Here is a 70980-nt window from a genome sequence, read left to right on the forward strand (position 1 = left end):
CTYGAATTATTTTCCAGAGCTGATGTAACTCCACACAGGTGCCATAAAGCCAAGAGAAACGGCAGTGGCCTGAGGGCCCATACTGCTCCTCCATTCTCTGTCCTACAAAAATAGGGCCAACAAGGGACAAAATTTCACACAGATATAGACATGTGGTCTCCTGCTGCTGGGTCTCAACTCCAAAATCTCTCATCCTGTAGAAACTTTGCACACGCGTACTCCCACCTCTGCTTTAGGCTGGCAGCTTGCTTTTCCTCTTGGCCTTTTCTCCTTCTCCTCCTTCTCTACTGAATAGAYGAGTTGTGATGCAGAGGCAGTTATTAGTAGATTCTTTTCCACACTGCATGTGATGACACATAGGTCAAGGCAAGGGAGAATCAGAGGTATGAAGAGACATGAATGTTTGTGGAAAATGCCATGTCTGCAGCACTTGACACTCTCAGTGTCAGCTCTTTAGTTAAATGCACAGCCAAGGTAGCGTGGACAAACTTCCCAGCCTTCCACTAATCCTTCTCCTTCAAAGGGATCTACACATTTTCCTGAAGACTCTTTTATAGATATCAAAGTGCAGGTCAATCAATGCACTCTTCACTTAGTCCTTGGTCTATTCCTATATCTACCCACCTTTCTGGCCTGGGTGGAAGACAATTGCATATGTTTAGGATGCAACAGTCCCTTCTGGTTTCCCAAATGTATGCTGCAAATCTTCTTATGCTCCTAAATGTGGTAGATAAAATCTTTCTATGGGGAGCTGAAATCCAAACCAGCTGCAAGCAGGCATCTGCAGTCACAGCCATGTATGCAGTTATGGTCATATCTGCTCTTAGCAGGCCAAGGCACAAACTTTCTGCTGCCCAGTCCACCCAAAGACACCAAAACCACCACAATTCCTGGGTCCAGCCGCCCAGGCCAGGGCTCCTTTCCCTGCTCCATCCAAAGAGCAGGACCTCAACCCTTGAGCAGAGGGATGGGAAGCAGATGGATGCTCACGGACACAGAGCAGCTCAGCTAGCACTGCTGAAATCCCAAACGGGAGCTTTAACCAGGCTTTGTGCTCAGCATCATAAAGCCCCAAAGCAGGCAGAGGATCTCCAAAGGTGCTATGGAGACAGCTGGGAAGGTGCTCAAGGAACCCCAGCAAAGCTGGCAAAGGCTGCAGGCCCTGGGCATATCCGTTCCCATAACGAGGACGCTGATGAGTAGGTGCTTATCACATCTAGCATTAACCACTGCTTTCCCGTGTCTTTTTTGGTTGGTGCGTTCTGAACTGGCCTGCACATGTTTTCATTCTTGTTCAAACCTTACAGTCATGCTCAGATACAGCCAGATGGTGGAACATTTACAGTCAGATCACAAATAATGGTTGTACATGCCAAGTCCAAACCACGAAAGTCAGCAGTGACCTTTTAGAGAAAACCTGCCTATCTGCCAGGAAAATCTTGGAGGGGGTTTCTGAAGCTGATCTTACCTGTCTCTGAGGTAGTGGCATTTCATCCGGTGACCCTTTCTTGTTCAGTCCTACAGTTGAGGTACGTTGATGCTGTTGGACTCCATACCTGCTACAGATCCAGTAGAGTTTCCAGAGTGCTCCACATCTATGGAATAGATGCAAAAGAAAAAGAAGCAAGGAGTGCAATCTCCCCACTAAATCTCCGAATGTAATTAAATCTTGCAAGTTTAGTGGCTTGACTAATGCTGGTTGGACTTAATGTCGTCAGTCATAGGCCAGGGAGAGTAGTTGGTTTCCTGATAGTGAGATTTTGCTGATTACCCATAATGAGTGACTGAAGAAGCAAGCCATGCAATTTCCCATAGAAGAGTTTGTTCACATGAAGTCTATGCGATTTTTGAATGACTAATGAAAAATGCTGGACTGAACATACAGTACTGTGTAGGCTTCATCTCATAAGATGATTTCTTTGTCTCTCTGTAGGAAACTCCATTGCTATCCAAAAGTTAATTTGTGCATTTGTCATAACTCGCCTATGATCTTGGAATCCAGGAGTCCATGGTGCTAACCCAGGTTTAGGGCTGAAGRCTGATCTTACCAAAAAACTTCTAAACTTCTTTGTACAAGGTGTTGTCCGCCCAGAAGAGCAAGATTAGGGAAAGTCACCCAGCTAACGACATTTGCTCTCATCGAGCTTTTAGCTGGATTGCACAAGATTCCCTGTGACTCATAACTAAAAAACTATAGTGCGGTGCAGTTGAGGTGCACAACTGTGCTGCTGCAAGGAGACAATGAGCATGGTTGGGACACAGGGACATCTACCTCCTTAGGGGAACGCAGCAAAACGTCATGTCACCCTGTCCAAAGGGTGGGGTGAAAAGGCCTAAGGAGCATTGCCTTGGCTGTAGCATGAAACCAGAGGGCGACGCTGCTAGGCGTTGCTTTCAGCTGTTGGCCTTTAGACCAGGCTTGAGCTTTGGGAGCAGCTAGGACTAGCTAGACCCGGGACTTGCGGCTCTGGGGTGTTTGTGGAGCCTGTCTAATGCCTGCCCTCTCTTGGCACACACGCAGCATTGCTGCCCTGCGAGCACCGCCTAAGCCGCGCTTTCGGAAGCCGAGCAGCAAGGAGGAGCAGGGGAGGTTCGCAGGGGACCACGGGCAGGTCCCACGGGCTGGGAAATCCTTCTCCCCCTGTCCTGCAGCCCACACTCCCCAGAGCTCTCCCTCGGGCCCTGGAATTAAGCCCTGGGGTCGCTTGTCCGTGTTGCCGACACAGCCTGGCCACCAGCGCGGTGGCTTCCCACCGAGGTGATCCCCACGCAGGGGCCGGCGGCCGGCGCCGACCGCAGCGGTGACATTTCGCGCAGGGAAACCAAACCAGACAGATGTAAAAACCCCAAGTCCGTGACGTTACCAAGCCGTGTATTTCCTCTGCAGCGTGCCGCCCGGCGCCGCCTCTATCAGATGTGACCTTTGTGAGGTCTCGCATGGCAAACCTGAGTCACTCGGAGGCACGTCTAAAGTCACAGGAGGATGTGATGAGGAAGAGGAAAACGACAAGATAAAGGATCAAGGGCAGGCACAGCTGCAGAAACTTAATTGTTGATCTCGGAAAAAAAAAAAAAAAAAAAAAAAAAAAAAAAGACAAAATAAGAAAACAGAAAGAAGAAATCTATGGGTAATGCTTTAAAAAAAATCACAAAGTGCACGGTATGTGCATGCTTATACGCTTATCCTTATTAGAAAAGCGAAATGAAGACCTCTTTGCTGGGTTCAGATGCTGCTTTTAAGAACACCCAAGCAGCCAGTTTCGCCCGAGCTTGTGTGACCTGCTGAATCAGGCCCCGTCAGCAGCTGAGATGCGTTTAACTTGCTGACCACCTGGCACCCCCGGGTTAATTCCTTCCCAAGCGGAATTAGCAATTGCAACTTGCCCTCGGTAATGCTGGCCCTGGGACCAGGGCAGCTCCTTCTTCAGCTTCAACTCAAGCCTTAGACGCAGGAAACCCCTAGGCAGGAGGTGGTGGGAAGGCACAGGAACCCAACGTCACTGGCAGAAATCAGGTAAGAAATTCRTGGAAACAGCCCCAAAACCCACAGCACAGAGGAGCTCCGGTGGTGGAGCTGCACCTCAGCCAGGGCACCAGCTCATCTGCTTCCCGTAAGCCGCGTTTTCTTTGCGTAACCCGCAGCCTCAGAGAGCGCACGGGTTATCTGCATCTGGCTCAAGGTTCTCTGAAAAACGTGGTGCGGGTTTTGCTGCAGGGCCTGCAAGCTCRATAAGCAGTTTCCAGATTCCTCCTTCCTTCCTGGGTCTTTCCTGAGGGCCGTTTCTCAGGCTCAGGCTGCGAGGCAGTGGTGGGGAGGCCGTCGCCCGCTCCCAAACCTGCTGCGGTCAACGCCAAGCTCGGCACCTTTGAGGGCATCAAGCTTTATCCCTCAAAGCTCCCAGGTCAGAACGGCTGCCAGGCCCCATTCGCAGGGCGAAGCAACACACAACTTGGTAAAGTCTCCCCGAAGGGCAGAGCCACCCAGTTAAGCCTACCCAGCCACACGGCATTGACCTTTGGACCATCCCATGCATTTAGGAGAATGACACTTTCATGCACAGTGGGATCTGCTAGAGCCACGCTCACAGTTCCTGGGGCCATTCCCCAGTCCTGCAATGCTTTAGGCAGACCTCAGACAAGACTACGTAGAAAAAGAAGTGCAATCACATACACATCCAGTTAGCACTAGTGAGTTCCCCTGCCTGGTAGACCCAGGCAAAGGGTCCAGGTTCAAGGTCTCAGTCTACGAGGCCACAGGACCATGGGAATCATTTCTGGAGAACACATTCAAAGGTCCTGACACAGAAGCCTAATGAAAAAGTCAATGTTCATCTTTTATTGGCACCCAATCATAGTGAATCACGCTGGAATAGCTCTTCTGGGTTGCTTCCATACTCCAACCATACACCCCATACATGGGCATCTACTGTCACAATTTATTTGAAAGTCGCAATTTATTTGAAAGTCATTATTATATCTTGTATATAATACAAATGTTTATATACATTGTATATGCACTTCAATACAAAAATAACTCTAGTAAGTACATCATATGTATAACATATAACAAAATATGTTTAAAAGCATGTTTCTAGACACCAGATGTACTCTTGAACACTTTTCCTGTTGCATATCTTCACATACGCTTTARTAACATGTATAGAAAATACATACATCTCTGCTATCTACCAAGGAATTATATTAAGTGAAACACATTTCTGAATTGCAGAATAATTTTTAACTTTGCTTCTTTATTTTTTCACACTGAGATATTTTAAATTACATCAAAAGCTATGCACAATAAGATCGCAGGTGCCTTTCCTTTTAGATTTTTGGAATTGCTAGCTAAAATGTCAATGCTCTCTAAAATTGCAAACTAATTGACTTGTCAAAATGTTACAGAAGTAGAAATCTTGCTTCCGTATAGCATGCAGGCTCATATCCAGCTGTATTTTAAATGTACATAGACCATACCAAGAATACTTCAGTTCTAAGCGCATGTTTCCCTGACAACACGYACAAGCTGAGCACCCAGATCACACAGGTCAGCATAGCTTGGGTGTCTGTCTCTTGTTAGAAGACCTCTGCCTCTCTCTGCTGAAATGCAACCCTCAAAGCTCTAGAGTCACTACTGTGATGTTCTAAGAGACCAGCCATTGTCTCTTATCTAAAGAGGAGTCATACGGAATTACTCCTTTTTTGAAGGATTTCACACCACTGCAAAGTTATTCATCCACAGAAAATKTCTAAATGACCAAGTATATGCTCCTAAATCTAAATAAGAGATAAAAACGTTTTGCCCAAATCCAGAGTACTGGTGGGATCCMAACTTGCTTGCAAGTTCCCCCTACATCTACAGCATTGCTTCCGAGCAAGCGATCAAGTCCCACAGAAGTATTTAATCYCAACTATTTAACAGCGGATAAGTCCACGTTTTTCTGCTGCAGGCTCACCCTGCTGAGGATGGACATCCCAGGACACTGGCACACTTAAACCCCGGGGATCTGGAGCTGCCCTGTGCTCATGAGCAAYTCCATCTCCTGGCCAGGCTACAGGGACACTACTCAGCACATTACCAAGGCATTTTCTCAATGTCACCAAGACTTTTTCTCAATGAGTAACTTTCTCTGAAGGCAGAAAAGACAGAAGGGGCAGTGTTAGCACCAGCTAAAGCAACTGTGTCTCCGTAGGCACAGCCAACACACGCAGCTCACCTTCCCTGAGAAGAAAAAGGCTGAAAAGCTCAAAGGAAGCTAAGCTAAGCTCAGGGGAGATGATTCTACCTAAAGGTAAGGAAGCTCATTTGGAAATTAGACTGAAATACTAGAGATGGCTGTTCCAAGAGCAGAGAGACATTCCCTCCTTGGCAGCCTAGGACTGCAGAATAAGAAGCAAACTCTGTTATAAAGCAGCTCCTCCCTCTCCCACATCCATCTGCCCAATAATTAGTTCTTACAGCTTTGTAAACAATTTCTTCAATCTAAAGACAATGGTTTGTCACTATAAACAGCGTCAGTTACAGTCATCCAGAGGGGCTTATCCACTTATCCCTGGCAGCAGGGATGCTGGGCACAGGACGCATGGAAGAGAGGAGGAATCACGCGATTCACAGCGCCAGCGATGACACCCACGGGTYCCGATGCGGAAGGGCTGATCAAGGAGACTCAGAGGAGGAAAAGGGCAACCCAGGAGCTGCACGCACACCCCACAGAGGCAGCGAGAGGACGCTCCGTCGCATCCCTCGCTAATCGATGGGCTCAGAAACGCAGGGAACGCTAATGCGACGTGGAGTCAGTTTTTGATGAGGCTGGAGTTGGAGTCGATTTGTTCTTCCTGGATAGGAAGGGAAAAGCTTGGTCCTTCTGAAAGACAGGGGAGAAAACAAAGTACAGAGTAGGCAAAGAAGGGCAAAGGGGGTGGCAGGGCTGCCTAGCACATACGAGTGACTTGATTCAGTGCTTGTCCTTCCAGTAAATGCTCGGAAACACCGAGTTTAAGCAGCAGTATTTTAGCATTGCTCCCCTACAGAGCACGCTCTAGAAATTCAATCTTCCTGCACAGTAACAGGGGAGTCTGTGCTTTATAATACAAAGCAAGATACTGACACCTCTGAGGCATCAGGACCAGAGAATTGACTATCAACATTCACCACAGGTGACTCCACGCTACACAGTTGGGCAATCTCATTTGAATGGAAATAATTCCTTAAGCTCAACTAGCGAGCCCCAATTATTCTCTTCTCTGTAAGGTCTCGCCCTAACAAGCCACTCACCCTGCTGGGTGTTCCTACAAGGCCTCTTCTTGGTGTCTCTTTTGGCCGATTGGATAATCAACAAGAGGATGGACATTCCGGACACCACAAGCAGTACCAGGCAAATAAGGATAAGTGATAAAGAACCTAAAGAGAAGAGAAAAAAAAAAACATAGAAAGGATATATCAACAGAGATACATCATTCTAGTTGAAGTTTGGGGGATTTTCTGTCTTCGAAATAGGGAGAGCAGAACAGTTTTAATAGTGAGCACCCCTGAATCCCACAGCGCAGGGGTCTCAGCCCCCAAGAAAGACACCAAGAAGGCTGGAACCCTGCACGTGGCCACTGCAAGACTGGGTGGAAAGAGCAGTTACTGCTTCTGAGAAAGAAGGCCYGCATTTCTCGCGAAATCAGCTGCAATGCCATTTCTGACCCGCTCAGGCAGCTACCAGCAGACTACGCCTCGGCCGTTCGCCCTCCTCACCCCAGTTAGTCTCTGTGTTCTTATCCGGGCAGACGACAAAGGGGACCACGCTGGGTCTGGACGGGGAGAGCGTCGCAGGTAGCACCTTCGTGCTGCGCTGGGTGGTGGAGAGGAGCAGAGCGGAGGTCACGCTCGGCGAGGCGGCTGGCGCGGTCCCCGCGCTGCTGCAAACTGCGTCCTCTGCTTTCGTCCCTGCTCGAAGGGTCTCTTTTCCAAGGACGCTACAGCTAGAGACGTAAAATAAATTAGTGGAGTTTCTCAAAGGTTTCAACACAGCCTTCGTAAGTGATCTGCATGGAACAAGGAAGGGAACATTGTGACTCTTCTTCACATCATATTCAACCTTCACCTCTTTGGGATTCTCCAAGTATGTAAAGAGCAAGTAAGTGTCCGATATCAAAGTTATCAGTGGAAAAAAGCCAAAGTGGTCCAGTTACCTGTTTTACTTGGTGCCTGCGCACAGCTCCATTTGACAAGGGAGCCTTTTGCCAGAGAAAGGCATCCAGAGCCTTAGGAAAGGCTGCAAATACTCCCGATAGGCCAAGGGCAGAAGGCAGACAGATRCCTCAAACCAACATAAAGGCTCCAGACAGTCAATCAGGATTTCACTGCATCTATTGSCAGTTTATTCTATCCAGCAGCTTTCAGAAGGGCTTGAGCATTTATTGCTGCAGAAAATCGCTGCGCAGAGTGTATTTGTGATACGTACTTGGTCCAAGGACGACAGCTTTCATTGCCCCCTGTGGAATAAAACCCCTCACGACAGGGTGAGCATTCTGGAAAAGAAAGAATTAGACCTAAGTTGGTAACATAATGACATGACAGTTAAACAGCAATTGCATGATAGCATATGCTAACAGTCTAACTAAGAGAACAGACCCAACCATACCCACGTTACCTTACGAAACCAACCTACAATAGCTCAGGAGTAAGACAACGTGCTCGGTGTTTGTTTTCAGTACTTGGCTAGCTTTCCTGCCTTCTCCGGAGTCTAATTACGGATATTAATGACGGAGAAGAGCATCAATATCTGCAGCCGCTCGGGTATGACAGAGCAGCAGCTGCACGGCCGCCCCGCAGTTCACATTTGCTTGGAGATGCAAATGAAAGAAGAAAACCATCCCCACCTACCAAATCGCCGCGCCTGCCTGTTGAGCGGCGCGTACCCCGCCAGGCACGTGCAGATCCTGTCCGAGGTCTTCTCACAGCGCTTCACCTCCCTGCTGCCCTGCCCTAGGGAGAGCGGAACGGAGCACACAGCCRGTTACTCGGTGCCTCTCCACCGCAGGCAGAGGGCAAACTTTAATAATCACCATTTTCAACCCCCTTTTTTTAAGCAGTTTAAAACCCCTTTGAAGGGTCTGTCATCAGTAGAGATCAGGAGATACAAGCTACTGAAACGAGAACCCAGAAAGTCTTTGGATTTGATCTTCCCGGGTGAAATGCTACCATCTTTAGGTGCTTTATGCTACCATCTTTTGAGGAGAAAGCAAAGAGGAACCGTATAGAGAATGATTAGCTCTATATAAGCCACATAAGGAAATGACCACTCTACGGATGACTTACTAACCGTTGCAGACTGTACARCTCCTGCAGAAGTTGTGGTTGTGCTCAGTACTAAAGAACTCATCTTTGCAGGGAGCACAGGCTGTTTCTGTTGTTGCTGTGCAACGTTTTGTCATCCATTCACCTAAAATAAAGATTAAGCAGAAGGAGAAAGTTTAAAAAACTCCTCTTCGTTCCCATATGTTAAAGTGAAAAAGTGCCCCAAATCACATTTCCATTCAAAACGTGGCTAAAAACGTTGAGCAGATGGAGAGCTAGAAGCCCCCCCAACCTTGTCCTATAAAAATCACTGTAAATTAATCAGTTAGCAAGACTAGCAGTGCTCTAGTAACTTGTTGAGAATCGAGGCAAYGCCCCAAATGGTTTTCCTGGTACATTCCAAGTCAACAGTGGACCTTGGAAAAGGAGTCGGACACACTCCTCCCGTCTCACTTCTATCCACATGGCACAARCGCAGCAGGAATTACGCACAATTTTAATGATCAGAGTTTTATAGCTGTGTTCAAATGTGCCCTTATTCTCAGAACCCATTTTGGGGTTTTTTTCCATTTTCCTGTTCTGGAAGCAAAACATGAGCACTAAGTTTCTTTCTCACTGGTTTTCTCTGTATTTTGGGTGCTAGCAGTGTCAAAAGAAATCTTCAGTGACACAATGCAAATTAATTCATTTTCCCAACAGCAACAGATTTGAAACTCATGCAAAAAAGGCTGCTCTTTCAGAGTAACATGGAACAAAACACTTCTAGACACAGAGATTATCAGACTTCAATACTTCTGAGGACATGCAATGAGCTGCCTCAAGTCTCCTATCTCTCCATTGGTTCAGCCCCTTAGAAGATGCTACTGTTTCTACCTTATCAGTGAACACAGGCATTTTGCAGCAAGCTTACCTATAAAAATAGAAAATAAATGAAAAATTGGCATTTATGGACGAGATCTAATCTCTCACTAGATGTAAAGATCTACCCTTCTTTTCTGTCAGTACTGACAGTACTAAATGCACTTGCTCCTTGAACAGCAGTGTCACCTGTTAGTTGTGGTTAGTCTGCACCATCGAGTCACTTCTATAATGAGAAAAACCATTCTCCCCTAGACCATTGGGAAAGAAAGAATGCTTGCTTAACATTTAGAGTTTTCAATTTTCATTTATTGTGTTGCATTTTTGCTTTAAAAAAAGTCTTAGCTAGTACAAACCTTGATATAAAAGCAAGCTTTTAAATAATCTTTAACAGACTTAATTACCTGAAGGTTTCTACTATTTTGCAGTATTTCTGAGTTGCATTTTATTAAGTGAAAGGATGGTAACAGAAGCATCTTTTCTCAGCTGATAGGCCCACAATGAAAGTCTAACACATTAACGAAAACAAGCTGTACAAACGACATCGAGAACATTAACTCTCTCAGCAAAGACTTCCGAAATTCCACACGTTAAAAATAACTAGGATATGAAATGCCCAAATGCTTTTTTTCCCCGTTRCATTTCATACGTCTGCATGGTATTTTCAACTGTTAAGCTATTCTACACCACCTGGGGGTTGTTACCTGATATTCGATATAGTGAGATGCCACAAGCACAGCAGATATTCAGCGAAGGTTACTCACCCGGAGCACAGTCTTTGCAGCATTTGTCGCCAAAGGGATATTCGTGCTCTTTACACCTCAGCCCCAGGCACTGGGCGAGAGCGACGGCCAGCAGCCAGAGCAGAACAGCACAAAACCATGAGGAAAACCTCACAACTAACATCTGCGCACCCATAACGGCGCCCGGGAGTCCCGCTAAAAACCTGCGAGTGGCAAAATCTTGGAGGAAGAGACTCCAGGCTGCAGGTGAGCAGAGCGGTTCATATGCGAGGCGCCGGGAAGTTCCCAGCATGTGCTCCACGCCCACCGGTTCCTCTCTCCTCAGAAAGTGCACTTCTCTGCAGCTCAAAATTCAATATTCAAAGGCAGAAAGATAACGTCCTGAATTACCAAAAGATTTCCACTGTTAGTTGTAAAGCCGGGCGCGCTCCAGCCCCCGGCAAGGGGCACAACTCTCTGCTTAAAGCTCAAGCGCCCAGCTCGCCCATTGGAAGAAGCAGGAGATGCTTCTTGTTTTTCTAGCACATGAAAATCTTCACAAACTGGAGCTTTAGGTAAAATGAAAGGCAGCCCACACAGGCTTAAGGCAAAGTACAAATTCTTTCCAAGTGGTCTCACGTTAACAGTAAACCTGTGACTTTTATTGCTGCATAAAACCAGTATTGTTAATGGGACGTTTCTCGTCTCAGCGAGATCATCGACAGTCTTGATCCGTTCCTCACGGATAGCAAGAGCTACAGCTGTGAAGCATTTGAAAAACGGTCACTTGGATAAGATACAAGCCATTTAACAACAGAAAACAAAAATACACAATCAAAAAAAAATATTTACATTAATAAATTTAATCAAATATAGTGTCTTGGATTTTCAGGCAATCCTTCGGGGGGRAAAAAAAAAAGCTTTTTAGGGTAAAGATAGAAGCCTAATCAAAATTATTGTCTTATTTTAGACCATAGTGGATATGATCCTCGTGTTGGGAGATGCTTTTCAGACTGATTAGAAAGCTTCCTCGGAGCTGGCTGCRCATTGCTCGGGCAGAGGCGATGCAAAAGCAAAGGCAGCAGCAGCTGCAGCCTTAGTGTTCACGAGTCCATCAGCATCACTCACCCGCAGAGAAACAAGCAACTGCGGCAGGTCTAATGAGGAATTTAAGCAGAAATCACCATCCTAGAAGAGGGATCCCATGAGCTCAACGCAGCATCTGTAACTCCACAGAGAAATCTTCCCCTTAGTGTTGTATTTCAGAGTTAATTTCAGGCTTTTTTTTCAGACCTAAACAGTCCTAGTCTTCCACAGKCATGGTATAGAGGTCAACAAAAGAACAGTCACATTGTAAAACCAGTTTTCCTTTTAACTCATATGTAAAACAGGTTCTCTGTCACTTTTAAAGCAAGTTCCTGGCCCCAGTTTCCAAAGCTAGTTCAGTGATACAGGGGGAGACCTGTATGTTAGGTCTTCAACAGTATAGGGTTAGACTGAGATATACTGAAAAAACCACTGGAGGATAAGTGAGATTTTTGTAAACAAATGAATAACAGTAATATGGCTATCATCTCTTTTCTTTCAAGTCTTAAATATTTCTAATAACAGTTACAGGAAACCAGTTATGAGAGAGTAACAGTGGAGCTGATGCCTTCAAAYGAGCTAGCGCAACAGGGTTCACATCCCTGAAGTCCATGAAGGACGGAGCTCTAGAGACAAATGCAATGACACCAGCTGAGAAATTCATTGATACTAAGTACTTACAACACTAAAATATGTGCTGACTACACATACTGGTAGTAGAATTGTGGAAAAAAAAAAAAAGTGACATGACTATAGAAACCACACATAGCAAAAACAGCCCAGAGGGCAGCATCCTGAAACAATTTACTGTTTTTTAAACTAAGAAATATTGAAGTGGATCYAAGTTGTACACAAAATTCAGAGGGATATTTTGCTGAGCAAAATAGAAGCTTTTTAATCAGTCTACTGATGGATATTTTTCATGACATCAGAACCTATGGATTTGAATAAACCCTTTAAGAAAGCCGGTATCTTTTAATGTGATTCGTGATTTCCATGGATGAGCAGCTATGAAGGTAACAAAACAAAACCAAAAAAAAAAGGGGGGAAAAATATTTAAGACGCCTTCACCAAATACGATTAGCAAAAAGCAGCTGAAATTCAGCTGGATTAACTGCACAAAAGAGGGTGAGTTGATGAAACCCAGAATCTGCACTATTATTTTTAGACTCCCCCCCTGCCTCTGCGTCTCTTTGTATTGCAGGCAACAGAACTGTAGGTTTTTTATTTATACGGACGGAGCTTTTAGTCTAAGACAACACACTGTATGCATACAACACAGATAGCAGCAAGGTAACTTTCTCGTTTGTTTTGGTGGGTTCTTTTGGGAAGGTGAGAAGGTGCTTCAGAGCTCTGAAGAAGTGAGCGTGGTCAGAACTCCTCATGGACGTTACGTGCATAGTCCATCAGTTTGCTGCCAGTGAAGTATTCGCTGTATTTCAGGATCTCCTCCAGCTCTAAGTGGTGGTTTTGGTTTTCATCTGCTACTGCGATCATTTGCTTGGCTTCATTGAGGGCATTGTACTCATTCATAGGATCCATATATTCCTGAAACAAGAGACAACCATTTGCACTCCCTAAATACACATTTCCACAAAGCAGAATCATAAACCTATTTTAAACTACTTGCCAAACRGATTTATGGAGGCAGAAGTCTTTAATCAAAACGAAACATATCCATTACCTAACCTGAAATAATTTCAAGTTTTTCAAATTGTACATTTTAGTTCATGATACAGAACAACTAGAGATTATTTTTACTTTCACTTTCTTCACATAAAATGCTGTAAATGCTATTTTATAAAACATTACAATTAGAACACCACCTGAATATATACACTTTTATTGAAAAAGATCATAGATAAAACAGCTATTTCTAGGATAAAATCTTCAGTGAAAATCTATTCATATTTTGTCTATGTCTAACTGTAACAGTTTACAAACATATATTAATTAACACCTCTGATAACTAATAAGGTTAGGAACTTTAAAATTACACTCATTTTTCTCGGGTAAAGGACCAATATTTTACAGCTTATCCTTTCACACTGCTTATGTTGCARTGTGAATGCTGGCACTCAGAGCACTCTGAAAAGAGCTAGAAACAAGCCACAAGCCTCTTCCACTTGCCACCCAAGGGCCACCGCTATAGGGCTACAAAACCCTCTCTATAGACTCTTCTATAGACAAGTTTATTAGGAAAAGTATTTGTCCTAATAATAAAACATACGCTCTGAAAGACAAGACACATCTGTTATCTTCTAGGCTCGCGGGGCACCAGGGTTGGTTGTTTTTTCTTTTTCAGGATCACATAGATTGTCAAATACTTCCTTTTTAACTGAAATTACGACTCATGGTGCCATTAATTTGAAGACTCAATGAATTTAGTGACTTTCTTTTATGCCCTATGTAGCCATGTGTCTATATGGCGAGAAAAACAAAAGCATTACTCTGAATAGTAGTTGCGCTAGGAAAACTCCCCTTCCTCTTAAAAGCAAGCATTACACCTGCCCATAACCAATATAGAAAAACACTATAATCCAGAGGTCAAGTAAATAAGCAGTATTGTTAATTCAAATATTCCTGGATTTTGAATTTTATTAGGAAATCATCTATTGTTCTTAGAAAAATACTTGAAATAAATAGTCAAGGGAGTCTTACCTCCAGCTCTTCCATTGTCACAATACCATCACGGTTGGCATCAATAACCTCCTCAAATTCCTTCTTTCTGTCTCTTACCCAATCATCATCAATATCTTGAGCTTGCTGGTTCTCTACAGTGCCAACAGGTAATGAAATGAACTCTGAAAGCGTTAGCTTCTTATCACCATCTTGATCTGCAACAGGAGCACACGGTAACGGAGTTGAAAAGCGCTTGCTTCAAGTTCATGGAAAAATAAGAAATTCCTTCACGTCAAAGATGTCACTGGTAGAGTCTGCCTGCTTTGAGCAGGCCACAATCCTGACTCTAGCACAAAAGAATAACTAGCACCTATATCTCTGAGGGTAGCAGACATCTGTCTGCATTATGATTCACCTAGTGTTTTAGAAAGCCAAAACCAAATGCACTCAGYATACTAAATAAGTTTTATTTGCTCGTCACGCGCTTAAGGTATCAGTGGGCACTCTTCATTTTTATTAACCTAAACGCATTTGTATTAACTTCATTTTTCTTAACCTAACCACAGACAACTCCAAGTAATGTCAGCATCTGCGCTAATGCTGTATTTTCCTTAAACATTTTGCTGAAGTTTGCACCTAATAAAACTGCTGAGAGTAAACAACTCTCAAAAAAAGCTTGATTTCAAATGGCATACCCAGATCTCGGATGATCTCCTTCACCATAAACTTAAGCATTCCCCTACTGTGCTCAGGATGAAGAAAGGACAAGAATTCTTCTTCATTCAACAACAGATCAGGAGGCGGGTTGTCAGCTTGGTACCACCGATCCTTCAGGTTATCTAAAACTTCCTGTGCTAAAAAAAAAAAGCAAGGTTTAAGCCATTAAACCGAAGTGCAATTAGCTTGAATAGCAAAGAGATGACACACTAGAAAAGATTCTTTAACCAAACCTTGGAGCTGAAGTCAAGAGATGAAAATAAAGATTTAGCTCTAACTGCATCAAAAAATCAGTACAGGAAGTGGAAAGTATTGTAGAAGAAACTAAAAAAAACAGCTGCTTTAGGTAGTAACTATGAATAATTCAATGTTGTGCAGTACAGAGTACTTAGATGCTTGCAAACTCCTAGGCATAACTACTAAACACAACCAGTGACAGATCTAGAAGACGCCTCTGATCTGTGAAGCACCATTTTTAATGCATTGTGCATTAGAAAAGTTTATTCTACTCTAAGGCTCCTTTGTAAGTCTACCACRGATCACAAAATATTGCTCTTCCACACTGCAGTTCCAAGCATGATTAAATGGGCATGTTTTATCACTCCAGCATCACCCTGCCTAATTTTATTACTCCAGTTTGGCATTCTTAATACAATACCTAAACCAGAAACACTTGTAGCACTGCTCAACTGCTTTAAGGTATGCACAAACGCAAAAGATTTGAAAATAGTTGACATAGTGATAGTGATCTACCACAAAGCGATGATAGAATTATGTATGCTACACACTTGCACAGTGCAAAGGTTGTTTTTTTTCCACCATATTGCTATTTCAGTTAGCAGCTCTACCCTCCACCACAAAACTACAAATGTAAATTAAACACAAGATTATTAAATTTAATTTAAAAATATGCCTAACTTTTAAAATAATCACAAATATATCTCATGGATAACTGCTCTGTTCAAGGCCTCTAACTGAACAGACAGAACAGCTGGACCAGTAAAGTTTGGTATTAGGAAAGCTATGAAAGATTCTTTTTTATCTTGTCCCTGCTCCTGCTTCTTTATCTTGCCAAGGGTTGAGAATTCAAAAGAATCCATTACCCAGAGACAAATTATGTTCTTAGCCTCAAAAAGACTAGCCAGCATTTTTGGAAGAAACTTTCATTTTCTTGGAAGYAGAGATTTAAGAGAGCAACTTTAGCAAAGAAAGGAGAAGATGCAAAGTCAGCACCAAGAAATGCATTTCGTTTTGCATTTACCTAAGGTTACAAGTACTTATTCCTTTTTTTCTAACTAATTATCTATCACGTATCAGAAAGCAAGCTGATTTCAGACCTAAGCCCTGCAAATGTTTTAATTACCACTACAACTTAATGAAGGGCAATACTTTTGCTTCAAGGAGCAAATGCTGAACCCGTGCAGACGTGCCAGAAATCTCTTCACGTTTCTGCTTCTCTCATTACATTTCACATCATGTTGACAAGCACCTTAAGAGCATTTTTCCTAAACTCAACTGAAAAAACCTCATTTGAATAACAGTTTCCACTAAGCGTCCGCCACAGATTTGAAGAGAGAGAACCACACACAAACTGCAAACACATAGCATGAACATTACATACMCCTAGAGGTCCTGAGCACAACCAAACAGGAAAGAGATACCTGCAGATTTTTTTTTTCTCTCAAGTGTGGGCATTTTCTAAATGACACGCTGGAAAAATACAGTCTGTGGTGCACCTTGCTATCCCCCAGAACATACTAGCAAATAAAAATCTGAAGCATTTCAGAAGTGCTGTAAATGCTCTGAAGTACCAGTCAGGTGTTGTCAGATTAAGATCACGAGCTCTTTTGGATTAAAAAAAATGTTCTATTTTGTTTTATTAAGTCTGTCTTTTTTTTAATCTGTCCTAAGCAGCTCCTGCATGAATTGAGGAGCTGTAAGAGAATAAAGCAGCAAGTGGTAGTATCTATAGTTTTGAACTGACAGTTACATTTATAAGTTATTTCTTCAAAGATTTTTTGTGAAGATTCCTTCGGTCTTATTAAGCAGCATAAAGTGAATTTGCTTGAAGTATTTCTTACTTCAAGTGCACTAGTAAATACAGAACAAGCCCATGCTTACTCTGTGTTGTCAGCCCCAAATGCTCAGAAGTCACAAATCAACCTCCCTTCTCCTGCCTTCTTCCTTCAGGCTAAGCTGGAACTCAGTGTCAACCACTAATTGAAGCTGCAGCTACCTGACAACTTGGTCAACCACAGTCATGCCCCAGCTGTGGCCTGGCATCCAAACTGTTTTATTAGAGCAATTTTTGCCTCAGACTATGTCTGAGAATGTACATAATGAGTTATTTTATAAAAATAAAAATAAAAAAAAAATAAAAAAAWAAAATAAAAAAAAAAAAMCCAGCAGCAAAGCACTTTTACACTGCAGTGGAGTTTGACAAAGAAGCTTTGCCCATCATCCTCAGGAAGCGGTAGACAGCTAATTTGATTTTCCCAAACAATGCTCGTCAAGTAGGTAGAAAATTGGTGGTGTACACACTTCCCTTATTCAGCAAATCTTTTATCTGATGAGCATTCCTGTAAACTGTAGCTAACCACAGTGCCATAGAACATACTGCACAGGTATTTTCCCTGCCATGAAATTCAAAGGCCGATTTGCATTCTAGTTGCTTTTTGATAAATGGAAAATATAACATAACTCACTTTTAAATGACTAATTCCTGCAAGGAAAGACTAGGGCTCAATGTTTTACTTAACAGTAAATTTAAATACTTTCAGATGGCGGGGATGGGGTGTGTGGGGGGAAATTTACTCCTTGAAGAGCTACCATATTTAGAACAAGTCAGATTCAAGGAAAGTTTCAGAAGTGATAAGGAAGAAATGATGGATTTTGCTAACCTAAAAAGTCGTTCTCTCAACAGAGAACTTTTCAGATGCATGAAACAACTGCTGGGTAAACTTCTGCTATTAATTTCTAGCATGCTTTGCAATGCTTAAGCACACATCTCTTTAAACATAGCATAGTTTGGTAGCTATATGGGTCTCTTCAGTTTTAGGAGGGGAATCGTGTGTGGCCACCTCCTTTTCACTTGAAGCAACAGGGCACCTAACACCCCCAACCAGTGGACCACAGATAACACAAGTCTGATTCACTGAGGAGATTGTTACAAAAAAATAATAGAAAAGTACTGAAATGTGCAGTAAGAAATAAGCAATTTTCAGTAGTAAACTCTTATCAGGAGTGTTTAGGATCATAGAYATGAGTTCCAGGAAAATGTAGTACTTTATGACTGGTTAGGTGCTGAACAGCAGCTAAGACCTTCTTCTCACGATAAGGACAGTTTTGACACTCAGATTTTAGAGAGGTAACGTGCACTTACTTTCTTCATCAATTTTTAGCTCTTCATTGTTTCTGATCTTCTCTACAATTTCTTTTTCATTAAAGCCTTTACTTGCCAAAAATTTGACTTTATATTCATCCCAGGACACATGACCTGTAAGAGAGCACCACATCTCAAACATCATACATAGTACTTCAAAACACTTAACTTTCAGCCTCATTTCTTAACGAGTTCAGCACCATAGCCATCACACCAACTTTTCTGAACAGTAAGATAACAGCTGTCCCCTGATTCACTTCATGTCTCCTTAGGGCAAACAAGTCTTTTGAAAATAATCTATTGTATTTTCATTTTCATTTCATCCTCCCATCCCCAGAGATCTTCCAATTTCTTGTGTCTGTGAGTGAAATGAGGCAGTAGTCAACACATGACTACAATGCTGAYTGATTTCTTTGCTCTGTTATTTTCTGCATGGATCTCAGTTGCTGGGATCCAAAGGGTTACAAGCAAAGGAAGTAGGACTTATCATAGCACATCCAAAGAGAAGCCAATTAGTTCGGCCACTAGCAACTGACTTGGTGTCATCAGGAGACTGACAAATTCTTCATCTTACCATCACCATCAGGGTCTACTGCTCTGAAGTGCATTTTATTCTCTTTCACAGCTTCCTGGAAGTGTTCATCTGTCTTCTCCATGATCCAGCGCTGCATCTCTTTGGCACTTATCTTTTTATCATTATTTATATCCACTCTGTGTGTAAGAACAACAGACAAGCAGCCTAAGTCAAAAAACACCCAAGCACCTGATCTTATAAATGATTTAGTTGCATTAGGTAGAGCAGCATAAGGAGATTTTTAAATATCGTATATTTGCATATATGAAGCAAAATATTCAGCATCAGCAGCTTTTCTGTAATCAGCAAATAAAAACACAGCTGTTGCAGCAGTTTCCCACTTGTACACCTTGCATTTAGCCCGTGAACAAGTGGGGGTTTGATACAGAACAGGGCCTGTTAAAAAACAAGAAGAGATAACAGAGTATTTTYGCCTTGACATTTAAGTTCCTTTAGATCAAAGCCATCAAACTTATTACTTCCAATCTGCATTTTATATTTAAATCACATGATAACAAGCAGGTAACAAGCATCGCATTTATCTTGAARTTTGAATCAGGACATTACTCCTCTAGCTAATGAAAGTAGAGCTTATTTCCTGTTACCACAGTTCATAAGAAGTCTCTGATGACTCAGATTTTTGTGAATTAGCAGGTACCAACCATAGGATGTGAGCTGAAATCATTCTAGCACCCATAAACAGCCCCTCAGTTTCTGTAAAGGAAATATCTACAAATGTCTGAAAAACAATACATGGTGCTGCATCAATCCTACTAGTTAAAAGGGACAGAAAAATGATTTTGCAGTGTGTCATAACCAACATCTTCCCATCAGGGAGAGTACCACTACCAGAAGGAATGAAAACTGCATTAGATTCTGCAAGGCAGGCTTGAAATTAAGAAACAGGGAATGAGGAAGAGGGATATAGGGAGCAGTTTTGAAACGATCTAAGTGCAGTCTAAACACAGAGTCACAGCTGCCACACTGCAAGACAACTCTCTTTAGAGGCATCACCAAAGCTCAAGCTCTACCTAATCAGACTTGTGAGAGTGAGTTCTGCCTGGGAAAGGATGCACTCCAGAATCTTACAGGAAGGGAAGAGCCTATTTATCAATCACTGCATGTAATAATAGATAATAATTGTATTTAAGCCTGTGACTGATGAATGACCATGAGGGAGATGCATTCAGCCTCAAGTTTCAACCACAAGTTGAAAAAAAAAAAAAACATAGTTGAAACAAGGGGGCTGCCTCTAAGCTGCTGAAAAGATCAGCAAAATGCAAATCTTAGAAGCAGGGTGTTCAGCTTTCAGACTCACAAAGGTAACAGCATCACCACAAAAACATCCTGGCAGAAAGCTCCGTGCATTACATTACTGAACAAAGCTACTAAATCCAAGCACAGAAGAAACATAATCTAATTTATGAGATTAGATAATTAAGATAATGGTCCCTCTAAAAGTAAGCCTCACCAAATCTGAATTTTACTATGCAATGTCATTAATCTAGTAAAATCAGTCATCAGAAATATGCTCCATTATTTTCAACATCCTTCCACCTCCTTCCTTTCCATTGACCTCCTACACAGGTCAAACTCCACCTTAACACAGGAGAATCTTCCATAAATCTCAAGCTAATTTAAACYATTCTGATGGAGAATATATTAAATGCTTAGCAATCCTATTAGATAATAATTTCTGCTTTGAACTGAATCCTTTACATTATATAGGCATGCTCTAGAAACTCAGGTTTCACTAACCAAAAACATAACATTCAGTTTTCTTTATGACTTGAAAGAAAGTATTTCCACAGTTCGTGGGAGCYTGTGACAAACTTTTTCACATACCTTCTCATAAAAGTCCATCATATTTCTCCCTTTACTTATCCTTCAAGAGAAAGTCTGGAATGCCACAAAATTCCCCAAAAATTTCTTCTGCAAAACTAAGGTAATCATCTCAGAGAAGAGAACTTTAAAGGAATATCTAAGTGAAGCTGACTTGAACCTTTAAAGAAACCCCTTTCATAACAACCAGACAGAAGTGAATGAGCCTGTCATTTGCAAATGACAAATTATTAAACAAGAGCTGTACATTTCCTGAAAACATATGGGAATAAAGAAGTTGAAAGCTTTCTTAATATTTGTATTTGCATACATACTGCCACTAAAGAGAATATTCACAAAGGACTTGCTCTGAATGGAAAAGGCACTCAGGGTTTGCCTATTTGGTTTATTCAGGAACACACCACAAAAAATAAGTCTGTGTTGCTATGGGTATTTTTTACTCTGTTAATGAAACATTTGCAGGATAAAAAGCTTTTGTTGAGCCTCCTCATTATCTCAGGTATATGCACACCCCACGTCACAATCAGCATCAAGAGCACTGATATAATCTAGGTCGCTCTGACAAAATTAATCCTCAATTGCAAAAACACAAATAAAGCCAACTCTGCCATCTAGTGCCTGAGAGAACACAAAGAATACACTAATTTGGGTGTCCTATTACCATTCTATTTACTGACCTCCAACCCTCTGCTTAGAGAGCTTATTAACTCATACAAACCCTTCCTAGCACTGCATTCATAGGAAGGGTGTGTGCATATACAAGCATGTTTGCACCTCAGTGATGTGAATACAGTGCTTACACTTGGATGTGCCCCTCTCCCCCTTCCCTAACATCATTTTGGGTCGTTACAAAGCACTTCTCCAACTCCACTCTGAAGAGCAGGGAAGCGGGACACAACTTCTTCCTCGGTCCTGTAGATAACTTACTTTGAAAAGATGACCATGAGCTTCTTCCTGTTCTTTCTGGGTTCAGAATCTTCCTCAAACTCTTCTATCTCTTTTCCTAGAAAAACTTCTTGATGAAATTCTTTGTTAAGGTGTCCATCCATTTCCATTTTGACTCCATTTAGGTGATCTGGAGGCAAAATCTCGTTCTCATCCTTAGCCTCAGCTGCCTTTTCCTTGAGGGCAGAATTGTTTGCAGGCCTCGCATAAACATCCATTAGAAGAAATACAAACAGAATGGATAAATATAGAGATCCCAAACTGCAGAGAAATACCTGTCTTGACATCATCTTTTTACTCTTGTTGAAATTATTAGCCAATTAAATTATTTGGAATGGAGTAAGAGATCTACAAAGAAAACAAATTAAAAAAAAAAATAAGAATACACTCTAGAACATTTATGTCACTACTAAAGCATCTCCTATATAAAAATCTGCACACACACACATTGCAATAACCTTGTGTCAGCTACCAGCCCACAGAATTGCAACCTCCACTATGTCTTTAGAAGATAAAATCTTATTTTAAGGACCAAGTTCTGGTCTGAAAACCCCTTCGGCTGTGGCATGAGCTGAGCTGGCAGGTGATAAACCTCAGGGACGCACAGAGAGGCAAACACGGAGCAAAGGGCACCCAAAGGAGAGCAGGGCAAGAGCTCATGTGGGGAATACCCCCTACAGCCCCTTCCTGGGGGAAATATGATTTAAAACACCACTAATAACGCTGGAAACACACAGGAAAGACACTCCTGGGGACAGCTCTTGAACGAGCTGCTTGGCGTGTCCAGGTGTGCAGACCTGAGGGAAAAAGAACCACAGCAGGAGGGGAAAAAAMCAAGAAAACACTAATTTAGAAGCGCGGGTGACCCGAGGAGTCCCCACAAGCCCCGCAGGCCTCGCGCAGTGGAAGCCGCGGCCCCGCCGAGGCGCTACCTGTGCGGCCCGCGGCGGCTCCTCATGCCCGGCCCGGCCTCGCTCCGTGGGGCCGCGGCACGGCGGAAAAACGTCAGCGGGGCGGCCGGGAGGAACGGGCCGAGGAGGGAAGGGAGGAGACGAGGCGGCGACCGAGACGCAGCCGCCGCCTCCCGCGCGCGCAGGGGGCGGGCGGCCGCCATCTTAGAGGCGGGCGGAGATGCGCCGCGCCTCGCCTTCAGCCGCCGCTTCCGCCATTTGTCGGGCGGGGGGCTGTACGGCTGCCGCGGGCCCACGGAGAGGGGCGAGCAAAGCACGGCTGCTAATAATCGTGCCGCTCACGGCAAATACATAAAGAAGCAAACAAATGAGTAAATATCAAAAAAAAAAAAAAAACCTGCGCTCAAGCGGTACTTACTTCGCCTTCCCTTGCCCGGAACCAAAATGGCCGCCGCCTCACGTGCCCTGCTGCAAGATGGCGGCCGCCGTAGGCGGTGWGGTGGCGTCAGGCGCAGCCGCCCCTCCCCGCGCCCTCCCCCACGGGGGGCCGGCGGAGAGCGGCGCGGCGGGCGCTGAGTCGGCGCCGGAGGGAGCCGAGCACGGAGGGAGCTTAGGCCGCAGCGGGAGGCCGGGACGGGAGCCATGGAGAGGCAACGCGAAGCGCGGTGAGGCCTCCCGCAAGGAAGCTTGTCCCCTCGTGGTCGCCGTAGCGGGGGGGCGGCGCTCTCGCGCTTCCCGCCTAAACCTCGAGGCCTGAGGCGAGGCGCGGGCGGCCTGGAGGCGCCGTCGAGGCGCGGCCGCCATGAAGCTGCTGCGGCTGCTGTGTCGCCACAAGACGGCGCTGGGCCTGGGCGCGCTCTCGCTCTTCGCGGCCGTGCTGCTCTACCTGGCCAAGTGCACCTCGGAGGGGCTGCGGCCRCCGCCTGGGCTCCCTCACAACCGGCCGCCCCCTCCGCCGCGGGTGCCTCGGGGGCTGCAGCCCGCGGCGGCCCCCGCTGAGGCGACGGCCTTCCTGGCCGTGCTCATCATGAGCGGCCCCAAGTACACGGAGCGCCGCAGCATCATCCGCAGCACGTGGCTCTCGGCCGCCGCGCGCCCCCCGCACGGCGCCGTCTGGAGCCGCTTCGTCGTCGGCACCGGCGGGCTGGGCGCCGAGGAGCTGCGGAGCCTGGAGCTGGAGCAGAGCCGGCACCGCGACCTCCTGCTCCTGCCCGAGCTGCGGGACTCCTACGAGAACCTCACCTCCAAAGTGCTGGCCGCCTACACCTGGCTGGATCAGCGCCTGGACTTCCAGTTCGCCCTCAAGGCCGACGACGACACCTTCGTGCGCTTGGACGTGCTCACGGAAGAGCTGAGGGCCAAGGAGCCCCGGCGCCTCTACTGGGGCTTCTTTTCCGGCCGCGGGCGGGTGAAATCCGGGGGCAAATGGAAAGAGAGCGACTGGGTCCTCTGTGACTACTACCTGCCCTACGCGCTGGGCGGCGGTTACGTTATTTCCGCGGATCTGGTGCACTACTTGCACCTCGCCCGCGACTACTTGAACACGTGGCAGAGCGAGGATGTCTCCCTGGGCGTCTGGCTGGCTCCCGTGGAYGTGAAGCGGGTGCACGACCCGCGCTTCGACACCGAGTATAAGTCGCGGGGCTGCAACAACAAGTACATAGTAACTCACAAGCAAAGCATCGAGGACATGCTGGAAAAGCACCAGAGCCTGGCGAAGGAAGGGAAGCTCTGTAAGGAGGAGGTTAAGCTCAGGCTTTCCTATGTGTATGACTGGGGAGTGCCTCCCTCGCAGTGTTGCCAAAGGAAAGATGGCATCCCGTGAAAGAGCCAAAAAAAAGGGAAAAGTCAAAGGACTCTCCGGGCTTGGTTACAGTCATGTGGGGACAACCCCAGTAATCTGGGCTTTAGAATTACTTGAGGATTTGCACGATTCACGATGTAACCCTGAAACTCCCGAGCGCTACTCACGTGCCATGGCGTACAGGTGTAAAAAGACAGAGATAGGAGGCAAAAAAATAACATGGAAAGGCTTATGGTAGAGAAACATAGGCAAAAATAGGTCACAAAATACAGTATTAAAAATTTGGGGGAGATAACTTGGATACAAAACTGCTGGAAGATCTGGAAGATTCTTAGATTTATTTWCTGTAGGTCATGGCAGGTCTTTGTGCCATCTACAAGACTGGGGAGGCAACAGCTCCTGTTTGGGGATTTTAAAGAAACAAGCATCAAGGTTTGAAGATGTTAATGGGACAGCAGATCAGTTGCTGTTGCGAGGCACATAASTGATAGGTATAAGCATCCAAGTAAAGGAACAGTTTTGCACAGGATATTCAAGTTGGAGAAGGAGAGAGTCTGCTCATTGGAGAGTATTCAAACCTACAGGAATGGATTTATTAGGGTAACTTGTGTCTATTTTGGGGGTTGTTTTAAAGATATCCTGTATATAAATTATCTGGCAGCTATAAAGGAAGTTTGTATTCCGAAAGGTGGGTGGGTTGTGGTATTTTGCAGAAATTAGAGTCTATTATCTTAATCTGGGATCCAGTAGTTGCTTTACGAAGYCTTCAGTGGTTAGGGTTAGGTTTTGCTCTTAGATTATCCTCCAAACAAACTGCATATGAAGAAACATTTTACTTCCTAAAACAATAAATAATCCTACTGAATACTCTGGTCAGAAGTTATGGAGCAGTAGATTTATATTGTTTTGGATGGCCTCTGTAAATATAAATTAGCAAAATTAGACTAGKGGGGGGTATTCTGAGTTTTAGACACGTCCATCTCAACTTATGTACCTCAGCTAAGAAAATAAACTCCATTTGTAGCCAAAAGCAACAGATCCCTCAGTATAAGCAGAGTTATTTCTTTTATGTCGGAAGGGCATGTTTTTTGTGATCAGTTTTACTGTTTGTTGCACAGTGCACTTTTATACAACTTCATTTACCTTTTCTCCCTGGGCCAGGGTCTCCATTTCACTTGCAGGAAGAGACAAGTTGCAAAGAAAAAGAAATAGCGCTGATGTCTTTCTGGTTTTGCTTTTTAGATCTGCAAGTTAACAATTTATGCCAAAGGAATCAAGATTTTTTTTTCTGTTCTTGAATCTCTTAATTAACTTATTGAGGATTAAGAAAGTCTTCTGGAGCAGATGATAATTCTCTACTTGGAAAATTTGAATAGTCTTCAACAGCCTTCTGAAAAGAAGAAAATAGATAGCAAGTTAAGATATCAAAAAATAACTTATTTTAGCATGTGTCCATTCTAATGCATGTTGTTCATATGTTGACAGGCAGGTGTACTGTACAGAATAGTGTATTATTCTCAAACATGGAGTTACTATTTAACAAGATGACAATAAATTTAATTTGGTTTTAACATTGTAAAAATACCTACTTGCTCTATCAGTTAAACTAGTGTTTTGTGTATATATGTGATTAAGTGCTTATAACTGTGAGTATTTATTTATAAGTATTGAAAATGTATTATGTATAGTAAAAATAAGATTGCTAAATGTTTTAAATTTGTTTAAGGAAGTGCTTTAAGGTCCATGAGAACTACGTGTCAAGCAATGCTTGAATTTAGTGAATCAGTGTTTGAAGTGTTGGGATTTGAGTTGCAGATCCCAAATCGGAATGTCTCAAGCTCGGAAGAACATACTCCTCATCCATTTATGTCCATAGCTCTGCTTATAGAAGTAATTTACATACTGACTTTGGTTAATTCTCCCCACAGTCCTCAATAGCAGCTTAAAAACAGCACTACTGTGTGATCCACATCTGYGCCCTGCGCTTAGCAGGCTGTAACATAAATAGAGGCATCTGTTCACCCGGCTTCTACACTGGTAGCAACGCAGGGCCATGGCTGTAAAGCAGCCAGAAAAAGGGATTCCTTGTCCCCAGTAAGCTACTGGTTCTCATTTACTCAGGACGTGGCCAACCCTTGTATTTAAATGGTCTCTAGGACAAGTCTTTAGAGCTCGATTTTTTTTTCACTCAAATCTCAGTCATCCCTTTTTAAAAGGAAGCTGGTTCAGAAATTATTCCAAGGCCAAAGAGTCTAAAGTAAATAAAGGCAGCAGTGTAGAGCACTGAGCCCAAGCTGGGAAGTTCTGTTGCTATAGGGCGTTTGATGTTTCAATTCTAAAGCAAATGRTCAAATTGCCTTTGAAGGAAAGGAGAACAAGGAGGGGAAAAACACAAATGACACAACTCAAAGGAACTATTTCAAATAGGCTGGCCAACGATCAACCGAACAAGATGCACATTAGGGTTTCTGCCAGTAGCCGTGGAAGTTGCCAGAAAATAGAATTCATAGGTTACAAAAGAACACAGCCTGTAACAGATTAGAAGCTTAAAATTGATCTTTGGTGCTCTTAGTCTCACAGTTTAATTAAACCCAGGGCAGCCTCCTTCCTGCAATAGAAATTGGAGCATCTTGTGGACATCAATATTTTCACTAAGCAAGTAATCCTAAATAACAGAGTTAGCCTCAAGCTAGTGGGACACAGAATCTTTATACAACAAAACCATCTTCTTTTCTTATAAATTTAGCTTCTTTTCAGGCCAGCAAAGKCAACACTCAACCATTTCCATTCCTCAACTCAGGTCTACAAGAACCCACCTTCAATTAGATGAGCAGTTTTCAAAGATCATCCACCTGAGGGCCAAAAGAAGGTTTTTTGCAATGCTCTGCCTTACCTTTTCTCCCAGCAGAGTTGCAAATAAATCCCCGTTTCCCARTTTTACTCGCTCAGACTAACACTCCCTTGTCCCGGCTCAAACACCGAAGAGCAAAGCAGCCCACATCCCTTTCCTTCCCGCTTTTACCCTCCTTGGTCCTCACTTCATTACTGGAATCAGCTGGGAAGCAACCAATGAGCTGCAGATAAGGATCATTCCCCAGCCTCTTAAACTGACATCCCCACCTCTGATACTGTCCATCTGTTCTCCTTGAAGCACTTAAAATCTTTCATTAATTTTTAAACGAGTTTTTGTAAAAATTAAGAGATTTCATGACATACTTCTTTTTGCATTTTTGTTATGAAAAGATTTTAAAAATGAGATTTTTTTAAATTCCATTTCTTTGAAATGCTTCTCTATTCAGATTTGCTCTTGCTATCAAACCCTCAGCAGGACAGGGTTCATCCCGAATGCCTCTCATTTCCCTGCTGAGTCGCCCTGTGCGATCCAATCACTAGATGTCACTGTGTGCCTTTTAGAGCACCCAACAGCGAGCATTCCCTGGAAGACAAAAGACACAAAGCTCGAACCCAAGTAGCATGGAAATACACTTRTTTATGACTAAAATCTAGCTGTTTCTCTAATGCGTCTCTGCTGATGAGGAAGAATTTGTGTGGAGGATCAGAGAGAGGAGCAAAAGCATTTTGCCACTAATATTTGGAAATTATTCAACACTAAGAGTACTGCTCAGTTAATAGTTGCTAATGCTCTCCCAGATCTTAAAAATACATCTTTGCAGAAGCCCTCACAGCCTCCAGATCTGTGTATTTTGCCCCATTTTGCTCGATTTAGCAGTAAAATTTCGATACCCTTCGGGAGCTAMAGAGACCTGAGTTTATGGAAAGATAACTACCCAGGCCTGTTAGGAAAAAATGCAGCTTCCCTTTGCCAGACTCTTTGGATGATTTCTTTGTGTCTATGTATATTTGTGGGTAACGGGCCAAAAAATTCACATCAAAGGAGTCTGCTCTTGTTGCTGGGGAGTTTCTGGCTTTTACAGCTTTCARTGATGTGGACATTTTTTATAAAACAAAGCCAAACAAGCCCAAAAGCCCGGGCCGAACTGAAGTCGTTTCAATCAACATTTTCAATGTCTTCATCAAGAAGTAATGTTTATGGGTTTCATCAGCTGAAAATACAGTTAGTTTGAGCTGTCAGGTTGTTTTCTTACAGGAAACCCTCCCGCAAAGGCTCAAATAAGTCTATTCCAAAAACCCTTATGTACGGCTCAAACCTCTGGTTTGATTAAAGAATGTGTAAAAACATGACCTACCCAAAAAGAAAAAAAGATTATCAGCATACCAATCAAATCTAGGAGCCTATCAGGTAAATCCTTTCTAGGAAAAAGGAAATAATTACTCATTTTACTTAATTAATACATTCGCCCGGGGTTAGAGACTGATATTCAGAGGGTGTTAAATGAAGGTTGGGAAAGCAGAGCTGTGGAATGCCTTCCCGATGCCTCCGTGTTATTGCAAGSGGAATAAATATTTGTCCTAAATCAGATTCCGGAGCTTTTGTTAATTTTGATCAGCGCCCGCTCAGTGCAACAATGCCCCTGTGAGGGCCACAGTACCGAGAGAGAAATRCTAGCACAAATGATAGATAGAAATTGCTGGACACAGAGGACACGCGCGGCCCGGGAGGGGGTCCACGCCGCTGCTCCAGCGCGGTCCCGTGCAGGCCACGATAGAGCGATCTCCGATTTAAGTGTCACTTTTATCCCCAGACCGCATAAAATCCAAACTTCAGCCCCATTTTATGCATTTTTTCATTATTATTGGTCTCAGGGAAAACATGGGAAAAAAATGTGGAAAAAACAATTCTAGGCTGATTCACGATCTAATGACAACTCAGCAAGCCACAACCAGCCCCTGCTCCGCAGCGCGGATAGCCCGGCCGACCCTGGTGTGTGCAGGCGCCGGGGCGCTCGCCTCTGCTCCGTCTTAACGAGCTGGCGCTAATGAACATCCAGGCCTCCGAAGCCGCAAGCCCCACCTCGCGGCGGCCGCCGTGATTCCCGGCTTTGCCTGACGGCCAAGGGAAGGGCATCGGAATCCGAGGCGCTGGGCGAGCGGGAGCGCCCCGGCGAGCGCCTCGAGTGCCAAGTGCATCGTACTTAAACAACAGAACCACGGGGAAGTTCGGAAGGACTTTTCCGAATTAATAAATTAGTCGCGCTGTCCTTAAATCGAGGACAAAGGTGTCATYGTTGCGAGTGATCAGTTGGTTTGGGCAGGTGCCGAACGGCTCCGCTTGGCTTTGAAGCATCATAGCGCAAGACACTGYGAAAACGTTTGTCCAAAGCAGATCCTAGCCACAAAAGTCACAAATATTTACTTTCTGTATTTACTTTAGAGAAGGACTCAAGCCAGAGATAGTAGATCTTGATTGCAAACATACCAGCAATTGGGGTGCTAAGAATTGAAGCTTTGGGTCTAATCTTCCTGATCTTGTCTGATAAATTTGTCTTTCTTTCCATGCCTTGACCTCAATAAAACAAATATTCCAGGCTCTGAACAAACACCCTTGTAAATGAGGCATGCTGGACTCCACGCCGGAGTCCTTGGCTCTGCTAAGACCAAGGAAGCCAGGAGCTAACCCAGGCCTAGAATAATTTCTGTATCTTGTGAAGGTCCTCAGATATTCGCATGGAAGAACCTCCGCATGAGCCATTTTCTCAGCTCTCTCTGCCCTCATTTGCAGCTGGTATTTGATGCTCTCTATCAAGCAGCTTTTCTGAGTCCTTTCTAAAACCAAACCTAAGTCCAGCTTGATGTATGCTGCAGAATATGAGAATATAAGATCTGAAAGATAATGAAAGTGCTAACTRCTCTGTGTCTCCGTTTCCTCACCACTACATTGAGAATAATAATACTGCAAATAAAGTGGAGCAAAGTGACCACAGGCCTTTGGGATCTTGGTTAGGCCTGGTCTAACGGAAGCCCTTGATTATCTCGTGCTTTATGAAAGTCCAAGCTGGCTTCTGAAAAGATTCATCAAAGCAAAAGCCATTGGCAGGAGGTTTATGAGGACAGGCAAAGGGGTAAGAAAACAATAACCGAGATCTAATTTCTTAGGACTAAGAGATAGTCCCGAGAGGACATAATTGAAGTCTGTAACAGCTACAGATAAGATCAGACTGAGTTCCTATTTTCAGCTAGTCTCAGATAATAGGACTGGAGGCACCCAAATACAGTCAAAAACCTGAGCCTAACRGAATACAGTGATCTGGAAGCTGCAGCCTCCCGGGGTGGGTGAGATGGCAGGAAATCCATAAATACTGCAATTCGAAGAACTAGCCACCAGCCAAGGCTGCCCTGTCCCCATGACCCAAAGTGCTGGAGTCACCAAAGAAGAAACAGCTGCCCCTTTTGGGGAAGGATTGAGATGACCAGAAGGAGCCCAAAGGGGTAAAATGACCTTGATTTTCATTCTGTGACAGGAAGGACTTTATCCTCGTTATGGTGCACCGTAAAGCTCTCTGCATCCGACTGCTCCATTTGCTCTTGGAAGAAAAGCAGAGCCATGTTTAGCCCAGGAAGCTGCTCCGAGATGGCGTCTTGGTCCATGGGAGTGGGCAACTCCGTTTCTCCCTGTTGAGAATTGGATCCACCAGGCAGTGGTCCTAGATGAGCTCCCATAGGAAACTCCAGAAGCCACTGGGGTAAGAACTAGTGAGGCAAGTGGCTGGAAAGATTTCACAACCTTAGCAGAGAGGGAAGATTTAAAGTGATTTTTTTTCCTGTGGGGCCAAAGGACAATCAAACATGGAGAGGGTCACCCAGAGAGTCACTTCAATCTCCACCCTTGGAAACTTTCAAAATTCAGCTGGATAAAGCCCCAAATAACCTTGTCCGACCCATAGCTGATCCTGCTTCGAGCAGGAAGTTGGACAAGAGACCTCCTGAGGTATCTTCTAACCTCAAGTTACCCTACAAGCAACAGCAAGGAAGCCTCCACTTACCCTCAGCACGCAAAGAAATCAGCCAGGTCAAACAACAAATGACGGGTGACATCACCAGACAGAGGAATGCTCGAGAATCATCCCATCGCTTGTGTTTCATCAGCTCCACGTTGGCCTGCGCATGGAGCACCCCRCCCAACGCATGCGGATCTGCTCACGCCCTACCTCTGACAGCTTATTTATTCAAAAGCATTTGTCTCTCAGTGCTTCGCAGATGAAGCAGGAGATCAAAGGCCCGGCTTTCTTTTCCTCCCACTTCATTCCCCTTCCATGTTCAGACTTGGGATCATGTTGGCTAGAGATTTCTTCCCAGTACAGGAAGTCAATCTAACAAAACAAGGGCGTTTTGAGGAATCCGTAGCGAAAGAGCAGGCACCAGAGCAGGTTGGAGGTAGCTGCAGGTTCCTTGACCATGAAGCTGTAAGAGCCTTAGGTACCATTATTTGGGAGTAGGATTATTCCAAGCGATGGAACAGGGCCAGGTCCAGAAACATTACAAACCAAGGGAGGTTCTAYCCTTGCCAAAATACTCAGAAGGGAGAAGTGCTGGCCAGCTCTTCTATGAAGGGAAGAGGAGGGAAGTACTTCCATTTAGCTCAGGTATTAATGCCATCACCAGAGAACTTCTCAGGCTCCATCCATCCTCACTGTACCCATTAGAAAGGTCAGTGCTATGGAATAGTTAGAGGGAAGACAGGGTATAGAGAGACCGACACAGGAACTCTACAGCCGTCAGGCTTGCTTTGCTACCCTCTAGGTTGAGCCACGTCTCCATGGTCCTACCTAAGCTCCCTAAACTGTTCTAGCATCTCTCCTTAGGCTGCAAAGGAGCAGCTCTGAGTTGTCCCACACTCCATATTCCCGTTCCTTGAGTTATTCCCTTCTGTTCTTTCCTCTCCCGACAGAAAACAACCTGTGATTCATTGATTTCTTTCTAAGCAAACATGAAACCTCTTCCACGTAATCAGAGTTTGTTTATTCCTCCGCTTCCCCTTTCATGTGAGGCCTATGGCTTTCCAGCTTTTTCCAGGCATCAAACACTGATTTCGCTTGGCTTTTGTCAGTGAAATGGACTGGAACAGAGAGTCACAAACAACTAGATCAGTAACACCCTTGTTTATTTAAAAGGCAGTTACTTTTTTTTTTTTCCTGTAACTGTTTAACTTTTGAAATCCAATTTTTTTTTAAGATATATTTATCTCCCTGCCTTTACACAAGAAGAAACTGAAGAAGAGAACCAAAAAATCGAGTAAAGATAGAAATTAGGATAAAAGGCTCACTTAGTGATTGCTGATTGGTGGGAGACAACCCTGCAAAAGCCTCTTCTGCATTTCCTGGCACTATGGTTGTAGTATTGGGCATATATAGAGCACCTATATTTGCAAGTGCAGGGCCTTATGTGCGAATGAACTGAGGCAGCCAGGCCAGAGCAAGGGAAACAGTGAAGATTTTTATCTTCTTTTTGAGGCAAATCTACAACAGCATCAAGTCACTAGGGCCATAAGTATTAAAGGAAAAGTGCCTCTTTTAGGTATTTTCTTAGCCCTCTTCCTCGCCGATGGAGCCAGGCTGTTGCCTCCACTTCAGCTTAGCTGCCCAGCAAAGCTGATGTGTCACCATCCATTACCAGCTCCAAATCAGCTCTGGATACCCGTGCATTAAGCACTTTGGGGGCTTACTGAAGAACACTTCCTCTTTCTGTAACTTTCGTATTTTCAAAGGACATTTTCTTGTCCTTTGGGAATGTTGGAAAGAAAACAGCGTTGTCAATAATTGCCAACTGCGTGTACTGATTGTGATATTTAATACTTGATTGCAATTGCACTGGCGCTGAAACCATCATACCCTGGCTACAAAAGGCCCTAGTGTCAGAAATACAGTAGAGTTTTTCATGCCAGCTGCTGTTCTGGGTTATGGCTCCAGTCTGGCTGCATTGCTCAGTGAAATATGTTATTAGAAAATTAAACCAACAAAGACAACGTTACAGCAATGCTCTGCCGGAGCCCAACCCGCAGAGGGCTGGGATATTCATCCCAGAGCAGGGAGTTGTAGCCTAGGTCASTCTGGATGGTTTCTAGCCTGCCTAATCCTGCAAAATCCCAAGCAATGCCCTGGTTCAAAGGCTTCACGATGGTGCTGAGCATCACACTTCACTTAAATTCATGCCATGCTCRCTCTAGGCACTACAGCCCATGGACAGGACTCTCCTACCTGAAACAACCCCCCTGGAGACTAGGGAAATTTGGTAATTGAGCAAAAGAGGAGAAAGAAAAGCAACCGCTTTCTCTGTATGGTTGCTGTTGCATGGATTATAATCAAAGAGGCGACAAGATAAGATCATCACAGTCAAAACAAACTGCAGAAGCTCAAGGGCGTTGGGAAGGGATGCCGATGCAGGAAGGGAAGTAGAGGTTCAGATTATCGTTCTCAAGGTGAAGCAACCAAATGCTGACGTACCTCATCTGACAGCTCCTGTGGGCACAGCAGCATTTCTCAGCCTTCCGATTGCCTTGCTGACCAGGCCGAGCCTCCGTGGAGCAGTGCAACCACGTCCCCAACATCCACCACGCAGCTTCGCTCCTTCTCTCAAAACTCTGGCCTGTGCTTGTGCTTTTGCATTGCCTGATGAGCGAGAAATCAACAGGAAGCCAAGCATTTCACAACCAGGCCGTGATGGAAAGGAGAGCCCAGAAGTTCTTCCCGAAGACTCCCAGGTGCAGCTGGTAATACACACTTCTCACATCAGAGGGCACCAGCATGTTTTTAACCGGGAATACGTTTCCTCACCACCTCCCGCTGAAGTCGGTTCCAGCTGCTCATAAGCAAAGGCAAGGGAGCAAAACCCACTGAGGTTTAAGTCTGGTCACCGTGTATAAATGCTGTTTGCAAGACAGTCCTTGGTGATCCCCGCAGTGCACAGGCAGGAAAGGACTGCCTGTGCATTAAATACCAAAGAGGAGTTCTGGCAAATTCTGGTTTCAGTCTTCCCCCTATCTACCTGGGGTCGGACTCAGCAAGCTGGGAGGTTGTTGTTTCGGATTATACCAGGGTTGGTGAGATTTGAATGTAAATCACTGAACTAAGCAGAAATGACCCCCAAAATACGCTGCTCTTGACAGAGACAGATCCTGAGGTTGGTTTGGGGCTTTGTGGTTTGTGCTCCAATCTGGTTTGAGGCCCAAGTCCAGCAGCACTGAGATCTTACAACTTTATATGGAAGGAGAATTTCGTAGTGGTCTGAGACGGTGGGATTTCTGCCATCCTGAATGGCATAAATCTAGGAAGATTTGCAGAGCACTGGAGCCATTTACTATATTTGGCTCCAAGTCCTCTCCTGAGATGCAGCTATTGCTGGAGTGCTCCTGTACTCCCAGCTCCCTTGCAGCTCTCTCCATTGCTCAGGCTTTATGCACCAGAAGGGGGAATGTTCCTGTCTGAAGGAAGCCATCCCTCAGACAGCTGGGGGCAGCACAGCAGATAGCAAGATGTCGCAAAACCCCAAACCAACCAAACAAAAATACCTGAAGAGCTGAAGATGGCCAAACAAACACCAAAAAAAGTCTATCTGTGACTTAATCACATCTTCCAAATGAAGGTACAAAATGGTTCGAATGGAGCTAAGAGCTTATGAGAGGGGTAAGGTGAAGATAAGAGAAAAAATGCTCTGGATAATGTCTTGGTATCCACTGCTCACATCCTGCAGGATGACACCTCCATGACTAATTCACTCCTTCCCTCTGGGCTCTGCTGTAGAAGTTGCTTCATTTCTGTGGGCTCCTAATGCCCAGCCCCAGCAATGGCCTTACATTCTCTTACATCAAGTATTTCTTGTTGCATTTACTCTCATTTGCCATCGAAATGCTTGATCCAGTGAAACCAACGATTAGTGGAACTCACCATTCATTCATTCATTGATTCAAGGCGCCAGGATCTTTCCTGGACAGATTTACCCATCGGAAAAAAGTCTTCCATATGCAAATTGCTGTCTGGCATCTGGTGTCCAGAGACTAAAGGCAGATGTTACCACTAATCAGAGTCTTCCAGATGGTCACCAGCCCCAGGATGTTTGTCTTACACCACAGTGAAGCCAAGAACCAAAGAGCTCTCGTCATAGCCAAAACTCAGTCTGACCAAGGGAARTACTGTGTGTGCGCTCAGAGATGGGTTGAATAAGTCTTAACTCGTCCACAAGGAGCACTATTGGACCTCTGGGCAGCTTCTTATCCTACCCAAGATCTCCAAGTGCTTTGATAACATTAATCAATGGGGCTTCCTTAAGCCTCACAGGCCCATCTTTGTGGAGCAAGCAGGGAGTTATTTTGCCTCGTGCACAGAAGGAGACATTTCAAGAGGAAGCGACTTGTCTTGGGTGGAGTTACTGGATCAAATGGAGTTAGCATGAAYATTGTGATAAATTATTAATGCCGCATCAAATTATTAATGCAACATCATACTTTGGATGTTTCAAGTCAGTTTTTTGAAGCCTCGTAATAGGCAACAGCATCAACAGAGCAAACTTGTAGGAAATGACTAGTTTTAGTTTTAATTTAGTTTTCTTTCAAGCATGGAGAAGTCACAGCTGGGCTAGCAGGCACACAATGCTARGAGACACAGGCCCTGCACTCCGTGGAAACACTTAGTTGCCTGTTTTTACACCTTGAACCAACTTCATACATCTTTGTTTGCTTTCTAACTACTCCCCATGTCTACCCTGGGTGCTACTCCCGTGTYTACCCTCAGTCCTACTTCCAGGTTTACCCTCAGTGCTGCTTCCACGTTTACCCTCAGTACTGCTTCCAGGCAACTACAGGCCAGTCAATCTCACCTCCATCCCCGGAAAAGTGATGGAACAGCTCATCCTGGCTGCTGTCTCCAGACACGTGGAGCAGAAGAAGGTGCTCAGGAATAGCCAGCATGGATTCACCAAGGGGAAATCATGCTTGACTATCCTGGTGGTGGTGCAGAAAATGGTTGTCCAGCTCCTATTCTACTCACAAAGTGATCTTAAAAATGAGGATTTTAGGACTCAAAGCAGAGTTTTTTCTTCTTTCTTTCATTCTTGTGGGATTGGAAGCTCTAGGATTCACATTTTCAACCAGCTATGCATCATATGTATATTTTAAATGAATGTTGAATGTCCTACACCGTCACATGATTTCATAGTTTGGAGATTTAGGGAAAAAAACAGTATCTTAGGATAAAAGTCATGCCAGTTGCTAACACTGTAGATCTATAGCAATCCAACTTTGAAGACAGAAACATTTCCGAAGCCTTACATGCAAATTTCAGTTTATCATGAACMATTTTAAATATACTGCAAAACTTAGAGCTAATCCACTTTTTTTTTTTTTTTCCCCCCCCCCTCTCTCCTTGGAAACACTTCTGTTACAAACTCCTCATTGGATATTCCCAGCTCTTTGCTAAAATAGCATAGAACAAGTAGACTATTCTCACCTAACGGTCTCAGGCCAGGCCAGAACAGAAATGCCGTGTTAGAAATGAAATGGACATGATCTCATTTTGTGAGAACTGTAGCTCCTGGATTACTGTTGTTTACTTAGCAATATGGGAGCTGTTATGTGTGAAATTACAAGTCTACTGAATCAATTAACTTCATTATGCATGGAATATTGGAGAACCTGGCAGTAAAAAGCTGATTTCATACATTGCCTTGTGTTGCCAAGAAGTTAGCTCATGGGTCTGCTCAAACCGCAGGACGGTGAAGAACTGGAAGACACCAACTCTACYGAGAGCCACTGTTACCACATCTCTCGACCCACTCAACAGCTCAGCTTCCCTCTCAGTAAAATGGAACAGCCTTTGAGGATTGGGGGAGTCCTAAATCCTAAATTGGGGGAAGAATTAACATCTGCAATGTTTTGGAAGAATAACACACCATAGAAGCAGACTCTGCTCGATTTTATGTGCCTTTCTGGAGGTAGCTTTCCAAATGGAAGAGAAACAGAAGACACCTCAGCATTAACTTTATCACAAAACAACGTGGCCACAGTGACCATGGCAGGATTCCCCTCTCAACAGCATCTAGACTAAAATACTACCAGAAAGGGAGTCAAATGATTCAGCCAGAAAGCACGTGCCTAGCAAGTTGCCTCCAGCACAGCTCCATTCCCCCCTACACATGCCCTGTTGGAAAATAAGGATGATGACGGGTTTAGGAAGGGCAAGGAGCATTGTGCAAGGTGAAGGGAGGATAGCAGAGAGAGGAAAGCCCTTTCCCTCAGCCTCCTCCTCCTCTTGCACCACCTTTGGCAAGTTCAACAGGGCCAGCTCGGACTAAGGATCAGCTCTGAAACAGAAAGAAATCCACCTTAAAGCAATTTTCCAAGCTGCAACATGCAAATAAACACATTAGCCATCTTTTCCCCAGCAACCACAGGACACCTTCCCAAAAGCAACACAGCAAGTCTCTTAATAGAGGCTTAATGAGCTGTGGAAAAATAACACTATTCATTCTCAGCTACTCATTCTCTGTCCCTTCTGAAGTCATCACTCCGGCCACCGCAGAACCACACAGGCAGCCTGCAAACTCATGGGCACAAGCCCACTTCAGCACACAAGCTCCCAAATAGCCTTTAYTGGCTCCAAGCTTTGGCTCTGACCTGACTTGACTCCATCCCCAGCTGTGCAAGCCCTAAATCCAAATTGGGCTGATCTCATGAAAGCTGGAAATTACTACCAGAGGAATGGTGGGAAGAGTTACTCTGCTTTGCAGTTGATTAGCTACACTCWATTCTTACTTTATAGGAACCATAGGCAATACTACAACACCTTTTTTAGTCCAGGATCTCAAAGTACAGCATGAAGTGAATAAGGACTATTCATATCTTAGATTAAGGAAACCATATACAAAAGGATTAAGGGAATTGACCACTTCAGACAGTGTCTAGAAGCATATGGCCATTTTACTAAGCCCTCAAGCACACTGGTGAGTCCAGCAAGCTTTTACCAGGTTAAATGGATGCTTTCCTTCTTATGCTCTTCACCTTAATGCTGGGATGAGCACTGATCCCTTCAAGATCAAAAATTTGCCTGTTCTACTCTCACATTGGCTGTCTGAGGCACACCACGCCGAGAACGTGCTTATAACCACTATTGATACCTGCACTACCAGTGCCAACGCCTTCCCTCCCCAAAAATGAAACAGAAGTCCTCAGGAAAGTGGTATTTTTTCATTCCTCGGTACTTTTTTCCATTCCTTTCTGTTTCTACATAGCCAAAAGGCAGTCTTGTGAGCTGAAGCAGAGTTGCCTGCACTCTGTTTTGGGCTCCTTTCAATACCACTATTGATCGTCCTGACTACAGTGCCCAACAGTGATGACACATCTGCCGTTATCAGCCAGAGTGCTCCAGCACTCAAACATCCTTCTACATATTGATAAGCAGCAGTCCTGGAGGCCTCTCTTTGGACTTGGACTCTTCAGCACTCAATACAGTTGCAAGATGGAAGGTCAATATTACTCTGGCAGCTGGCGTTAATGAGAAAATGCTACTCTCTCAGTTTCTGCCCCTCGGTAAATACACAGATACTATTAAGTGTTAGAAAAACATGGGCACTCCCCATAGAGTTGCTTTCTACTGAAGAAAAGTTGGAGWCTACTTTAAAGCTCTCTTTGATTTGTTTTTGAAAGGACTAATACGGAATAGACTGCAAGAAATGGGGGGAAAGGGCTGGCCACTTTGAAGCCGTTCGGAAAACAACTCTCAGCCAAATCCCCTCTGCTTAAGAGAGCTTGAGCCCATATCTCCATGGAAAATACTCTAAGCTTTCGAGCCTTTCTTCATTTTATATCAGTATTAAACCTTCCATCAATACAGACAGCATAAAATGAAAGCCCTACAGGCGACTGCTATACAGATAAAGCTGATAAATTCCCACACAGATCAAATTATGAAATACAAAAAGCGTTTGAAATATTTGTAACTGGATGTAGGGCTGAGTCAACCACAGAGACCAAAGAAAGGGCCCTGTAACACATATTTTAGTATCTCCTTCACTATCTCTGAAGAGAGACACTTTCACATGCAGCTCCCTGTTCTAATTTTTCTTAAGACCTTCACACTGGAGGCCCGAGTTCTGGAAATATTCTTCTTGAGGTATTTTACACCTAAATCTGAACGAAGAAACACTAGATGTTATAAGCAGCGATCCAGTTTTCACAAACTTCCTACTTTATTTTCAAAGTAACTTGGCCAGTCAGAAAAGAAAGGGTGGAGAGCTTCTCCCCACACACTGCAGCCCTCGCCTACGGCTCTCCATTTATCTCCTACACAAGATCGGTGAGAAAAGCAGGGCCCTTCTCAAGCCCAGATCTTGCGTTTGGGGAGGCCTCAGGCTGCTGTAGCTACATGCCAGGGGGTTAGGCCCAAGAGCGATAAAAGCARATGGACCTGAACCTCAAAGCGACCAGTTTTCCTTTATAGAAGCGCCAATCCCGACCCAAGAAGCTCCTTTAATGAGCAGGGAGTTGGCTGGCARCACACAGGCCTTTCCCAGTCAGCTAACTCACTTTTCCACAGCCCARCAGGTTCCACAGAAATCCTTAATGGCCGAGCTGGGGTAAATAAATCTATCCTTGCAAAATTTGACCAAGAAAATTCACGACTGTCCCTCTGCAGCTCTGCCAGTGTCCACGGATGAAACCTCTCTGTACCCTAAAAGATACACTGCTTTAATACTCTGCATAAAACAGCTTAGCAGGAGGTATACCTGGGGTATAAAAGATGACCTTCTTTAAAGATGACCTTAATTTTGGCTCTTTTCTCCCAGGTTAAGGCTGGACACATCACCCATTTCATTTGCAAGGATGTATCCTCGTGCAACACAAGAAAATAAGCACGTGCAACCCTCTCTTTCATCTCCTTGCCAAGGACAGGATAAACTACATGAGGTTTGGGGCATTTTTGTTTGTTTGTTTGCTCGTTGAATGCAAACCTTTCTTCAAAAGCCAAGGGCCACCAGTGAAGCACCAAAGCCACGTGCCATCCAGTATCAGTCCCGCTTGCACCCAGACTGCTGCAATTGCTGCTTAAAGTTGCTATTTTTTAATGCTTTCTGTAATGACATCTCTCAAAAGCTTAAGCAGTGGAGAAAGGCGAGTGACAAAAATGAAAGAAAGTTGTGTTTGTTTCTTCAGTTCGTTAGGCAAAGCAGAGGGAGACGCTGCCAGACCACACAGTTCTGTTATTCAGTTAAAAAAAAAAAAAAAAAAAGAAAAAAGAAAAAAAAAAGAAAAAGACAGCTTCATTTTTGTTTCTTTGATTCATAAATAGAGCACGTGTGTGGTCTCCAGAGTAACACAGCAGCCTGGCTCTCCCACCTCCTGGTCTCTTCCCAGGCATTTTAAGGCACTGCTAATACCTGATGGYAACATCATCAGTGTGTTTTCCTGGGCAAGGAAAACCCTTCGCATGGAACGACATTAGGGCCGCTCTCTGAGAGGGACAACAAGTCCCTCTTTGCTGCTGCAGCTCCCTTCCTTTGTGCCAGGTCTGGGGTTTGCAGTTAATTTTGCAGACATCGGTGCTAGCTTTAAAAAGGCCCTTACTGTTCTAATGCTTGTGCAGTTCTTTTCTGCTGCATTATCATAATATAGTAAAATTGTTTATTGATATATAACAAACRTACAGTCGTGCAAATGTTCAGATACTGACAGAATATAAACTCAAGTATTTATAATTTTCGGCATGCAATCAGGTATTCGTTTGGCATAAATTGACAGTCAGCATTATTGTTTCTAAGCTTTGGAGTCAGCAAAGATGGGGGTGCATTTGGTCCCCATGCAAATATGAAGGGGTAAATCTATGACACTTGCTTAAAACCATTTGAGAATGAACCAGAACACTCTTTTTATGCAAAAATATCTCTCAACATTAATCTAAACCAGGCTCCTGTACCAAATGAGTAGGTTTAACCTAACCTACCTAACCTAACCTAACCAGAGGATTTCCTTTCCTCTCCCACTCATGGGGCAGTTCCTGAGAAATGTTATCATGCATTTCCACTGCTTTGGAACGACTCTGTTTCTAGCCCCAGTCACCCTTCTGCTGCTATTTTCATACTTAATGCAAAGCAGAACAGTCTCCAGGTCCTTCAGGCAAGCCATGGGACCCTTCCTTCTCACCATCTTTTAAATATAAAAAGCATGCAATATAATATTCCCYTCAGTCATGAAAAAATACAATATAATCTTAAGTAAATATTAGCATTCCACTTATGTAAATACAAACTGCTGTTGAGGGCTAAAGCACTGAGCCTGTCAAAGCCCCTCACTGAACTTATTTCTTTGGGAAGGACAGTAAGGGTCAGGAGCGAAAGACATTTTGGTGTTTGTTATGAGTTAGGGGAAGACTTCTACTGGAAAAAGAATGAGCCAAACAAGAACTTCATCCCTAAGCTCTTGGAAGACAGAGACACTACTTGAAATCACGTTTTCTAACTCAGTTCCTAAAGGAATATCTTGTGATTGCAGTTTTATCTCATTCCTTACTGCCAGCTACGCAGGGCTATCTAAGAAGCGGGTGAGGGCTAAGGTGACCAAGTTAACCAGCACAGTCTGCCCCCTCACACACACACACCTTCACACAATATCATCTGTTTATGGGTATTTCTGATAAATTTATCCATGACAAGGGGAAATTCACCCTCTGTGAAGAACTGGAGTGATAACTTTTATCTCCCATTGCACATCACAGGGTGGATATTCCCATACAAAAGCACCCATGGCTGTAACYGATTGTCAATAACTTGAAGTTGGAAGGTATGGAGACACAATATCTTTTTTTCCAACAGAGTTAAGATGTGCCAAACAAAACCAAACACCGCTTGGCCCTCTTAGGATTAGGATCACCCAACATGAGTCATTCATTCCTGGAGATCAAAGAGCTTCATATACACTAATGACTGCCTCACGAAGACGGTTTTATTCTTTATTCTTCTCATTGGATTTGATAGACCTTAAGTTGCAGGAAAACAAAGCAACATGACTGASGTCAGCCCAAGACTCTAAGCCAGGTTTTGAATGTGTATCTTCCAATCCCTGGTCCTGAGCCTGACTTACGGTACCCTTCTCCCTCAAGCAGGGCACCGCAGTAGAGAAGACTGCATCTTATTACTGGCAGTATTGAATTTCTAACAATTTTTACTAGTCTTTAAATCGCTAGAGACATTCTACACTTGGAAGMTGGCTGCGATCACCCCGTTACTTTCTCTAATCATTAATTTCAGGGTTTTTTTTTTCCCCTGTCTCTTGCCGTCTTCTAATTCTAAACCAAAGCCCTGCTTATTTCCTAGTTGTCATAACTTTGATAATAGACATTGGCTTTCAGAAGGGGGCTATAGAGCAAATCTCACCTTCTGCATGGTGATAAACTAGGAGACAYCCGAGGCCCTTCCCAGTGCTGCCGCCATCCATTTACTCAAGTGATGGGGCATGCAGCTTTTCAGATTCAGCCTGTATGTGCCGCATGTTACCTGCGCTCAGCTATTTTCTTGGAATTCACCAGCGGCACAGAGAGGAGCTCTGGTTCTGTGCAGGGATAGCGCTCACCTCCGTTCCATGCAGACCCGCTCGCTGCTTCTCCTGCAAACAGCATTTCTGCCTTGCCTGCTCGCTAGAAGGAGACAGCTCTTCATTTGTAAATAGTGCCTCAAGCCACAAAGGCATTTACGTGCCAAATCCGCACTGACTTCAGCGGGATTTAGACACCCAAATACCTTTATGAATCTACACCAATTGCACAAAATGTCAAGAGCCAGTAATAGCTAAAAGACGTGGGGGAAGAGGGGCGGGAGGGAGGTGGATTGATGAGCTTAAACTCTCAGCCTTGCACTCAGACTAAACGAACCCAGCTCCTCGCCCCGGCTTTTATTCCTTAGTCCATACAGCTCTGAGCACCAGAGGATAATCACCTATATTCAGTTCCACTTCCTAAGCCTTCCTCCAGCCGCTTTATGATGCTCRAAGCATGCACGACCCATCTTAACATTTTCCAGCCTGAGAGCTGCCGTCCAACCAGGGTGGCAAACAAACGTCTTGTCACCGCCAAGTATGGCCCAACGCTGGCTCCAGCGAGAAATTTCCAGCCACTATGGAGCCAGACACATTTACATTCCGCTATTTGAAGTAAAACCCTAATCCTTTGGAAGATTTGCAGTCTGAGCGAGAGCTGTGCTCCCAGCCGTGCCTCTGAGGTTTCTGTCTGCCTTGCAAGGGGCAGCAGCAGACTTGCAAAGCAAGAAAGAGCCACAAAAGCAAACGGGCTGGAAGGTCATCACAGGAAGGAGGCTTCTCTTTTGTTGCAGACCTCTGAGGGCAGTGAAGATTTTTAGCTGCTCTGAAGGCGAAGAGGCACAAAAAGGATCTCTGCAGTTTTGCCTTATGTCGTGCAATAAATTCTCCCACTCTTGCAAGGGATACAGCTCATGTATGTGTGCTCGATTAGCAAATTGGCTTACACAGGTCACACCGTCACCCAGCCTCCAGTTATACATCTGTCTTCCTTGGTAAGAATGAGAAAGGGGGGAAAAGAAAAAATAATAGGGAGATAAATAATAGTGAGCTATCCTTTTTGCACTTCGCAATGYGCCACTTCATGAATATCCTATAAGGTCCCGAATGAGCAGTTGACCTCCAGTTGCCTTCTGCAGGAGAGGAAATGGTGCTAACGCAGAGGACTGCAAAGGGACCTGCTCCCGAAGCAGCTGAAACACTCACAACCTTGCCCCTTCTGAGCTCACAGACGACAAACCCAGTTCTCAACACGTCAGCCAAGACAACCGCTTAGACAATGAACATCTCTGCATGCTCCACATAGTGCTAACTCCGATAACAGGCCAGACAAACATCCCGGAGTCAAACACGGCTGAGGCTGTTTGGAAAGAACAGCAGGAGCTGCAGGTTGCACAAGGTGCTGCTTCCTGGGTGCCGAGTTGACCCTTTAAAGCACCAAAAAGCTTGAGGGAGAAAACTCCCGCGTTTCTTAYGTGCACGAAAACAAAGAGCGGCCGTTCCTGGGACTCCCAGCACTGAATCTAACCAGGCATCGCCTGCTACGGGCATCTCCGCCAGCACACCAGGCCCATCCAAGTCGGCACCTTCCCTGGGACATCCAGCACCCTCTCCTGTTTCACTGATGAGCTGCGGCTGAGCCACTTTGCTCCAGCTGGAGGGCAGCTTTGGGATGAGCGCAGCACGGTTCTTGCCCAGGCTGTGGTGGCAGCCTTGGATCTCAGCCTTGAGAGGCTGAGGTTGAGCTGTGGATCTCAGCCTTGGCCTACAGGCAAGAGCATTGTTGGGACGAAGGCTCTTCCTTCTTGCCCAGCCCAAGGAGCAGCCTCACAACAAGTCCATGGGTGGCTTTTCACTCGTGGAATTCCATAACGTTACCTAACAAGCCATAAATAAGTCCTGCCCCTGGATTTCCAGTCAATGGTTAGGCTTGCTCACCTCATCTCTGGTTGCTTTCAGCACAGACATTGTGAAGCTGTCTTTCCTGTTTTCTTCTTCCTTCTCCAATCCTGAAGGTCCTTTTGCTGGATCACCTCACAGATCACTTTTCCAAACAGCAGCTCACAAGTGCTTAGCCTCAGTCGATTGCCCCAACGGTTCCTCCTTCCAAACGTCAGACCCAAGCACTAATGCCCATTTAACGTCTGCAGAGGAACCCTCTCCATTTCCTCTCATGAGGACCTCTCTGAGCAAATACATGCAAATGCCCACCGTGTGGACAGTACAGGCCGTTTTTCCCGTGCTCTCCTGAAGCAATCCTTAGCCTACCCCACGGCCTTTGCCACAAGCAGCTCTCCCAGCTCCAGGCACCTTTCCAGAGCACTCCTCCCAAGGGCAGCACCATTTCCATTCGCTAACACCACCATACTACCCGAAACTGAAGATCCGCTCTATTAACAACAGACGCTCTCATCACAGCTCGACCAGAAATCACAATGTTYTCCAGTTTGTAGACAAACTGTGATGCAAAAATAGTTGCTGCTGGCCCTGAAAAAGCATTTAATTGGTGGCAGAGCCAAGAGCAGYGTCTTGTTGCTAACATAAGAGAAAATGGCGCGGGGAAGCAGTCAGCAATCCTTGATCCTTCTCTTTTCACATGTTGAGCAAAAGGCACAAACAATGTTGACAGCTGTTCTAGGGCACYTTCCAGAAGCCTGAAATGGTATTCAAATGACAAACCTCTGAATTCCTATAAGATTCCTCTGTACGCTATTGCAAATAAGGAATTTGCTGCCCAAACCACATATATGGAACTGGCCCTGATCCTGCTGCATGGACATTCTGCTGTGTTTTCCTTTCACCCCACTCGACCCTCTTTGGCCAACTCCAATTGTTRGACACAGTGAATCACGGCTTCCTTTTCCCCAAAGCTGACCCATTATTTAGCATTATTTGTGCTATAGTCAGCCTATTTTGCTAGACGTCGCTCCAAAAATGTGGAAAATGACAGTCCTTGCCTTACAGACCTTCCAGCACAATTAGAGATGCCTGTTCATTTTGCGCAGAGAAGGGGGCCGTTCTTGATTTCACTCGCGTGTTTGCTCCGTGGTTGCCTGCAATTGGCACTCCCATTGCCTCCAATAGCTGGTTTCCTTGCAAGGCTAAAAGAAAACCCTCACAAGTGGCTTTGACTCCCATGACCATGCAGTGTAGCTCAGACGCTCTTTCCGATGACTTCTTTCTAAGAGTGGATGACGTTCTTCTGATCTGCTGAAAAACTCAAATTTGCAGTGTTCGTAGGTATATGATGCCTGGATGATACGTCTTTCCTCGTCTCCCTCCCCATTCCTTAGCTATCTACATGTGAACCTACATGGACAAAGGTCATACAAAGTAAACGATAAGATTCATAGCGAAGTAAACTGCCCCATAGGCTGAGCAAGAGGTGGTTTTTGGGGTCATCTCTACCACTTGAGGAGCACAACRGTGGCACTGCAGATGGGGGGAAATGGCTAACAGCAATTCACGGAGCACAATTCGCAAGAAAACTTGTGTTTTCAACTTGAAAACTGTGGTCCCCAAACGCGGCATTCGCAGCGCGCTGCCCAGTAGATGGAGCCAGGACACAGGGCAGTAGTGGCCTCTTAAAACCCCAAACAGGATCCGTCCTCTCGCTGCGATAAGCAGCATCCTCTGAGGATGAAGCCAGCAGGGAAAGACGTGTTTATCTTCTCCCCTTGCAATTCTAAAGCAAACTTATCACAAAGGTATCAAACTGATGGCTCTCGGTGGCCAACCACCTGCGTCCTTGTGGAGYAACATCACACAGACACAGCAGGCAACCTCTGCCCTGTGTGCTCTACAGCTTCGGTGGAGGTGAGGACACCTGGACCTRGGGAACACTCCATGTCCTACATGCAATATCTTGGGAAGATAGTACTAGAGCTAATGATGATCACCATTCTACTCTGCTAAAGACATCCARGGCCTCCAGCAACAGAGGAGAAACCACCAACTTTGCATAGTGAAGACCAGCAGAAAAATCACTGCTAGCCACTTATTGCTATAATTTCCAGAGGGAAACGCTGCACTCCGTGTCTTCTTTTTTGCTGTGTCACAACAGTCTGCTTTGCCTACCTGTGACTTATTTCTTCAGTCAGATGCTAGTGCCYGTTTTCCCAGCGTGAAATAGCCATGCGGATTCATTACTATTTTCATATACGTCTAGGAATCAACCAGAAAAAATTTGCATAGTAAAACCGAAAGCAACTTTTACAAAATTAACAGCAAAACTACCTATTTTTTAACATTTTCTCCATTTTTTTAATATGAGATACCTCCAAAAATGTACTACGCGTTTTTTTTTAAAGCAAAAGTGACCTTTGAAAAATACATGTAGACAAAAGCATTGGTTTCCCTGCTGCCTGTAGACAAGAAGAGTCCCGTCAATCAGCAGAGGAGATGTAACTGTCATCATCTGACATCTGCTGGGGAAAAGTGCTCATGATTTACTGCTCGTTTTTATCATCTCCCTGTGAAAGTTGCTTGGAACAAGCTACAAAGCGAGCTGGAGACTCCCTCAAAGCTTCACATTCACTCTGGAAAACGCCAAATTTAGTCCAGCCAAATTTACAGCCCTGGGCTTGTAGGTGTAAGGGGGGGAAAGGCTGATCTGTTTAATGCAGGAGGTCAAAACAGACTGTCTGGTTTCTTGGCAATTATGAAATAAGTTTCATAGCCACTCTTCACTTGAAAATACTTCCAGATTCAAGATTTTCAGACCCGAAAAAAAAAAATGCAAAATCCCCACTTTCAGAGTCTTCTCAACACTGACACATTGAACTGCCCAGGCCACCTCTCCATCTAGGTCTCTGAAATAGCTTTTTTTTCTCTACATTTCTAAAACTCCCCTTTTCTGAAATAGCTTTTTTTTCTCTACATTTCTAAAACTCCCCTTTTCTGAAATAGCTTTTTTCCTACATTTCTAAAACTCCTCTTTTCTGAAATAGCTTTTTTCCTACATTTCTAAAACTCCTCTTTTCTGAAATAGCTTTTTTCTACATTGCTAAAACTTCCTTTTTTTTTCCCCCCCCTCTAAATTAGGAAAAAGTGGCCATTTCCAAACCGGAGCGTTTGCAGCCCTCCAAGGAGCGTCTCCCGCCGCTCGGTCGCCCGTGCGCTTGCACCCGACGGGACAACGCTCCTCACTGGCAGATCCGGAGCCTTGCTGAACCCGAGCCAAGAGACGAGACGAGGCCAGGGGTGTTAACAGCTCCTGTCTCGCCTCTTCATACGTCTCACACGCGCGAGTGCCTTCAGCAGCGAGCGCCTGGAGCCCGGACAACTCGCTGAAAGTCTAACGCGTTTCAGATAAGGCCTTTGACTATTAGCTGGATTGACAGTGGGAGAATGGGAGGGAAAGCGCGGGCTCCAGCCTGCGCAGCCAAGCAGAAAGCGGCCGCGGGCTAACCCGGGTCAAGTGATTTGGCGCCTGGCGGGTATTAGAGCTCTTTTTTTTTGCAAGAGAAGAGGGGGATTTGTTGAGTTTGAAGGACGGGAATCAACTTTCCAAGCCAAGTTATGTGTTGTTGTTGTTTGAGCTCATGGTATGGCCTGGCTCTGTGGCCAAAGGCACGGTTGGAAAGGCACCGTCTTTGGTAAGGATGATGAAAAATGAAACAGTATTTCTRAAATAAGATTAAAATCTGCATTTCATAAGCACCTAGCTCATCTGCCTTGCTTTAATGTAAGGGTCATCACCAGAGAGCTGCTCCTTCAGGTAGGAGGTGAAAGGAATCATGAGTACGTTCCCAAGAGTCTCGCACTCACATCTTCAGGCATATCCGAAAGTACCTGAACAAAGGCAGTAATTGGAATTTCCCTCTTCAGAATCCCCTTCAGAAAGGCTGACGCTTCTGCTCTCCAGGAACACGCTGACTGCAGATCCTTCCACAACCTTCACCCAAGCAAAGCAATCCTGGGATCTCCAGAACGATGGATGCTCTCCAAAGATCTTGGTGTTTCTCACAACAGATGGGGGTTCTCAGTACCAGATATGGCTGAGAGAGGGACTGCAGAACCTGCTAAAATGCTGAAGACAAGAAGTTCAGAACAGAGAGCACTGACTTCTCGTAACACTCTCCAATACTTCCTTTCTTAAAATACACCTTATCTGTTAAAGCCAGGTGAACTCCTTGGGAGAGSAACGGTCTGTCATCCTCTCCTCATTTCATTGGCAGGTCCAAAGGCAAAAAATAGACATAGTCACTGAGGCAGGCAATGGTAGAGGTGGGCTGGGGACTCCAGAATGGCAGCATAAACCCCCTGATTTCTCCAGGACAGTATTTACTTATCCAGGGGGAAAGTCCAAAGGGGAATTACTCTTCCTGGAGAGACTGGGCACACAGAAAGCCACCTTTTCCACCAATTTTGTTCACCTTCCAGCCATTGTGTGCCATCACTGGCCATACGTCAGTTGACACTTCTGCTGAGTCTCTTTCTTCACCGCGCTGATTCCCAGATCTTGCCTCAAGTTTCCATGCAGGACACGGCTGATCCTCACAACCCTCCAGTGGCTCTAGACGTGGGTGGGCAGGTGGGAGATCCCGGGTGATCAGCAGCCTGGAACGAGCATCAGTTCAGTGACCGACATCTTCATGGTTTGATCTGAACAGCGTCAATGCAACAAGAATAGTCCCTCTCAAGGAACTCTTATCTTTCTCCCCTGCCTCCCCTTCTTTCCTTGCCTTTCCCTTGCTTGTTTGTTGGGAAATCTAATATTCTGTGACCAGCTTCATCCCCACCCCTGCCCGTCCCCACCCTCCCTCTCTACTCTTTGATCTGAAGATCAAAGAGAGAAAGGAGCACAGGCTGGTGACCATAAAAATAAATAAATAAATCAACACACACTTGGGGAAGAAAGAAAACACCCAGTTACAAAGAGGAACAACAACCACCATGCTTCCACTCGTGATGGCTCCCACACGCAGCTCTGCTCTTTGGATCTCTGAACTTTTAACAGAAGTCTGACAAACATCCCTGGTTGAAAATACTAGGAAGCATGTGACTTGGGAATGCCCGGATGTGGAACACCATGGGAAGCATATGGATTTTGGACAGCCACTTCAGATGATTTCTTCTGCAAGGCTCAAGCTCTATCAGTTTTCTATAGTACCCAAGCACATCATGGAGTTATTGAATCAGCTGCTCCTCAAAACAGAGGAGAATGGAGTCCCAGCAGCCCATTCCACACTGCCTTGATGGATCAGCGCATACTGGAGAATATGGAGCACCTCGCTGCATCCCAAGGCTTTCCCTTTAGGAGAATCTCAACAGCCTTCTCCAGGATAAAGCATGGGGCAGAGTAAAGCCACTGCTTTGCTGCTCAGGCTTCCTTTCTCTGATGAAAAAGGCCTTCCAGAAAAATATCCCCAGGCCCATTTCAAGTGCCTAGCAAAAAAAGAAAAAAAGAAAAAAAGAAAAAAGAAAAAAAGAAAAAGAAGAAAGAAAAGAAAAAGGTGGGGGAAGATGAACTACAGGGGGTGGATGTTGCCTGCTGCAAACAAGGGCTAACACCAGCGTCCTCAGGGGCTGTTAACGTGCTGCGGCTGTCAGCACCTCTCGGAGCCCATCGGTCACTCATCGCAGGAAAGCCAGCAGTCTGGCCCGGCAATCCCATGGGATCAACGGGCTAATTGCTCCAGCCATCTCACCGGCTATTAACWCTGCCCAGGAGTCTCACAGAGCTAAAGCCTGTTTCTCCAGCAAAGCCAAGGAGGGCAAAGGAGACCCGGGGCAGCTTCCCGGGCTTGCAATGAGGAATAACACACTGCAGCGGTGCCAGTATCGCTGCGCTGAGAAAAAGGTATGTCGTGATGCTACACRTCGTGATGCTACACGTCGTGATGCTCTCCACGCCACTGCCCCATCCAGGCTGCAGATTTCCCCTCTTTCCAGTGTAAGAACAGAAATACGGATTATTTCCCGGTGCGGACTCTGGGCAGCTGCTCCTGATTCTCCAAGCAGGAGCCGAGGCGCGCGGGCAGCGGCCCCGTCTGCACCCCGGGGCGTCGCGGCCGTGCCGGCGGCGGGGCAGGGCGCTCACTGCCTCCCGAGCCGTCTGCCTGCGGACGAGGGAGGCGCAGGGACGTGGAGGAGGCATCCTAAAAACACAGCCCTGCAGGCAAGAGCTGGGATGCAAGGAGCAAGGCAGAGAGGCCAAGGAAACCAACAGCCCCTTCTTCACCTCCCGTCCGTGCACCTACTACCAACCCACYTTGCTCCGGACAGCTAAGCGCGTTTTTAATCTAGCAAGCAGTTTAGTCTAGAGCAAGGCAGCGGGGCTCTGCTTTCCGTGGTCGTCATGACACTGCAGGGTGATTACGTGCAGGTTAGGGACAACCGTGACATCCTGCTTCGTTGCAAATTGCTGCAGACATATACGATTAGAGTTACAATTCACCTGCCTTTTTCTCTTTTAAATCCTGCAGCTTTATCTGCTCGCCCTTTCCATTCTTCTACATCCTGCTTTTTTTAATAAAAATGTCTAATTCTCCACACTACCTCATATCACATTAAGAGGCAGGGCTGTGTCTGGTTAAAATAAACCAAAACACAGCAGAAATTGCTCCTGGCTTAAAGAAGCATTCTTTTAATGTTATATCACCATTCCTTTCTGTCACATCTCAAATTCTGAGCCAGGGCATGGAAAGAAAGCCACCTCAGAGCAGCAGATGGGTAATCCTGATTTTCCTGAGTACCTAGACACCTATGCCTGGGGAAAGGGGGGAGGAATTTCCACTTTAACTAGGAATTCCCACTGGAAACAGGGGTCCAGGTGGAAAAGCAGCAGCTTCCTCTGCACRCACTAGTCCATCATTTGTGGTCTCTAAGTGACACCAGGTTCTTCACCCAGCATCACTTGGTGTCAGTCAGGAAAGCAGCACATTTCACTGAGAGATACTGCACTCTTGGTGCCTTTTAAAAGCAGGCCGTATTTGGGTGGTGAAAGATGGGTACTCAGGGAGATGTGGGGCGAGGAAGAGCGGAGTTGGCAGAGGGAGATGAAGAAGATGCCTTACATGGTGTATCTGTCTCTCCCTGCTGCAACTTCCTCCTCCTTTTACTCCATTTTACTCCCCTTCTACTCCACTTACAAAGGTCCTGCAGAGGAAATCTCCTGTATGCTCAAATCAGCCCTTCCCATTACAGACTGTCAGCGACCGTCACCTTCAATCAATTGGAACAGTTCCCTGTCAGCTGCAGCAGCTCCAGGAGCCTGGAAGCAGCTAGTGATGTGGCTGGTAAACTGCCCGCTGCACCAGCAAGTTAGAGCAACAAACCCAACGCCTGAGGGACATTTCTCTCCCAGATGGGCCAGCTCTTCACCCCGAGCTCCTCTGAGCAGCAGTTTCAGTAGGAAACCTCAAAATACAATGCTATACTTTCTTATCTAAGAGTTACRTAAGTTTTAAGAGCAATGCATAACGAGCACTAAAGTCTTGCCCAGCCCGTGCAGGATTGCAAGGATTGCAGGATTGCAAGGGATAAAGCAAAAGGAGCAGCAGCCTCCCTGCAAAATCCGTTYGTGGTTGGGGATGCGACACGGGGAGAGGCTCGTCACCATCGCAGGGAGGCTCGCGGTGCTGGGCAGGACACRAGCGCGTGGTCGGGGCCGCCTCGTGCCTCGCGTCGCCTTGGGAAGCACCTGCCGTGTAGGTGCCAGACAGAGATGCTATCAAATGAAAACTCTGGCAACTAAATTGACATAGCTCTGCAAAGCCAATTAACATTCCTCGCRCTGGGCTTCTGGAGCCAAGAAGGGGAAAAAAAAAAAAAAAAAGAAAAAAAGGAAAAATACCACAGTACTTTGAATCCAAATCTGACTCCATGGCTCCAGTTTACATAGCAGCTTCCCTGGCATAATGTTCAAGTGAGATTCTGGCTCATAGCGCTGCGTCCTAGAAGGGTCCCCAGTGGGTTTTGCAAAGTCTGTCATAAGAGCGCGCTGGGAACAAGACAGCAGTTATGAGATTGTGATGAAAAAAGGGCCTATTTGTTGCATTGCCCAACCCTGTTCCCTTCGCTGTCCTCAAGGGCTTCTTTGCAGACACTGGGATTTGTTTTTTTTCTTAATAATATTGGTTTGAAGAGACTCCCATTTTTTCCACTCTCCTGACATACAGCCCRTGTGATTCCCTCCTTTCATTTCCCATTCGTTCTCTCAAGGCAGTCCCAAGTCTTTTCTGGGCAGCAACAATTTAGGCATTAGTGATGGGCAATAACTTCCCCATTATCTCCATCCCCATATCTCCAGTACTCACCTAGACCAAGCAGTTCCACTCGCATGTCCCTGTGCTGGACCTTGTGGTCCCAGCAGCTTCCTCCAGGCCCCTTTCAGGCCACCGGAGCAAACATCTTCCAGAAGATTTACACCTTTTGTGACCAAAAGGCAGCTTGTTGTTTTTTGCTTCAGTACAATAACTTCTTCTCAGACTTCCTGGCTCTGTTGCAGTCCCGAGCCTCAGACATGAGCGCCCACCAYGCGACCCTTTGGGCAGGGTACAATATCTTGTTTCAAACCTTTGCCTTTATCAATACAGGAGAAGAACTGGCAGTGTGCACAGACCTGCCCAAAATTCACGTTGGCAAGTTCAAAGATCAAAGAACGAACAAAGGAGATGGATTAATAGTGATTCATTTCCTTGCTTGCATAGATTTTGATGTATCCCTCGTTGCCTCATCACCCACTGTACGGATTCCCAGTGGGAAAGGACATTGGAGGATCCCACAACACCAGCCAGACATTGCTCTTCCCTTTTCCTGTCCTAATGATCCTAAGAGATGCTGGTGACATTTCTTCCTGCAGAACAGAGTACGACTGGTCATTAACAGCAGAGGGAGAGATCATTTCTAGCTCCCATCCATTTATCACTTCACCTCTGAATGATCCCAGTGGATTGCTTTGGGTATAATTTTAGCCAGCTCATGAAGCCTGGGGAAAGCTGATGGAATTTGCCATTGTAATTAAGAGCTGGCTCGTTTATACACTGGCCTAAGTGTATAGGATTCATTCTGAGCATCATTCAGTCTCTGCCAGCCTTTGCTTTCGCTCTGCAGAGCCTAAGATCCCAAGGCAGCTACCGAGCACGAGCAGAAGGCACAGGGACCTTTGGAGAAACAGGGGTTTGCATCCAGMCAGACAGACAGACTTCGTGGGTATCGAGAGAATTATTTAGTCAAAAGTGTTGCACAGAAGTCAGGCCCAATGCTGTGTCTTTTTCCACGTGGTTCATGTGCAGACATGGTGATAAGGGACAGCAGTCACTCCGAGCTGCTCGAGCAATGATTTGCTCATTTCTCAAGGAAATAAGATCCATGCACTCGTATCTGCGATCCCGGTATGGATCAGGTACCGGCCAAAGCTGGCACCCATGCAAAGCTTTCAGATATACCAAGTTCCCGCAGATTTTAGGCACAAGGGACCCTGGCCTCTCAGATCCCRCAAGGACCCATTATTGGTGCCTTTGGTGACAGTCACCCATTGCCCAGCCACATCCCACATCCACATCCCACAGAAACTTTCCGCGCGTTCCCTCCTTTTCCAGGCCCAAGACGCTCCCTCCACAAGACGCAGGGACAACCAAGGCTGCTCCCTGGCACCGTCACAAACAGTCTTCCCGTCCCGCCCCTCCGCCTCCCCCGTTATCAGATCCTGTCCATCGAGACTTAAACTAATGGCTTCCTCGTGCRGAGCCCAGGATGATACTGCCAGCAGAGATCCCTATCACTCGATAATGTACCTTAAGGCTCCAGCTCCCAATTGCTAAAACAGGAGGAAAAGAAAGAAGAATGTAACCCATTGAGCCCTGGCGAGGCACGGGGTAACGGCTGGAGATGCAGCCCTGAGATGTCTAGTGGCCTGACAGTCTCCTCCTTTGCTTAGTGCTTTTCTTTAAAAGAAAGAGGAGTGTGTAAATACAGCCCAGTTCCACAAATACCTGCTCTGCAGGAGCGGGCACGGAGGGGATGTTTTCCCTTTCCTCTTGCTCTTCTCTACACGGTGTCATCGAGCTGTGGCCAAGGGCTTTGGGCAGCAGCCTTTGGAAAACGTTGCTTTGAGGTCCTGTCCCCCACTGGCACCTTCTCGAGGCAGAAATGRGCAGTGCCTGCAGCAGAGCGAGCCAATCTCCTTGTCACACAAGGCGTCACGTGCGCCCRTTTCCCTGCTCCGTTGCTGCTCATCCTTCCCATTTCACTTTCCATTCAGTGGTGACACCAGGTCGCCCACCCCAACACGTCTGCATGGTGGCAGCCTCAGGAGACGATTGTCACCAAGACGTGCAGGTGGAGGCACCCGCTAATTAACRCACGTGTGTTATTGCTCAACGAGCAGCCTGCAGATAAGCAACCCGATACACTTCGCTATTAAAAAATAAATGGGATTTTTATGTCACGCTTTCTTGCTTCTTTTTCACCCATGAAGACCACATAGCTGACTGATAAAAACAAAAGAAAACAGGAGTTACTTTTAACGCAGGAGATAACAGGAGCCCGTTCTTTGCCCAAGGCACTCGAAAGCTCTGACAAAGTGAAGTGGAAAATGAGCTCCGCAGTGAGCGAGCAGGCCCGCAGGAGGAGGAGATAAGGAATTCCACATGCCTGCGGGGCTGCGTTAGTCAGGCAGCACGGCCGCTCAGAAATAGCCTCTGCCATTAATCATGCAAATGTGAGAGCGAGCCCAAGATCAAAGAGGCAGCAGCCTGAAAGTGCCGTTCGAGATTCACAGYGCTTCAAAGCGAGGACAAGGCTGGAGAGCAGCCCCGGGTGAACTCGACCCAGCTCAGCACCTACTGCTGGAGGAACCAAATCTTCTGCACGGAAATCTTCCCTGATTTCAGTGGGATGGTCCTGGTTTAGCCCAGGTGAGGATTTAGCCAAACTGTCTCATCCAAACCAGAGAAGAGAGCAGCACAGGACCAGAAAATCAAGGGATGACCTTTCCAGACCTTTTCAGCCTGTGGCTGAACCTGGAAACGCTCCCAGGTCAGGGTTTCCTCACCTCCAGCTGAGCAATAACTCTGCAGTTTGCCTTGTTTTGCCCTAAGAAAAACACTCAAAAGMATCATCAGGAATTACAAACAAGCCTTGAGAGCCTGGATGAGACACAAGAGATGCCCAGAATGCAGCTTTGCTCCTTTTCTTCCCCAAGTTTGGGGCATTTTACTGCTTCTCACCAACCCAGTGCTGCTCCAGCTCCTTGTGTCACCTTGTCCTCAACACCTCCAAGCTCCTTAAGGAAAATAAGCAATATCTGCACCACRTAAGCCAAGGCCACGATTGCAAGAACGCACTTTCCAAGCAGCTTTTAACACTGCAGGTCTCAGCAAGCTGGCCACAGCTAGAGCAGTTAAATTGTTATCATAATGAACAACTGAGTTAGTCCTAGCTTAGGATGGATAGGGAATAACTCTCTGTGGATAGGGAATAACTCTCTGTGGTTGTAGGGACCTAAAACCATTCAGAAGCCTTGAAAGGCTCCAGTTTTGCTGTTAAATCCTGTTTGCTTCAGTAGACGGGGTAGGTTGGGTGCCTCTTGTGAAGACACTTTGCAGAAGATTAAACAGCATGGAAAGGCTCTCATGGTTTACAACCAATTCATATTCACGAGGAGAAGACCTCTCAGCCTCTCATTTAATTCTTATTCTTACGGCCAAAATCCAAGGGCTACTTGGAAACCTGCAAGGCTTTTTTAACCCAGAATTGCCTGCTCTAAGCAAAGGGGAAAAAAGGTACTCCTCAAAGAACAGGGAAAACACTTTGGGGATAAAGGACATACAAACACGAGGAGATTCTTTCCAGACATCCAATAACAAAGCTGGGTGACAAACCTACAGCCGTAACTCTTCCAATCCACAGGGATCCAGCAGCTACTCATCCAGAGGGTCATTGCAGGAGCCCATCCACCCTTTCCAAGCAGTGATTAGAGGAAGAGAGGCTGCTGAGGAACTGAAGGATTTTGACCATCCTGAAGCAATTTGGGATACCTGAACTCACCTGAGTGGAATCAATCTTCATTGATACCACTCCAACCTCAGKAATAGGTCAGGCAATCAACCAGAGCCTGATATTTTTCATTCGATATATATGGGCTAGGACACAAAGCAGCAAAGACTCAGGGTTTCTAGGTACACAGCTCTATTTTGGCAGGGCTTGCAGTCCATTAATTTTCCTCTAGATCCTTAACAGACTCATGCCTCTTATTTGCTGTTAGTGCAGGCCTTTCTCTGTGCAGGTAGTTGCAAAATACATGTTTTTTAATTCGTAAATATCATATAGCATTAAGGCRTATATAGGACTGATTTTAGTCTAGAGTCACCAGCTCAGACTAGCTTTCATTATTACCCCTGAGTTTTCCTTTAAGACTAACTGACTRTTTAACTAAACTCTATTGCTCACTTGCATGCACAGGCTTCTCTAAGAGAAACATCTTTGGGAGGTTCTCTCTTTCTGTTTGATTTCATCATCATCCTTAGCACTGGTTTATAATGTGCACCTATTTATAACTGAGTTTTATAAGAAAAAGCAATCATTTTGCTTGAAGGCTAATAGCCCACCATTCAAGGGGAGTTTACATGTGCTGGGCTCTCTTCTGCTGTGAAGAAAGGCAGGCAAGCYGCTGCTAATCCAACATAAATAGCCCTGGAGTCAGTCTGGAGTGTGGCATCAAAAACATTTACAAAACTTGAAATTTGAATAGAGCTTAAAACCCCATAACCTGTCAGCTCCCAGCCAGGGAAAATACTCACAGGCTGCCTGTGCTGGGAATCCTAGTGCCTAGAAATTTGCTTTTAAGCAGTGAGCAGAGGTGCAAATTGGACATTACAGAGCTAGCTCTGCTCAGTGCATTAACGCAGTCTGTCTGGGAGCTTCTTCAAGGCCCGGTGTGGATTAAGTGCAGAGAATCTGCTACAGAACCTGCATGCAAAATGCTAATTCGGCAGTTTTCCGTGCGCTTCTAAGGCAACTAGCAAAGGTGTAAGCATGGGAGCAGTGGAAAAAGGCAGTATCAGGACAATCCAGCAATGCTTTATCCATAAAACTCATATCATGACGTTCCTAGCTGCCATGCCAGCAGAAACACGTGGAAAGCAGCTCTAGAGTTAACCCCCAGACTAGACCCAAATGTCTGCACTCTGGGGTAAAATCCTGGCATTTGTGCCAGATTTTCCACTGGCCTTAGGTTCGTAAACCACTGGTGTCACCCCGTTTTGTGAGAGGCACCCAAAGCTGAGGGAGCTAAAAGAGCCGTCAAGCAGCACCATCCAGCCTAGAGCTTTGAGGCAAGAGCAGAGGCAGACCCTGCAAGCACGGGGTTGTAGTGTCTATCACCTCACTAAATGAGTAACTCTAGACTGAACCTGGAAACTTTTAGATGGCCTCTGTTTAGAATATGGAATTATGAGCAAAAAATAATCATTTTAATAGACACTGAAATGAGTATTTATTGCTCATGCTGTTATGGCTCCGTTTATTGTTCCTGAAATCTAAGCCATGCAGCAAAGCAGTCTGTTTACATCACGGTCTGTGCAAGAGGGATCTGTAGCGACCAGAAAGAGCTCTGTGCAACCCAGGATATGACACTGTTCAGCTCGGAGAGTTGTATGGGACTGGAACATCAAATTCGGGGGCAGTATCTTAGAGGCAAAAGGCTCCCTCTGGTAGGGAGAATTCATGCAAGGAGTCTCAGAACCCGGGAGAATGAACACACGTCCCTCCTAGAATGATTAGGGTTGGAAAAGATCTTCAAGATCAGCAAGYCCAAATCTCCCTCAGTTCAGAGAGAGCTGCAGAGAGCACCGAATCCTACAAAAGGGTTGGCATTTGTACTGTATTTTTCTTCCTTTGAACTGGACCCAGAAAAATAAGTTCAACGAAGATTGTAACAAAGATTTTTAGTGAACCAGGCAGAACCTCTCCTCTCTGAGGGCCTTTTCATAGTCTGGGCAGGTTGAAGATGCAGACTTCTCAAAAAGAGCTGTTTAATTTGAGATTTCTCCCTCTTGTCTGCCTGAGACCTCCTCCATTCCCTTTGGGTGGGATTAACACCCTCAGCCATGACACTCTACACTCAAGCACATGGCTTTTATTTTGTTATAAACAACTTCCCCGCACTGAACTCAAGCCTTCCTCAGTCGTCATGTTCTCTTTGACTATAAATTTGATGACCCCAATCAGAGGAGCTGCAAACAAAGGAGCACTGAGMCTCTGCTCCTCACACCATTAATCTCCTCAACCTCCCAAGAGCACTGAAGCCAGCAGAGCATTTCTCCTGGCCATCGCCCGGGCAGAAGGCTTTTGTTTTCATCTTGGTCCRTACTTTCCATGAGTCTTGTGCACATGCAAAGGGCAATCCCAGCTTGCTTCAAACCGCTTTGCTTCATCTCACCACCATCTTAATACTGGTAGGACAACCTCAAGCTTCCCTTGACTGCTGGTAAAGCCTCAAGCTGGGACATTCAGAGCTCAAAGAGGCCATGCTGATGCACAGAACTCTTAAGCAATGATTCTTCTTGCCCTGAGGATAAAGAGAGATGAGCAAAATCCCATAAGCTTTCTCCTGTTGGTGGTGGACTCAGGACAAACTCAAAAGAAACAACGAACCATCTCATCCTAAGAAATGTATAGGGGTAAAATGCAATGGAGTGGGAGGGAGGCAACAGGGGAAGGTCATAAATCCCAAAAGAAAGTCAGACAAACACTTTTAGTTCTACAACAAAATAAATATTTTAACTCCGAGTTACCAAGAACAGTGAGAGTTTGGTCAAAAAAAGCCCATAACAATGTACATTGAATGTCACAACACACTGTTTTTGTTGCTGTAAGTCATATATGAAACAGCCCCATTTATTACAAATATCCACACAATATAGAGTAATACATGTTGGGAGGTAGGGCCCTTGCCCTGACTACATCTACTCCGTTAAAACCCAATGTAAACAGAACCTTTGCTGATAGCATTCGTGATATTCACGTGTGCTGCGTGCTTTCTGAAGCCCCCACAACTTTACTGGGCTGTTTGCCATGCCATCTGCCAGGGGAGCACCATACCTTGGGCTTCGAAGTGCATTTTCTCCAAAGTATACTGCGAAAGTCCATAGGAATCGCTAACGTGGATTGTGAAGCAAGAAGCAAGTCAGGGTCATACACACCTTGACAGCTCCTATGTTTCAGACAGATCCAGCTGGAAGTTTCGTTCTGCTGACTAGAAGGATGAATTTATCTGTGTATAGAACAGCACTGTTAGACTATGCCTGCTACTCTCTGCTCTCTCTTCCATTAGCTACCGCTGGAACACATTCTTAGCAAAGGGAAAATACTATTTAGCTTTTCCCTAAAGGTTTGTCTGCAGGTATTTTGAATAGAGATTTGAAAAAAGTAGTTTCTGCCACATTGCAGCAGATTTCTCCACAGCTCTTGAAACAAGACATCTTTTTGCACCAACCTCAACAGCAGTACTACTGAAGTTTGTAAAAGCAGCAGATTTTGATCATTCTGACCTACAGACACAGCAGCAGGCAATCTTACAAGTGTCCCAGGGCACCCAGAAGTGTCTGTTTTCATTGCACGAAGGTGATTCAGCAGATCATCCAAAATTACACCAGCGTACAATGGATCTCCTCTTCACCATGGACATTCAGTCCATAAAGTATCTGGACTCCACTCTTGGCCTTGCTACTACCCATTTATCAGATTATTATCCTGCCACTTCCTTAGTTAAGTTGCATCAACAGAGGCAAGTCTAAAGGGGTAAGCTACAGGGGTGCATGAAATGAGTGTTTTAATTTGATTTGTGATTACAGAGTTGTTAACCACATCTTGGGCAACATACTGACGGATGCATGAACTGCTAGTTTCTTTTGACTTTACTAAGATGAGTTCATAGCCTGGTGCTACAGGAAAAGCTGCTTTTGAGCATCAGCTTTGTATTCTTATATTTGCAAACAGAGACTTGCAAAAACTCAGAATTTGGCTTTCATAAGGTCTTTGACAGCCTCAAAGAGCTCAGCTAGACTTTCTTGACCCTGGGCACCCAATGGAAAAAAGCCTTATCCTAGGCTTGCTTTCATTATTTCAATGCAAACAGTAAACCATAAACAGGTGCCAGATCTGATCTGAGGCTGCTCTTTTTGCTGTCCTTACCCACCTTTTGGTTCGAGTGTAATCTGACACATTTTTAAATGAATATATGGCCAAAACCAAACCTGCATCTTACTAAAACATAAGAATACGTGTTGCTCATGATAGAGCTGGTACCCTTGCATGGTAGGTCCTACCCCTTCACAAAAACAAAACTATGCAGGCAAGAAATTATTCAGCTACATCAGTAGATCATAAAAATATTTAGATGCAAAGAAACAACAACTGAAAAGCTGAGGCCTCATGTTCACACCTGCAAATGGGTTTTGTCTGAGTATTCAACATGCCTCTTTCCAGGTATATCCGAGCGGAGTAAGGCAGAGCACCTGCACCTTTTCCAGCTGTATGAAAAAACAGTTTTGCTGGCAAATCCTTGTCTTCTTCCTCCACAACACACAGAATACAGCCTCTACTTTACTTCTCATCCGAATCCTTCATTTACAAACTCAAATATCCCAAAAACCAATGCCAAAGACATGCTAATTACAAGTGTTATTGYGACAACGTTATAACAAATTCCAAACTTCAGTGTATTGTTCAGCGATCATCTGACGAAGCGCAARTTGAAGAGTACAGAGTTTGCTTCCCAATTATAAAAGCATGTTTTTCTGAGGAACTGGGGTGCACCTTGAGCACCCATGAAAGCAAGCTGAAGTGTCTGCAAAAGAAAAGGCTCTTCGCTGTGTTTAGAAAGACGCCGACAAGTTACAGGAAGCAGTCCTCGAGGGTCAAAGTAAACACTTCTTCAGTCAAAATATATACTGCAAGGCTCTAATTCATATTCTTCCCGCTGCAGATGTTGATGTTACACACCCATTAACATGCCCATGAAATCTGATCCATTCTGGATGGTGACGGGAGCTCCTGCGCTGTTGTCCACAAATATGGAGGTGTATTGACCAGCCTGCCCAGAGAGAACAAAGGAGAACGAAGAAAATGACACTTCAGCCCAATGTCATACATGAAATAAAAGCATTTCAGTGCCACCAGAGGAGCACAGGAGTCTCCCTGTCCTTTTCTGTGACTCTTGCGGACTGGATCTGATCATTCTTTTTCATTGCAGCACTGATGATTTCACTTGGTGGAAGAAAATTCCTGCAGTGAAATTGTGCTCTTGGTTTAGGACTCGAGTACTAACTGCTTAGTGCTTCTCAGGGTCTTACTGCACCGGGCTCTGAGTCTGCAGACAAGTGACCATCTCGGTTCGAGATCCCATTACATGAATGGCTAATATGATATCCCTCATATTGACAGGGTGGGACATCTGATTGGAAATTTGGGAAGGAAARATATTAATGTTCATTCCTTAGAGGGAAGGTTGCTACTGCGGTTTAAGAGGAGAATGTGCAACAAGGAAGTCTGGCTTTTGTTCCTGTCCCTGCCACAAGTTCTGTCTAGGTACTCCAGGCAAGTCACTCAGCCTCTTTAGGCTTAGGCCTAGCCTTAGGCCTCCTTAGAAAGGAGGTTAATAAAACCTTCTCCCTCCTGGTGAAAGGCCGTGTTGGTGACCAAAGCAGCACATTGATTCCCAGTCTGTGAAGGTTACCTGCAGCTGCAGTAAGCCATGCACATAGACAGTGAAGATCTTGCTGTTACTTTCCAGACCAGCGATGACTTCCAATGACCTAAACAGTAGCAAAACACAATCAGAATAAGCAGGGTAGCCAACTAAGGTTTGGAAAGAGAATAGTGGGGCCAGGTCTTCACTACAGTAACTAACTGAAGACTTACTGAGTTTACAGGATTGTGAATTGGAAACAACTGGAGGCAGGAACTAGGAGCCTCCTGCCACAGAGGCCTTTCTGAAGGTCCTGTGGTCTCCATCTCCCAGTCTCTCACAGGTGCTAAACACACACTTTAGATTTATCTACATGCCATCTCTAACCGTTTGTTGTCCTCAACAGCCTATACTCTTGCTACTCCACAAAGAGCCTTGGCCTTATTTGGCCAATATGTCTCATGAGTGGTAGGAGGTGCAAGGCAGCAACCACTGGAATAACCCGTGGAAGCACAGCTCTAAAGGAATATAGAAAACACAGAGCTCCTTGCCTGGCTTGTTCTACTCAAATCTGCCATGGCAGTGCATAGCAGCTGTAGTTGTTTTCCCAAAAGAAACCAACTCTTTCACTCCTCCCTTGTCTTTTTATTTCTCTCTCTCCATGAAGGGATAATGACAAAAATAAGTACAAGCATGTGCTGTCTCCAACCCCCTTTCCAACAATATGCATATGAGGCAGGGGCAATTTGGCCCAGAGAAAGCAAGATATTTGGCACCAGCTTGATTGAAGAGCTCAGTCTATGTATCATATCCTGCCAAAAGCTTAGCTTGGGTGGGAACTTCCCACCATTAATCTCTCCTTCTCTGACTGTCTCCTTGCCTCTCAGTTTCCATTGCCCTCTGCTGAAAGCCCTCAGGGCTCTTTCAACTCCCTAAAATGAATGCCGGTGTACATAGACATCCTCAGGAAATTCCACAAGTGCTGGTAGTAGCTTAGCTTGTGCCGGTAGAAGGTCTGTCCAGACAGGTTCCCATCCCTCCACCCACCTTCCTTCCACTCCACAGACCAGGCATCTTCTCACCCACGGCATGAGATGAGAGATGTCTCAGAGGCAGGGCACTTTGCTGTCACTGCTGTTCAACCCGCTCAATGCAGGACAGCCTTGGAGGACAACAGTTCATACATGGCTGCATGGCTCATGACAACTCTGAGTCAGACAGAGACATCACAGAGCTTGAGCTCCTCTAAACAACCGTTATTTAGGTCGACCCTGACTAGGCAAAAATAAAAATAGTGTTACTGCTACTGTTCTTTGGAGAGTGCAGCTATAAATTCTTCAAGACGGCTAAAAAACCTCCCAAAAAATCTGCCTGGGGACTGGGTAGCAAGAGAGTTGTTCACATATATACCAGCTRGTACCAGAAGAGTTTGTTAGCAGCTTATGGAGGAAAAAGCCTGCAATGTAGGATAATAGGATGGTACTTTCAGTGACCTGCAGGAGAGCTTCCTATTCAGCTGAGCCTAAATCACATCTCCACAACATACTTTGGCTAAGTCGTGTTTTCAAGAACAAGAAARCCAGGGTAAAGCCAAGTATAAAGCAGTCAGAGCCCRTCATCCATTCTGCAACAAYGGTGCTGTAAGGATGACTAAAATGRGCAGCAAAGGAAAAACAGACACACAGAGAGATGGTGGCCTTGGAGAGAAGAGTTTGCCGCCCAGAAGAAAACCGCTATGTTTTCTCTCTGGTGCCTTCATCAAAGCAGTGAGAGTCTGGGGAATCAGATAAGGAAGACAAAAACGCTCCACTGGTATCTTCAGTTAGTTTTTGAAATGGTTTATCTTTCCTGCTCGGAAAAAAAGAGGATCTACTGTGAATTATTTCCAAAGAGCTTCGAGCTCTAAAAATATCAGGTCTTTAAAACAAACAAGCCTCAAACCAACACACGACGGCTTCATAGATTCTATAAATCAGAGATTTATTTTCAAGTAATGACTGTGAGGTTTAAGAAATATTCTGAAAATAGCTTTCTAATGAAGATATAATGAGAACCTTTCCCATTAGCTCACAATGCTTAGATGCATAAAAAATGGCAATCAGATTTCATCTACGTTCAGGCAATTACTTTCAGCTATCTCAGTTTCCTTGTAGCACTCTCTAAATCTCGGAGAAATCAGAAGTTGTGTGCTMCTTGAAAACTGAATTTAGGTCTTCTATATTATTCTGTAACTGAAGACAGTGTAAAGCAGAGTTCTACACTGAACAAGAGGAAAAGAAGGTTTTTTAGGAAAAAAAGTTTCTTGTTCATATGGCATCAGACAAAAATAACCAAGACAGCACTGCAGTAACTCACGTGTATCGGTGGCAGAGAGATTCAATGCAGATCAACACTCGGATGTTGTCTCTGGCTCGGAGCTGGACTTTACTCTTCAGCTCGCTGTGGTCTTGGGAAAGCAGAGAAACAAAAACGAGCCCTTTTCAACAGAGCTGACAACAATCTGCCGGCGTTTGGCTTAACAGAATCACAGAAGCTACATAACATTTTAGTTTCTTAAGAAAGCGCCCTTAAAACATCACTGAAGGATGGATATAATTGGAGGAATGCACTGGTGGCACTTCACAGTTAAAACTGACCCGGTCTTCTCTATCCCATCATGTTTGTTCTTTCTAATATCTTTTATTGGCTTCTGTGGACCAAACTCACCAACGTGGATGTTGGCTGAAAACTGGTAGATTCCAGACACAGGTGCTGTGAAACGTCCTGTTGCCAGATTTAAGCCTATCCCCCGAAGAAAAGCTCCTTTAGCCAGGGGCTGCAAAATAAAACAAACAAAAGTTGTTGGTTCCCAGCAGCCTCAACAATTACATCAGGCTACAACAAAAGTAAAAGGTAACATGCATGAAGATAAAGCTGGAAATAAAACGCTTTATCTCACCAGAATGCACCTTATGAATGAACTCGCTCTAAGCATTYGATGCCTCCGAAAGGCAAAATTTTCAGTATTACGTTTGAAGATACTCTTATTCACTATCCAGTTCTGGTAAATCATCTTGTCTTTGTCTTCCCATGAATCAAGTCTTTCAGCAGCAGCTCTGCTACGCTATCTCAGACCTGGCCTGTTCCACCCCTACCTTCTGCTRGCTCAAGTGGCCACTAGCCACTGATGTTCTGATATGCAACAGTCCCATTTTCTGAGTCAAGCATTCTCCCCAGATTCCAGAGATTTCCAAGATGGGTTCTGTAGTGTCTTTAGGCTTAAAAACCCTAACATCTTATATGCTATTTTTGTGATACAAAAACAGAGGAAACTGTCATATTGGTCGCCAGAAGTTGTCTAACTTCTTCTAGTCCAAGCCAGACTGCTTTGATGCTGTTAAATAAACATGTCTTGGCTTTTTACAGATTCTATATTTAGTTTCTTCTCTTCTGGCCTTGAATTCAACAGAACTGGCAAAATCCTAGCCCTGTAGGCTAGTACTAGTAGGCTAGAAACAGCATGTAGCATCTCCTTATGGCAAGGAAGCCATCTCAAGTCAAACTTGCAGCAGATTATCTGACTTAAGCTAAAATAAACRCTGTGCGGAGTGTTTATTGTTAGTTTTGGCCTGCTTGATATGGATTTGGCTGGAGCTGTGAAGAAGCAGCACTTGGCTTCAGAGGGCCAAGAAAGAGTATTTGTCAGACWCTGCTTCCACCACAAGGGCACTCAGTGCAATGTAGATGTTCTCCAAAGAGTGCTCTCCTGAGACGTGTCTTACCTTGATCTTGTCCAAGGTGGTCCAGCCTGTCTTCTTGAAGATATTCACACATGGTATATTCTATTATATGCACAAATGCATAACTGGGTAATCTCTATAGATCTCAGTAGCCCAGCATGTGAATGCACTTACAAGCAGAAGTTGGAGAGAGGCCAGAGACATGGTGCCAGAATTGGTAGAAATGCTGCTTTAGATGCTATTATATTACAGCAAAGTAGTCCTGGAACTTTGTTCAAGTATTGGAGGGAAGTTAAATGCCTTCCCATTCTGATTCATCGCGACCAGAAATTGCAAGCTTTCACAGTGAAGAAGAGGAATCGTTTATCTAGCTTTGTCTTTGAAACAAAGCTAAAGCTAATTGGGTATAGATATTTGGGTGTTTGCATATGGAGTTGCTACACTGCAGAAGGACTAAAATCACTAACCTGCACTTATCCAAAAAGTCCCAAGCAAAGCTTGGGATCCAGCTAGTTTTAGATTTTATAAAACTTTACTAGAAACGTTGTGTGCACACCTGGTAGTGAAAACATATCCGTGGACAATAGTAATTGATTTTCTCACTACATCAAACACGTATAATGAGGAAAACATTGACAGTGGACTGCAGAACAAGTAGGTCTCATACCATGATTTCTAAGCCCCTTTGTTTAGGCATGGGCATTGCTGTGTGCATATACACAAACACACATAAAAGGAGCTCTATGCTCACACAGTATAACAGCTACTAYAATTGCAAAGACTATGAAATGTTATTGATTCTCTCTCCACCACTTGTGATAGCACTAGTTTTGATTTACATCACTGTGAGAGCAGATCCAAGCCTGGTATGTGCAAAAGTATTCCACGTAGTTAATCCATTCCTTTCTTGTTACAGCTATTAACAGAACCAGCAACCTAATTCCAAAACCACTGGCTGAGCATGGAAGGCAATTTAGGCACCAGTAAATTATCACCGATAAAGCATTCCTGTTTCTTCATGCCCTTTGTGGATTTGTTATTCTTCTGCTCACAAAGGTAGACAATGCAGAGCTCTGAGAAAGAAGGGTTTTTTCTGAGCAAAAATACTCCTTTCAACTCCATGCCAGTTAGAGCTGCCCACTGCATTGGGGGTTCACAGCTGCGTGCTCACGTAGCTGCCTCAGCTGCTGCAGGAACTTCTATCTGAGGAGCTCACACCATGTAAACAAGCAAACCAGCTGCTGAGTAAACACTCTCTGCAAACCCATCTGCCAGAGATGCTCAGTCTGATCTCAAGGCCATGGAGATATCAGAATTTCGTTCATCTTGCAGAAATTGCATATGGGCCACCTTAGCTCCAGCGATATTCCTGGGCCTCAGGTAAAACCTTCTTCCTTAGCCTGTCAGAGGATGCAGTTACTTCAAGTCTAGTTTTGCAAAGTGTATTTCTAAAAGCATTTGCAAGCAGCAATTGCCAGAACCTTAAGGAMTGAGAGAGCATTAGATAAAGGTGTGATGGAGAAGTTTCAAGTGTTTCATTCCACGTATCAAGGAAATCATGAGACCAAAAGGAAGAAATTCTCTTGTTGGAGAAGAAATAGCAAGGAAGAATGAGAAAACCATCAARTTTTCTGATTCTTCTATGTGACAGAGGCAGCAGACCCAAACAACAGGGTGTAGGAGAGCTAGGCCTTTTTCTAGCACACTAATCTCAGAATGTTTTGGAGCTAGTCTGAAGCAGAATAGGATTCTTTTCCTATCATTTATTTCCTATCACTTCAATAGAAAACATCAAACCCTTGGTTCTCCACACTTTTAAACTGACAGGACAAGGGCAGAGGAATTCTCTCTCTGCCTTGGACTTTCTAAAGGCAACGATTCCATTTTTGCAAGAGTATCCACTGTCTCCCTGCCTGTTAAATTCACTGTCTATCAAGAGCACAAGCTAAAACTAGACCCTTCTTGTCCCAAAGCTGAAGGGCTGGCATCCAGAGGCTTGCCAGCCCTCCCACACCAGCATCAGGGCCAGGAGCAATTAGAAGGAAGCAAGGCACGTGATAACGAAGCATGGGAAGCATCAGCCTACGCACTGACTACCGAGATGTCTTTATTCACATTTTTCCTTCTAATTAACGAGGCGGCACATCTCCCTGGCCTGGCCCGCACTTCAAGTACAATCTTGCATCAAAGTGCTGTCCAACCAGGCTAGTGTGGCTGGGAAAGTCTTTCCGAAAGCAAAGCTGCTCCGTGGAGAATGATCTGCTGGACAGGACTGCAGAGACAGGACTCAGTGCCTGTTAGGACAGTGTCGGCCCGCACTGCTGAGAGACAGCAATATTCCCTGTTCACACACTGCAAAACCTCCTCACCACATGTACATAATGGCTTTGTGCTGTTAGAAAGTCTTATTTGATTGCARAGTCCAAAGCAAATCTTCTCCACAACTAAGCAACTACTTTTATCTAGCTAATACTTTCACCTAACGTTTATACTTCAAATTCAGGTCCTGTTTGCAACTGGTTCATAAGTGCTTAGCAGTTAYAATAACTTATCAAACCCAAGAGGCTGCTTTTAACGATGCTTACAATGACCTACAGCATCCTCTCATGGTATGCTTACCATTATAGCAGGACCATAATGACCTTGCGTAGACAGCATTTATTAGTCCTCTGTAAGACACTATATCTAGAACGTTATCACCAAGACCGGCCCATTTAACAAAAGAGCAGCTCTCATTTGCAAGCTCCCCAACCCACGCCAAGTGACGTTCGTCTGCCTCTGACGTTCTGCTCCCTCTGAAAGCTTCTCTGGAACAAACTAGGGTGTGCTCTGAAAACAGAACAGATCCTTCACACTAATGTGGACAAGTCTGTCTCCCCTACCCACTGAAATGAAGTGACTATTGTTTGGACCTGCGAGACAGCTCTCTCTTGCACAGACCTGTTAGCACTTTAATAAGAACTGTAATGATACTCAACTCAAGCCACAAGAGAAAAAAGAGTCTCTCTCTCAGGTTTTTCAGGAAGGAGTGGACTCAAAGCTAAATACTTCTCCTGTAGCTGGGCATTAGGACTGCTACTGCAATATGAGACTCCACCTCTGTCAACTCCAAAAACCTAGTGCTGCATTCACAGCATCCAGACCTGAGATGAGTTTTTGGGACCAGATCTCCCTTTCAGGAAACACCTTGACCTACAGAAGCTCCTAGCAGCTCCGCAGCAAGGGGAACTACCGCTGGTCYGTGCACGATGGCTCTTGTGGAGCTGCACGGGAGCTGCGACTCCCACTCACCGACTGGAAGTTCTGAAGTTCCACCAAGGTCTTCTTATCCACAACGACTTGTCCTTTGAGCTGGCAGTGGAACGCCTCCTCTATGCGCCTGTGGGGTGCAACTTCCTCCAAGGAGAGCAGCAGTGGAGGCAGCTGGCTGGGGTGGGCTGAGATGGCCAGGGATGCCCGACGCTCAATGGCTTCTGAGAAAAAAGTAGAGGAAGAAAGACTTATTGAAGAGCCTGCTCTATGAAGCCACTAGTTGTTGACTAGACCTCTTCTCTACACACAACTTGTGTAGAGGTTATATTTGGACGCAGCAGCACTAGGGATTATTTCATTGCCAGCTAAAGGAATGCTTTAGAGTAAACATTTGCCAAGACAAATCTTCTCTTTTTGCAATGAGGTTTACTGAAAGAAATAGGTCACAGAGGCAGAAAGGTCTTAGGATCTTTACCTTTTAGTATGTCCTTGAACTCCTGCAGAAGGACTTCCCGGGTGACTTCAGCACCAGGTGCTCCTGGAGGCCCTTGGGGGCCAGGAGGTCCCGGCGGCCCCACGAGGCCACGCTAAGGAAACAGCCAAAGAAAAACATCAGAATTAGAACCAAGGAGTTTCACTGACACCCTGAAAATTCTGTCACCTACGAGSCAAGTCTACAAACCTGCCAGCCACATGGTCAGCCCTTCTCTGCTGTCAACCCAACTAAAGGACTAACGCAGTAAATCTAAAACCAGCTCTCCAGCCATCAGTGGAACARCACTTGGAATCCACTCACATACTTATGTGGGGAGGGTAAATGCCACTTGAGTAAACACTAACGAGCACTACAGGGACTTACAAATAGTGTGAAGCACAACAGGCTCAAGTCTACRTTTGCTGCTTCTTAATCTTCCAGTATTAGCAAACTAATTAGTGGCCTTTTAAGCTGCTTCCTATTCTGCCTGTCAGCTAATGAGAACAGCCACCCAGCCACACTTTACATTAATAATATATATTGCTTGATGTCATGATCACGTTAGCTATGTGAATGTTCGATTAAACAAGAGAACTCCCCCTAAAAGGGAAGCAGTTAGCTCAAAACACTTTGAAAAGGTTTTCCACAAAACATATTAGGGGTTTAAGCTGGTAATATGAGCCTGCAGCAGAGTTATCAATACTCTTTCAATGTATATTTTTGCTGGGAATTTTCTATYTCTGCGTAGAAGCACTTCTGTCTATCTGCTCACCAGGAAATAAAAGGAATTCCTTTCAATCGTATTCAAGATTGGCTAAGGGTTTGATTAAGAATGGCACATGTGATCAGTCATCACTGACCAGATGCCCAGTAACTCATTAATTTGAAACAAATATAGCTTGTGATGATTTGTCCGTATCTTGATTACAATCCATTGAGATGCCTGCATTTTATGGTGAAAGCAAAACATTAATTTTCTWTCTAGTCAGCAGAAAAAAAAAGGCTTCTCTCAGTCCAGGAAAGAGCTGGTTTGAACAATAATCAGTGCTGAGAGTGGAAAGCGAAAATACAACCTTGCAAAGTATATTAAACCTTTATTATCCCAAACTTCTCAGAAATACTTTAAGAAATGAAACAAACAAAAATGTGATTCCTGGGGGTAGTAACGCAAAAGCTGGGAGCACAAAAAACACCTTATGTAACAGCAGTGGAAAGAGAAGCCA

The 70980-nt window shown here is 45.0% G+C and overlaps 4 protein-coding genes across 4 annotated transcripts in view; 1 reads left to right on the plus strand and 3 right to left on the minus strand.

Moving 5' to 3' along the window:
* Nucleotides 1–6275: 6275 nt before the first annotated feature.
* TNFRSF4 (TNF receptor superfamily member 4) lies at nucleotides 6276–10978 on the minus strand. The gene is given in 7 exon segments (XM_026050990.1): nucleotides 6276–6362; nucleotides 6773–6898; nucleotides 7238–7464; nucleotides 7947–8013; nucleotides 8369–8465; nucleotides 8800–8927; nucleotides 10405–10978. Coding segments are annotated over 7 exon segments (987 nt in total). The 5' UTR covers nucleotides 10676–10978; the 3' UTR covers nucleotides 6276–6291.
* Nucleotides 10979–12111: 1133 nt separating this feature from the next.
* On the minus strand, nucleotides 12112–22557 carry SDF4 (stromal cell derived factor 4). Its single transcript, XM_026050989.1, has 7 exons — nucleotides 22463–22557; nucleotides 21513–21878; nucleotides 18744–18880; nucleotides 18170–18283; nucleotides 14766–14924; nucleotides 14110–14285; nucleotides 12112–12996 (listed from the first exon to the last, which is right to left on the minus strand). The coding sequence occupies exons 2-7, from the start codon at nucleotides 21818–21820 to the stop codon at nucleotides 12820–12822; spliced, it is 1071 nt and encodes a 356-aa protein (XP_025906774.1). The 5' UTR covers nucleotides 21821–21878; nucleotides 22463–22557; the 3' UTR covers nucleotides 12112–12819.
* A 630-nt stretch (nucleotides 22558–23187) lies between these two features.
* On the plus strand, nucleotides 23188–25590 carry B3GALT6 (beta-1,3-galactosyltransferase 6). Its single transcript, XM_026051029.1, has one exon. It carries the CDS (start codon nucleotides 23244–23246, stop codon nucleotides 24264–24266), a length of 1023 nt encoding a protein of 340 aa, XP_025906814.1. The 5' UTR covers nucleotides 23188–23243; the 3' UTR covers nucleotides 24267–25590.
* Nucleotides 25591–60366: 34776 nt separating this feature from the next.
* C1QTNF12 (C1q and TNF related 12) overlaps nucleotides 60367–70980 on the minus strand; it is a 16518-nt gene continuing 5904 nt past the window's right edge. Inside the window, exons 3-8 of the mRNA XM_026051041.1 lie at nucleotides 69758–69869; nucleotides 69322–69503; nucleotides 65018–65126; nucleotides 64667–64757; nucleotides 62360–62438; nucleotides 60367–61717 (exon numbers count right to left, since the gene is read on the minus strand). Coding sequence (XP_025906826.1) covers nucleotides 61619–61717; nucleotides 62360–62438; nucleotides 64667–64757; nucleotides 65018–65126; nucleotides 69322–69503; nucleotides 69758–69869 — 672 coding nt within the window. The 3' untranslated portion in view covers nucleotides 60367–61618. The remainder of the gene's footprint in view (nucleotides 61718–62359; nucleotides 62439–64666; nucleotides 64758–65017; nucleotides 65127–69321; nucleotides 69504–69757; nucleotides 69870–70980) is intronic.

Source organism: Nothoprocta perdicaria, unplaced genomic scaffold (assembly GCF_003342845.1).
Source record: "Nothoprocta perdicaria isolate Ctin4 unplaced genomic scaffold, notPer1 scaffold_72, whole genome shotgun sequence".
Lineage (NCBI taxonomy): Eukaryota > Metazoa > Chordata > Aves > Tinamiformes > Tinamidae > Nothoprocta > Nothoprocta perdicaria.

Coding starts and splice junctions, on each gene's coding strand:
- SDF4 (XM_026050989.1), bottom strand. CDS start 21,820: ATGATGTCAAGACAGGTATTTCTCTGCAGTTTGGGATCTCTATATTTA. Junction 14,925..18,169: donor GCTAAAAATTGATGAAGAAA/GTAAGTGCACGT, acceptor TTTTTTTTTTAG/CACAGGAAGTTTTAGATAAC. Junction 14,286..14,765: donor GGAGATCATCCGAGATCTGG/GTATGCCATTTG, acceptor CTCCTGTTGCAG/ATCAAGATGGTGATAAGAAG.